This window comes from Zalophus californianus, chromosome 9, assembly GCF_009762305.2.
Source record: "Zalophus californianus isolate mZalCal1 chromosome 9, mZalCal1.pri.v2, whole genome shotgun sequence".
Taxonomy (NCBI): Eukaryota; Metazoa; Chordata; class Mammalia; order Carnivora; family Otariidae; genus Zalophus; species Zalophus californianus.
This window is the reverse complement of record NC_045603.1, coordinates 30,060,146-30,132,234: the sequence shown is the minus strand read 5'-3', so window position 1 is coordinate 30,132,234 and position 72,089 is coordinate 30,060,146. Positions and strand designations below refer to the sequence as shown.

At 37.8% G+C, this 72,089-nt stretch overlaps 1 long non-coding RNA gene across 2 annotated transcripts; it reads right to left on the bottom strand.

The window, feature by feature from the left end:
- Window positions 1-21,040: 21,040 nt before the first annotated feature.
- LOC113921339 lies at window positions 21,041-54,065 on the bottom strand. Of its 2 annotated transcripts, none has more exons than XR_003519646.1 (3): window positions 54,000-54,065; window positions 36,365-36,463; window positions 21,041-21,724 (listed from the first exon to the last, which is right to left on the bottom strand). It is a non-coding gene; the product is annotated as an uncharacterized LOC113921339 (long non-coding RNA). The 2 variants fall into 2 exon arrangements; XR_003519647.1 differs by lacking the exon at window positions 21,041-21,724 and adding an exon at window positions 23,613-23,623.
- Between the last annotated feature and the right edge of the window lie 18,024 nt (window positions 54,066-72,089).

Below are 72,089 nucleotides of genomic sequence, written 5' to 3'. Positions count from 1 at the left end.
AGCTAAAGAACAATACAAATGAGTGATGATTTTAGAAATCATCTTTAGATTTAACACTTTGACAGACCAATCAGTGTAGTTCTCTCCTGCCTATCAATTATACCTGAGTATCCCACTACACTTTCATCTGGCAGAACGTTGGAAAGTTATTTGGATTGTTTTTCGATTTATATAGTTCAAGGTAAATCCCAACAGGGTTATAAACCATAGGAATTTTCAGGCCTACATAGCCCCTGATCTTTTCAATAGCCCCAAGGGGCCCCCTTGAAGTCAGACTCCAAGTAATGTGCGAAATTCTCACTCTGTTCTGAAGCAGATCCAAAAGTAGTAAATCAGTTTCTCTGGACCCTGTTGGGATTGAGTCTACCAAGGGAAGTTTCCTTATAAACAACAATGGGATTGATTAGTGGACAATAATAAAACTTTTTTATTTTTTTTCCCATAGGTATGATGGATTTGGAGTGTGGTGGATGAGTCTTTTCCCTTTCCCCTTGAACTGAGCTGATTCTGATGTGTTTTGGCAATTAAAATGTGGTATAGGTAATGCTGTGTATTGACACCTTTTGGGACCCTGTGAGAAGCCCAAGCAGCATGGAAAGGCTGTGGAGGAGAATCCAGGGGCTCCAGTCAACAGCCTTGGCTGAGTTTCCAGCAACATGTGAGTGAGCCATCTTGGATTCTAGGCCAATCTGGCCTCTGGAGGAACACAGCCCCAGAGGACGGTATACAGAATAGAAGAACTGCCTAGCTGAGCCCTGTTAACTCACAGTATCTTTAGGGATAAAATAATGACTGTGGTCATTCTAAACCACAGTCATTTTAGGGTGGTTTGTTATATACCAAAACCCATACAGACATTAATACTTTCTCCAAGCTTGCTTTTGACCCAATGACACTTATTTGGAGTAACATGTCTAACTGGGGCTAGCATAATGGATAGAGAAATTGAATCCTTATGTTGCATACCTGAAACCTAAGGCAACACTGAGTCAACTATACTCAAGTTAAAAAAAAAATTTTTTTTTAAGCTAGCTGGGGGAATATCTCGTTTTGAAATTTTTTTTCTTAAATGTAATTGTTTTGAGTGGATAAAAATCAAAGTTGGGGCTATGGTGGCAAAACCACTAAATCACTGGGAAAGGGGGTGAAGCCAAATGTTGTGAAGACAATGGCTGGTGTTGGGGAGGAGGTATCTGTGTTGGGGGAAGGCTGCATCAGTATCATCTGGTCACAGTCACATGCCAGTACCCCCAAGGGGAAGCTCCTGGACTTCAACATTCTGCTTAGATTTTTCTGAACTGCACAAGTAAACCTTTATTCTTTTATTATTTTCATATTGAATTAGAAGCTCTTTTACATAAATATAATTTTCTTCAGCATCTGTTGATTTTTTTGGACCATGAAATTTAGCAGGAAATTAAAAGCATGAAGGCTTGCATAGCATAATGCTGAGCTCTGCAAGTTTGAAATAAAACTTTATCTAATTCTGTCCCCAAAATCTGCTTTTTAGAAGCATAAGGCCTGACAAGCTCACATTACTCACATTCACATTTGTGACTGCCACTTCACTCTCCTCCTAAGATGATTCTATTGCTCACCAGTTTGATGGGCCAGTAGAAAATGCATTTGCCAATAGCCTGGGTCAGGCACCAGCTGCTTTGGGGCTCCTTTGGTTGCCATGTCCCTTCTGGAGAGGACAAGTTGCCAAGGAAGTAGCAGGAGTCAGAAATGAGTCAAGGTCAGGAGACAATAGCCATGGCATCAACCCCTGTGGAAATTAGCAGAGTTAACTGGAGGATGCGGGCATTAGGTACAATGCCAAGCATCTGACCAGAACCATTCGAGCTAGTGTTGAATTTGAGGGCAGTCGGTTCTCTATTTATCCTATGGCAAAGCAGTTCGATTCTGAGAGAAGGAACTGGCCCTCTTCTAGAAAGTGGGTGGGATTATTTTTGTGCCCACTTAGAAGTAAGAGTGAAAGGCCAGATGGCAATTAAGGGGGCTGATCTTTGGTGTAGGGCCCTGAGCCAAATGTACTGGTGCTAAAGTACTAGGTGACTGAAGGATGGATAATAAAGGGAAGTATGATGGTCAAGCCCACGGAAGCAGGCAGAGAGCAAGAATGCAACCAATCATGAAGGGATGGCAACAGAGAGTTCAGGTTTGGGAAGCAGAGCTTAGAAAGACTCCTGGATGCAAACTGGTACAAATGGTGGGAGGTTTTAAAATGCTACCTGCAGTCAAACGTGTGGGAAAGGAGGGACCAATAATAAGAGTCAGAAAGATCCTGCATTAAAAATTAAGAGGGCTGCAATGTAGACCTACTTTAGAAGCGAACTAGCTGAGTGACCTTTAGTAAGTCATTTCATACCAAGAAATAAATGGCAGGACTGGTACAATCAAGTGGCTCTATTGTGCCCACAATTGACTTTGAGTGTCCATTGCTACTAGAGTATGTGCCATGTTCCACAAGGATGAGCTTCTGAGATGACTAGACTATAGATTGGGCATTCAAAGTTTAAACTGAGTCCTACCTTTGTTGTCACTGGAATTTTCCTATATCTAAGGTCACATTTAGCTGTGAGTCTGTATGCTTCTTTTATTTCAGTCTTGAACTTCTATGAGTCAGAATTCATTTTCACGGTTGGGCTGCCTGTCAACCTTCAGTCTATACGAAACTACTGGAAAGCAGCTATCTGTAGTGATTGATATTACACATGGGGGAGCAATTCTTGTTTTCACTCTGGACCTGGATTAATAGGTGTGGGGGACCAAAATGAGGGAGGGCTGCTGTGAGTGTGAGTCTCTACCAAGACTGGAGAATCAGAGTGAGTGCACCTCAACGCTGTCTCTTGACAACTCAGAGTAAAGGGACTTGCTTGAGGGTGAAAAACTGTTTACCCTTTGCTACAAAGCACACATGTCTGCAGAACAGAGACCCTGATATGTCAGAGTTATTTACTAGTTCTTCCCGACAGGGAACATGAGGGCAACTGTTTAACACAGACTAGGAAATATATTGTCCTACATAAGTCATCGCATAAGTCTTGACAATTACTTGTCCTCTGAGAGGCCATAATTATTTTGCTTTACCCTCTCAAATACTGCACAGATTGTTCTGGGATGCATATCATCCTGAAATAGTAGAGTCCCACTTTCCTCTTCTCATCCATGAAGAGGAAAGAAAAACAGGCCCCAGACACAGATTAAACTTGCTTTTATAGTTAACTTGCTTTTATAGTTAACACCATCAGTCTTATCAATATTACTTCTGACAGAATTACTAAGAATCATCCTAATCATCACCACCTGATTGCAACTCCAATTAAAGGTGCCTGCTTCACACCAGGCACTGTGCCAAGTACCAACATTACTGTAACTCACTGAATGCTCCCAAGAATGCTGTGAGGTTGTTATTATAGCCCTTGTCTCATATATGAGGATTCTTTAGGCCAGTAGGTCATTGCAAAAATATTTAACAACCAGTCCCATAAGGTGATGGATCCGAAGCTATGCACAGACACCCCAGCATTAACAGGCTGGAAATGAGCTCTCATCTTCCCCCCTATTCTTTTCCTGGGTGGGTTCAATTCTTTCTTCAAGTCTCAGTTTAAATATCACTTTTTCCAAGAGGGGTCTAACCCCTAAGGACCTTGGCTAGCATTCTCTCTGCAAAAGCCTCATAACACTGTCCCTCTGAGTAAAGCTCATCACACCTACAATAGCTCCCTTCCTGGCTCATGCTCACGAGACCAGTGTTCTGAGTTCCTCATCCCCCCTCTCCTTATAAGAGGGATGAACTAATGTATCCTTGTGTGTGTGCGTGCGTGTGTGGGGTCTATCAGTTATCATCAAGATTAAATTTTGTATTTTCAATTATAATCTAAAGACATATACATATACTTTAATGTGTATATAATGTTTACACACATACTTTAAAATATGTTAGTGCTGAGTAGTGCTTTAATTGGGTAAGTGAGAGTAGAACAGAGGTGAACCCAACATGTAAATTATTGATTTATGCCAAGTGAAGATCAAATAGTGTCACACAGTGTGCCACATAAACAAAGATTATAGGCACTCCTATAGAGAACACATGTGGGAAATCACACTCTTTGTTATGGAACTGGAACATGTGTGAGTCACTGCTGGTTTCTACAAAACATCTTCCAGGGTACTCAACTAATGATGCTAATTTGAATTGCACTGCTGTTGGAGTTCAGCTTGCATTTATTTTATAGTTTTGATATGTTTTTGTAACTACATGAGCCAGATGCATAATGTATACATATCTAGTTTATGCTTATGTGTTTTTATGAAACATTATAATGCAATTAATATAAGTCAATGCTAGGGGTCCGGGAGGATTTGGTTTTTGCCCTTTAAAAGGAGGCCGTTATGTTCCCCAAGTCTGAGAAACACTGGAGAAGACAGTCATTTCCATAAAGGCAGGGCTTGTTTTTCTTGTTCACAGCTGTGTGTCGCTACATGTAGTAGTTGGCCCACCGGCTGGCATAAAGCATGGTCTCAGTAATTATTTGGTGAATACATGGGAGGCTAAATCTTTCGTCTTATTGATGGACTCTTGCTTTTCCTAATCTCTTCTGTGTGAGTTCCATGCTCTGGGCTTCATGGTGAAAGAGCATTGACTTCTCTGACTTTTCTCTTCCTAACTTAATGCCACCCCCTGTGTTTCCTCTGCTCCTATAGCACACTTGGTAATCCCCACATTGCTGTCAGTCTTTCTGGGCCAGTCTTACAGAACCCATAACAACAAAAAAAGAGACATGTTGCTTTATAAAATGAGTTCTTGCCAGTCTCCTTTTCACACCAAACAATTTTAGAGCACTTTGTAATATGATCCAACTTTCCAAAAATTTCCAGAAATTTTTCAGGAGCACAATTTTGCCAAAAATACTTAGAATATTGTATCTGATGAAAACAGAATGCAGTAACACAGGAGATTTCTTTGATACCAAGTCATTGAAACTCCAAAGTAATAGGTAAAACAAAATAAGCTTAATGTCTTTAATTTCTTAAAGTTTATTTTTTTTTTTTAGCAATCTCTGCACCCACTGTGGGGCTCAAAATCACAACCCCAAGATCAACAGCTCCATGCATGCTCTTCCGACTGAGCCAGACAGATGCCCTCAGCTTCATGACTTTTAAATGTGTGAATACTGAGGTACATCTCAAAAATATTTTACCAGGAAGCAAAATGTTAGGAGAAACATAATAAAAAATGTTTTTACATGAAAAATGTTTTCTCATCTACTGACTTGCTAGAATAATTTGCATTAAAATAATCAGGTATCTTGTGTTTCTATAGAAAAAAAGGAATGCAGAGACAGAAATCAGTGGACTTGGATTAAATATGGGTATGCCACTTATTTCTAGGCACTTAATATCATCGAGAGTCTTATTTAGTTATCACAGACTTTTGTGAGATAATATACTTTTTATGGTTTTTGTTGGTTTTTACCAGAAAAGACTATATTTATTATACATGTTTTTGAAACAGTTGGCTGAAGTCACTTGATTAGTTAACTGGTAATCAGATCTACTACAAATTGGTTCCTTTAAAAGTAACCATTTGTGTTACTTTCTTACCACCTCCAAGTGGATTTAATAAATTATACGCAGCCTGAATAACTGTCATGGTGTTGGCCAGAAAATGAAGTATGTCATGGTACCAATTTCACTGGGCTTTATCATTTAGTTGGAGTATTGTATGTGCTATCGTGTACCTGTCTATTTGGCATCCATTAAAATCATTTAGAGATTAAAATTTATTGTATGACACCTAGAGTATGAAGATACTAAAAATATAGATTAAAGTATCAATGAGGGGCGCCTGGGTGGCTCAGTTGGTTAAGCGTCTGCCTTCGGCTCATGTCATGATCCCAGGGTCCTGGGATGGAGCCCCGCGTCAGGCTCCCTGTTCAGCAGGGAGTCTGCTTCTCCCTCTGCTCCTTCCCCCGCTCATGCTATCTCTCTATCAAATAACTAAATAGAATCTTAAAACAAAACTTGAAAGTATCAGTGAAATAATGCCATGGAACATATTTTCACATACAAAGAATTATTTTTTTTCGAAAACACCTTACTTCTCGATCTTTATGAATTAGGTTTGTGACAGATGGGAGATAATATGGGTCATCTGGTGGTAAGAGGCTGCCATTATAACAAACACCTTTTCTGGGGTGTTACCGTCCTCCCTTCTCTTCATAGTAGTAGATAAATCAGTTCAAAGGAAATATTTCAAAAGAAAAAAATAACAAAAAACAACTGCAAAAGAAATTCAGGAACAATGGAATTCATCATTGTATTTTTATGTGGTTCTTCTTATACATCCTAAATCACAGCTATGGGGTGGTTAGACCAAGTGGGTCTTCTAGACAAGGGAGAGTCCAAAGAATTGGGTTCCAGATCATTCTGCCCTTTACTACCAGAGATCTTAGGCAATCACCTAATATTTCTTAACTGTGCTTTGAGGGTTCACTGAGCAGTGCATATGAACTTTACAGAGCAATGTACAAATCCATCAAAATTAAGGAATTTTACTGAAGCAGGATTCCCTAGAATGTGTCCCATGCTGGTAATGTGTATCATGATTATCAAAGAGAAAATAGGATTGAGCATTTCTCAAACTTACTTGCCCCAAGAACTTTTTCATCTATTAAAGGTCAGTATAATTATGTTCAACTGAGACTACATTATCAAAATCACTTGAGAAAGCGCGGTCAGGCTTGTCGGGACCCTTTCCATATCTCCTAAGGCAAAATGGCTAGTGCAGAGGTTAGGGCAGGCAATTCTCATTTCTTCATTTCTCATATGTGTCCCAATTATGAACATCTGCTCCAAGCAGAGGACTTTTTCAGAACTTCGTGTAAGGAAGAATTATCTATAGGGCTTGTCATATACTCAGATGTGTAGGTTCTGTTCTCAAAAACTCTGATTAGGTTGCTCTAACATGGGGGCCCAGGAATCTGCATTTTTATAGAGCACTTCAGGTGATTCTGATGTGTGCATCAGTGGACCAGATATTGAGAAACATAGGTCTGTAGTTCTCATCTCTGGCTGCACAGTAGATTCATCCAGGGAGCTCGTACAATCTACTGAGACTCAGGCATCAACCACAGAGATTCTGATGTGTCCAGCGGAAGGCCTGAGTATCACTAGGTGAAAGCACTGCTTAGTCAGGGATGAGAACTACTGATCCAAGGGTCCCAAATCTGCAGGGTTTTATGGATGATGGGCATGCTTTTTTAAACTACAGATTGGTAGGTCAGGCTCTTAGAAGGTATAGGTTGAAGTCCAGGAACTCATGTTTCTAATAAGCCAGTGAGCTGATTCTCATCATTAGGTAACTTCTGGATAAAATGTATTAGATATCACAGATGAATTTATCAGATGGTTCACTATCATAGCACAACGCGGAACAGACATCCCTCAGGTGGGGAAAGCTGGGTTAAGGAAGATTTGATAAGAAAAGGAAGCAAAACCAGAACACTGACAGGGAAGGCAAGCTTGTGAGCATCGGGGATGGGAGAGTATTTCAGTGGATTGGAGGGTATTAAGAGCCTTAAAAGGAAGACGAAACAAGAATCAAGAGAAAGTCTTTCTATTTGGACTTTTTTGCACAGCCCTGGGGCCCCAATAATCCTAATGGGAAGAGTTTTGAATTCTGCTAATCTTGAATTTATGATATAATCAGGTTAGAAAAGTATATGATTATACTTTTAGAATTTTGAAAAAAAATTTACAATGAAAACATTTAAAAATATTGAAGTGCTGTGTGTAGGTTTGTTTTTTTCTTTCCTGAGAATTCATAGTTTTCTTCAGGTTTTAAATAGTTAACATTTATGGATGTGGTTTTACTGTGGAACTCTGTGTCTCTCTTTACTACTTTTCAAGGTAGTGAGAATTAAGACGTATTTATGTGTTGTGCACATTTCATCGATTCTTTATCCATTTGCCACGTCTTACCAGGGTTTTAGAATTTTTAGATTTTTTAAATGCATGTTACCATAAATTAGGTCCAGTAATCAGAGGGCAATGGGCTTCTGTGTGTGTAGTTTCAAAACCCTATGAAAATGTCCATAGACATTCTCCATCTTAGTACATTTAAAGTCAAGTATATAATTTTCGGAAACATTTAACAAGATTGATGTTAAACACATTTGTTTAAGGATACTTTAGGTGCTAAGCACTCTCAGGGGAATTAATACAGTTACACTTAATCTAATATGGGATTGTTCACGATGAATTCTCAGAATTTGCTAAGTAACAAAATGGGTGAAAAAGTGTAAAATAGTTAAATCAGTGATCCAGTTGTAAAGATGTTTCAAGTGTTCCTTTTTAGCTTTGAATGACTCCATTGATTTGGCCATTTCAATCTACTCTAAGAGAGCACCTCCAATTTTGCCTGGCTTCTCCTCCACCCTAACCACCCCCAAGGCTGGCAACCTTCCACCCTTCCCTTTTCCCTCACCTTCCTGTGGCTCCTAGATTTATTCTCTGATCAGCTAGTGGCTGGAAATGATAAACAGTGGTGGCAAGCAAAATGCCATGCAAATTCTGTCAGGAATGCGCCTAATAAACAGAGCTGATGGTTAAGTAAATACGGGACGTTTTAATAAATGCTACTTGTTTAACGTCAAATATTTACTGAGAATCCAGGGAGAAGGGGCCACTGAATTGAATGTTTTCAGCAGTAGAGGGATTCAACCACAAATTTGTCCTTGTTGCTGACCATGCTTTAGTCTTTGGAACTTAGACATATGCTTTCTCTTGGCCATGGCCACTCTCTAGTCTTCATCCCTTCCCCCCGTTCCTAATTCTGTCATCTCCTCTCCCCCAGAAAAAGAGTATTATTCAATTCCTCCAAAGAGTTTGGATCAAAATAGGTAAATCTGGGACTCCCTGAAGTCACAGGCTCATTAGGAAGGGACCATCTCCCAGATGGCCTCTGCAGGAGCCCAGAGTGCTATTTTCATAAGTTATTTAGACCTAGTTCTATTTATATCAGGTATGCGGTCTGTGCAGTGTTTGGAAAACATTAGCGGAACCTGCCAGGTCCACCATTATTGGAAATGTAAAGGATTGGAAACATTAGGCTTTTTTTTTTTTTTAACTGTTTTTTGGTTTCTAAGGATTCCCCATGTGAATATTTTCCAACTTTGGGGTGGAGGAAAAGGAAAAAATGCAGAAAAAAATTTTCCTGCCATATTTTTACCTACTCTTTGGGGCACTAATCACAAGGTGCATTGTGTAGCCGTAACACGGCTAAAATTTCCAGGGTAAACGCCCTCAGTGTGGGTGTATTTTATGTTTAAGGACAGCAATGTTAGCTTAGGTCTGTGGTCTCAAGGCAAAAAGCTGTTTTTAGAAAATACCAGATTCAGCTTTTATTGGTTGATGGGAAATATGCTTAGAGATTCTGTTATTTCTGACAAAACAGCTGGCTACAGCTGTAGACTAATTTATTTGGGTATGACAAGTCCATTTGAGAGATTGCCAAGTGTAATAGGTGGAAATTTGTTGAAAAATAAGGCCGCAAGGCACCGTAGGAAACGCGCTCTGTTCCTCTGTTCACTGGTGACCTTATTCAAGTCACTTTTTAGAGGACACACTAGTTTTCTCTCATGTTACTGATCTTCCATTGCTATTGGTGAATATTAAATATGGCCCACAAATTCCTTCCTGGCCTTTTATTCTAGTTTCTAATTTCTCTGTCTTATTCTTGTGCTACCTAAATTATGTAAAGGCATAACACCTTAAGACCAGAGGAGTCTTAGAGATTCTTTACTCCAATATCTGCACTTTACGGAAGAGAAAAGCAGCCCAAGTCCAGGGATGTTTAGTGACTTGCCCCGTGTCACGCAGTTCGTTTGTGGAAGGATCAGAACCTGACTCCCTGGAATGGATCTTTGTCTCACATATAAAAGCCCTCCCACCCTGAGACATTGCCACAGTCCAATCCTGCCTCTTCTAGTACTGTGTTCACCCGTTACCCCCTGTCAAAGAGACGACACCAGAGAGGAGGGAGAAAGATAAGGAACAAGGTGGATTGCTGTATACCCAGCTATAACAAGGGCTACCTTTTCTTATCAGCCATAAAAAAGAACAAGGGCTTCTTTCAGTAGGAGTTATTTATGGAACATTGAAGGCTTTGCCAGTTTGAAGGGGATTCCAGAATTGTGTCTCCCTCAACTCCTTCCCCCTCTTCCCCATATTCTAAAAATGGATTCTCTGTGCATAATATGTTAATTCATATGGCTCCAATGTGGGTATGGAGCTGACAGGAAGGTGGGAAATGCAGGCCACTGGAGCAATGACATAAGAGAAATTTAGGGCACACACATGGGGTACATAGCTGTCTCCAGGGGATTTCCACAAGAATGTAAGGTCCTTGGGAGTAGAGGCTTTGTTTTCTGCTGTATTCCCTGGACTTAGAACACTGCCCTGGCACATAATGGTTGTTAATAAATATTTGTTGAGTGAATGAATGAGATAAATGGTCCAGGTACAATGATACTCATACATATATACCTAAACCAACCAAAACACACGCAGAACATACACCCTCTCCCACCATGCTACTTCTCTCTCTCTCAATTACTCAGTTAATGATACAATAAGATGACAGTGATGATTACCAGCATGCCTTCTTTGGTCATCGAGATGCCCTCAGTGCCTCTGCAGTCAACCTTCTCTGCTTACATTTTAATTAAAACATTATAATTCCTCTCTAGTGGAGTTCCATTGACAGCTGATGAGCCCTACCTTTCATCAGTATGTTCTTACATTTTACCCTCTACTGCTCAAACCCACCGAAGTACTGATTTTCTCCCTTTTGGGTCATTGTTCCATTGCTTTGATAGGAAGCTTATTTTCACTTCTGTGTCCAACAGAAAAATGGAGAAGTGGCTTGATTTCCATTTCAGTTTTAACAAAGAAACTAGTTAATTCTTTGGAAGGTATGCTATGAGTATGAAGGGCAGATAGCTCATGGAGCAATGTCAAAAGTAGCCACCAGAAAACACGTCTGTGTCAGCTGACATTTAACAAAGTACTGGTAAAATAAGAAAGAATTTTTTCTTTACTTTTGTTACTATCATATCAGCATTTGGGATAGTAATTATGCATATTTAGAGCAACACAAAAATACTTTTCTACTGTGAATTAGAAACAATTTTAAACCTACAAGGACATAGACATTATAGAAATTGTCAGAAGCCAGGAAAGGAAATAACGACATTTGATTAATAAGCAAATGAACCCAATGACATGGTATAGTTCTGGGGTGAGCTGACTAGCTTAGTTGACTTTCACAGTATCACCTCCACCTGTATTTTTCACCAGCCTTCTTGAAAATGTAATGTTGGCACCCACAAGTATGTAATAGTACAAATCCTCTAACCCCTTTAGTAGAAGAGTTGGAAAAGCCATCTGAAGTACCCTTTTGCAAGCTACTTTCGGCACCAAGGCCTATGGCAACATGTTTTTAGATGCATAAGAAGTTAGGAGGCCTTTTCTAGTTCAGTAGAAATACAAATATATGAGCCAAATATGTAATTTAAAATTTTCTAATAGCCACATTAAAATAGTAAAAAGAAATAGGTGAAATGATTTTAACAATATATTTCGTTTAATCCATGATATCCAAAATATTATCACTTCAATATATTCTCAACATAAAAATTATTAATGAGATATTTTGCATTCTCTTTTCATACGAAGTCTTTGAAATCTGGTGTGAATTTTACACATACAGCACATCTCATTTGGGACTAGCCACATTTTAAGTGCTCAACAACACCGTGTTGAGTGGCTACCATATTGGACAGTACAGTACTAGATAGTCAAGTTTCAGTCAGCTGATGTAAAATATATATCCTTTGACATTTATATGCAGTCATCTCTGTTATTCCACTTGAACCGCACATCAACTCTGAGAATGACTTTATAAGTGAAGAAACCAAGTTTAGAGAGAGTAAATGAATTACCCAAATCTTGGTGGAAACATTTTCCTTCTGTCATACTGCCTTCTAGTTATCAAATTCCAAGAGAATTGCCACATCATATTAAGGTCTCTTTGGCACAAGAGGGGCTCTAGAGAATAAGTGACATTGGTATTGCTGACAAGTAAAGATCACCTTTAGATCTGGTTAGTTGCTGGAAACTATAAAAAAGGGTAGATATACTGTCAGTAATCCATTATAACAAACAGTCTCAGGAAAGATGGAAAGTGTGCTGTGTAAGAGGAGTAAATAATCTGCTAGTGTTTGGGATTATAAACTGTGGACAAAGAAATAGCAAAGAACATAATTTCACTTGTTCATAAGACATGTTGGCCACACAATGACAGACACTGTGCTGCATAAACAAGTTATCCAGAGTTTACTGATGGTGCTCAGTAAATAAATAATTGTACACAAAATTCAGTAATTTTATCACAAAGGTATGAACTAGATTGTGTGGGGACACAGAGGAGAAAGTCTTTCTCTTCGCTTAGAAAACGGGAGGAGATATTTCAATTGACTCTTAAGGCAGATAACATCTTACTAAGCAGACATGGTAGGAGAGGGTTGTTTCAGGCAGAGAAAACAGCATGTGGCTAACAATTACTCAGTGCTCACATGTCCCAGGCACTGTTCTAAGCTCTTTACAAATCTAATCTAATTTTATTCTTAAAGCAACCCTATTAAACATTTAATTCTAGTATAGTGGGAAGCAAGTGGATGATTCTGAGTATGATCTCCTTTACATTTTGAAGAAAGATCATTCTGGTTGCTGTGTAGAAACTAGATGGAAAGTGGGAAAGGATGAAAACAAAGAGGCATGTCAGTGTACACTTTCAATGGTGTAGGCAACAGGTGATGAGGTTTGGGTAGGGAGCTTCCAGAAGAATGTCTAAGTTTGCTTTTTTGAGGAGCAACAGAGTTACACTGCATTAGCTTAATGTAAAGGGGAAGGAAAAGTGGTGGATAAAATTAAATGTTAGCTGACCAAGGCATGTTAATATATTAGGGGAAGAATCACTTAAACCTTCTTCCAAGATTTGTAGCTATCATCTATGTCCTAGAAAAGGAGCCAAAAGAGAATACACTGTTCTTTGATGTTTCCTAAAGCCCATACAAGGAAAAGAATTTAAAAGAAAACAAAACCCAAAACACTTATATTGTATTTTAAATGGCCATAATAAATCTGCTACAGAACTAAAGCAAGTAGTTCAGGTTGCTGAAGCATTATATCTCCTCCCAGTCACTTATTAGCCTATAGCAATTTTATTTCTGTCACCATCATTACACTGAGACAGCTTCTGCAAAGAGCTGTATCAGTTTGGATGCTTCATATTCAAAGTATCAGCAGATCTGCTTTAAATAGGCTCATGAAATTAAAACATTCAGAGCTAGACTAGTTTTAGGAAAGGCTTGATCCAGTGCCCTATAAATGTGACCAATGACCTGGCTTCTTTTTGGCTGTTTTCAGATGGCTACCAGCAGCTCCTGAGGTCATTTGTTTTCTTTTTCCTTTCCCAAGTCTCCATGTCCCAGAATTGTCAATAAAATCCTAAAGTTTGCCTAGACCATCTTTAGGTGCCCATCCCTGTGGCAGGAAGATGCTGTCCTTGGGAACCAAGGGCCGGGGTCAATTCCACATAATTCATATGGCTAAGAATGGGTAAAGCAGCAGACTTATTTCTCAGAGGAAATTAGGAATTCTCATCCCAGAAGGCAGAAGAATAAACACTGGACAACAAACAGCAAGTGTCCACTTAATCCAAATGATGTCTTCCAATCATCATCTAACCTTGTCTCTCTACATTATGACCTTAGCTCATAATTTGAAAGACTCTCCTTGATTTAATTATACTGCTTGTGCCCATTCCTTTCTACTTCTATGACTATTCTATTTATTCTTCTTTCGAAGACTATCTCCTTCCCTCTACCTCTTAAATGTTAGTATTCCCCCAGGCTCTGTTCTTAGCCTTGTTCTCTTCTTACCCTGTCCTTGAGTCAGTAGACCCAAGCCCAGACTCAACTATCACTGGTATAGAGAGTCTTGATCTGGGCTCTGCGAACTCTTCAACAATTCAAGTAAGACTTTAGGAAGTTAATGAGCCTCCCCAAAACTGTATGCACATATAATCCTTCATGACCAAAAGTTTGAAAACCACTTCTACTTTTGCCATTGTCACCCCAAAGTAGTATCTCCCTTCAGATCTCTTTCCACAGCCTTAACACCCAAACTCCGCGTCTCCTACTCTGTCTCCTTCCTGATGTCCCACAGGCATTTTCGTTTAGATCAGATCAACACACATTCTAAATTTTGGGCTACATTACTCAGAGCTAAGAAATGGTCCCTGATCTCCAGTGGTCTCAGTTTAGTGAATCTTATTGATTCACTTTAAATTCAATATTTACTTTCCTAAACTTCTTTTCTTGTATTCACTATTTTATTTAAGGACCGTAACTGACCTTTCTGCCCAAGGTGGAAAGCCAGGAGCCATCCTAGCACCTGACTCTAGCGGGGGCAGTGGGAGATCAGTCTCTCTAAACTATTCTGTAGATTGAATATTTCTATTTTATGATAAAATATAATTTTATATTTGGAAAAACCCTTATTTTTTTAAAGATTTTTTTTTTTAATTCATTTGACAGAGAGAGAGAGAGCACAAGCAGGGGGAGAGAGGCAGAGGAAGTGGGAGAATCAGGCTCCCTGCTCAGCAGGGAGCCTGATGTGGGACTCCATCCCAGGACCCTGGGATCATGACCCAAGTAGAAGGCAGAGTGTCAACCGACTGAGCCACTGAGGTGCCCCATAAAAAAAACCTTATTTTTTTATAATACAAACTATATAAGTAAAGTTTGACAAAATATTTCCTTGTCAGTAGGGATAAACTGAAGAGAAGTGAATTTTAAGTGTGCTGTGGTAAGCCATGTTCCACTTAGAGGGGTACATATTAATTTTGTTGGAGGGGCAATGTGAGGTTTTCACATTTATTAAAAAGAGACCATGGATTTAAAAATGGAGAAACACTCTTCTACTCCTTAAAGACCAAATATAATCTGCCACTGAAACTCAACCTTCCCACCTTCCAGATCTTTCTCACATTCATCGCTCTCCCTTCCATTTCCACTGCTACTGGTTGAGTCCTGGGTTCCTTTGTAGCATCACCTCCCTGGTCTATTGTACTATTTGCAAATATCCCCTTACGCTCTTTTGGCATCCAATCTCACTCTTTCCCTTCTTCTTCATCCTACACAAAAAACCAGAAAGATCATTTTTAACCAGAAATGTATTTTTTTAAATGCTCGTCACTCCAGCATAAAATCATTTAGTGATTTCCCATCTTCTACAGAAAAATATTCACATTGTCTAGCACATTGGATTGCTTTCCAAACCTTTGATAATCTGGCCTCTTCTTACTCTTCCAGCTTCATCCTCTCTCCTCTTTCCTTCCCCTTTTAACATATATTCCTGAACTTCTGAGATGCTCTCTTCAGAGGTAGCCATGACCTTCAAAACTTATCTCGAACATCTTGTTCTCTACCCAGGATAGCATTTCCTATATTTTCACATTATCACAATGAGAAGTTAAACAATTCACAACATAGCCCTTGCCAGTGGTGATCTAGCAGCAATACACTCATATCTATAGGGAATATTACTATCAATTCTTTTATTCAAAGAGCTCTTTCCTGGGCACTCATCTTCTAACTATATGGATGCATCATTACTGTTTCTGATCTACATAATGAGCGCAGAACAAGGTTTTTTTTTTTTTTCTTTATTTAGAAAGAAATTTCTGCATCCTGAAATGTAAAACAGAACTACAGAACATTATCATTCAACGGACATCCGACTTTTTTTCTTCTCATTAATCTCAACTCTGAAGGATTTACTGAAGTCTCATATTCCTTGATCTGACACTGAAGTGTTAGGAATGGTCACAAAGACTACAGCTGGGGGATAAGACATAGATTAAAAGAACCACTGACTCACAATGGCAACAGAAAATCATAAGGGTTGAATTCAATCTGGATTCAGGTTCAAAGCACTAAGTAAAATGGGAGGTAGAGGCTGTAAATAGTTTTTAGTGCCCTGGAACTCAACTTTTCCCCTTGGAGCAGCAACAAAGGAATCACATTGCCAAAGATTAGGTAATTTGTTAGCCACTCTCTCCTCCTTCATGAACCACTAAATTTCTGCTGCTTTATTCAGAGAGGTCATATATCTAGTGGCTAACAGTACATCCTTGGAGCCACATTTCTAGGTCTGAAACCCTGTATCTGGACCTCGCTATGAGATCTCAGGCAGATGCTTAATATTCTCTGGACCTCACTGTACTCGTCTTTAAGTGGGGGTCATGGCACTTGTCTCAGGTAGTGTTGAGAAGTGTTAATAAACAATGCGTGTAGAGTCTTTAGGGTAATGCATCTCACACAAGTGCTCTACATGTTTTGCTATTATTATTTTCTGAGGGAATTCATGCCTTTTTAGGGGGCCTTGTTGATTATATTAATTTCCCCAGTGTTGTGAGGAGACTATAAGAGAGTAAGTCCTTATGAAGACTTCCTATGTGCCAGGCACTGTTCTAAGCACTTACACATATACCCCTATCTTAGGGATGACAAAAAAGTACACAGAGGCTCAGCAAACTTGCCCAAGGGGACATAACCTCAAACCTGAGTGCTCTTAATCACTGCAGTGAGGGAAATGCAGGAGGGGCAGTTTTAAAGAAGAAGTACCGTTGACCCTTGAACAACATGGGTTTAAACGGCTCAGGTCCATTTATATATGGATTTTTTTCAATAAATGAAGTGCAGTCCTATAAATGTATTTTCTCTTTCTGATTTTCTTTTCTTTTTTTTTAAGATTTTATTTATTTGAGACAGAGACAGAGAGAGAGAGAGAGAGAGAGACAGAGAGAGCACAGGAAGGGCAGAGGGAGAAGCAGATACCCTGCTGAGCAGGGAGCCCGATGTGGGGCTCGATCCCAGGACCCTGAGATCATGACCTGAGCTAAAGGCATACACTGAACCAACTGAGCCACCCAGGCAGCACCTTTATTCCTGATTTTCTTAACATTTTTTTTCTATCTTACTTTACTATAAGAATAGAGTATATAATACCTATAACATATGGAATATGTGTTAATCAACTATAATTATTGGTCAGGTTTCTGGTCGACAGTAGGCTATTAGTTAATTTTGGGGGAGTCAAAAGTTATATGTGGACTTTTAACTGCATGAGGGGTCAGTCCCCCTCAGCCCTGTGTTGCTCAAGGGTCAACTGTACTAAAATTCTGAACTGGTCTTACTCTACTCATTATGTCTGCTTCCTCCTTTTAAACATAGTTCCAGGTAGCTAGATTTGAGCTGGGTAGGATATCCTGGCCATGGACATACATTAGGATTGCTGACAAGCTGCATGCAACTGAGAGTAGAGGTAATCAGTAGACCAGCATGCACCCCTACCCCCAATGGTAAACACCAGAACCAAAGCCAGGCAGTCAGTTCAGCTGTGTCACTGGTTTGAAGGGCTAAGGGGTCTAAGGAAGATGCAGGTCTAACCAGGACATAGTAGCAGAGATGGGCAGAGGGGCCTGGAGTAAGGGCGTGGGCCAGGAGAAGGCAGTGCCATCATTTATTATGTGGTGGCACTGGCAATGAGCAGAGAAAAACTCAGGAGGAACATAGATTTGGCATGAAAAATTGTTCCAAAGTCTGTGCAAAACAAAATGCAGCCATACAACTTTCTTATATTTTTGAGTGGTAGTACTACATCAGAGCTAACAAAAAAAATCATCGTTTCCTAATATCCACAGAGACAAATGGCAGGGGTAAAAAAGACATATGCACAAAGATTCTCATTGTAGCATTATTCAGCAAGATAGTGAAAGAATTGGAAATTGCTTCAATGTTCAACAATAGTGGAAATGAAAAGTAAAATAAGAAAGTACTACCCGATTTAATATTATGCAGCCATAAAAGTAATAATTATAAAGATTACAGAATAACAGAGAAGCACACTTAAAAATATTTTAAGTGGAAGCAGCAGAGTATAAAATCGTATCTCTATTATGGCTATAACTATGTAAAATTATGTAGGTAGACAGGAATTGGAAGGGAACACAAAAATATGTAAAGTGTGAACTTGGCTGAGGTTGTAAGGTTTCTTTTTATTAGTATAATTTCGTCAGGGGTTAGGTGGAATTCCAAGTAGAATATAGAACAAGTGTAGAAGCAAAAGGGTGAAAGAGAAAGTGGCATATAGGATAATAGAAACTTAGTATGTCTCAAAGTAAACTCTTCTTTTCTCCAGATCCTTCCCTTTTGCCAGGGAAAGACACTATCAGTCATCTAGTCACCTAAGGTACAAACCTGGGAATCATTCTAGACATGTTCATGGAACATCCACATTTAATGACACCTAATGGTGATTTTAACTCCATAAATGCCTGGAAGCCTTCCTCACTGCTATTGTCTTCCGTTAGGTCCATACCAACTCTTGTTTAGATACACTTTTTCTCTGGGCGCCTGGGTGGCTCAGTTGGTTGGGCGACTGCCTTCAGCTCAGGTCATGATCCTGGAGTCCCGGGATCGAGTCCCACATTGGGCTCCCTGCTCAGCGGGGAGTCTGCTTCTTCCTCTGACCCTCTTCCCTCTTGTGCTCTCTATCTCTCATTCTCTCTCTCTCAAATAAATAAATAAAGTCTTAAAAAAAAAAAAGATACACTTTTTCCCTGCCATCAACACTTCCCAAATCTTACCCAGGCTCCCCAGTGGTACCAAGACCAGGCTTTCTAAATAGAAATCAGATTATGTCACTTCTCAAAGTCCTCAGCGCCTGCCCTGAGCTGGGCAGGAAAATGAACAATTCTTTGGCATGGCTACAAGCCTCATCTGATAGGACTCTGCCTTCCCTCTGCAGGTATTAAATCTATTAACAAGCCACGATGATGAGTCACGCTGCAGGGTTTGCTCTTACTTCTTCTGCCTGGAATGTAGTCCCCGTGTTCTTATATATCTTTATCCTCATACTTGATGAATAGTCTGCCTAGCTATAGGATTCCAAGTTGGACATCTTTTCCCCTCACAACTTTGACGGCATTGTTCCGAAGTATTCTCCCTTTTAGAGAGACGGTTGAGAAGCTTGATGCCATTTTGATTTCTGATTCTTTGTATATAACTGGATTTCTCCTCAACCCCCTTTCTCTCTCTCCCTCTCTTTTTCTCTCTCTCTCTCTCAGCTGTTAAGGTCGTTATCCCTGGTGATCCAAAATATCACAGTGACATATCCTGGTGTGGGCCTTCTTTCATTTATTTTGTTGGAGATATGGTGGGTTTTTTTCAGTTAAGAAACTCATTTCCTTTAGATGTAAGGAATTTTCTTCTATGATTTCTTTCATAATTCCTTCCCTTCCATTTTCCCTAGTCATGCTTTCTTAAACTCCTACTGTTTGGATGCCAGACTTCCTGAATTGCTACCCTAATCTTTGTTAGCATTTTCCCATTTCCCTGTTCTTTAATATTTATTTTCTCGATTGTCCCATTTCCTTGTTCTTTGGTATTTATTTTCTCGATTTCTTCAATGTTCCTTCTAAACATCTATTAACTTTAAAATATTTAAAATATATGTATTTTTAATTTCGGAGAGCTATTTATAATTCTTTTAATGCTTCATTAAAAAATCCATTTGTTCTTAATTTATGCATGGAATATCTCTGGAAACATTAAGGACAGTTTTGTTTCTGTTTATTTTAGTTTTACCTCATGTTCCCTAAATTATCTATGTTTCCTTCAAATACATTTTTTTTTTCCCTGTCTGCTTGGTTTCTCTGTTCCATGTTGGAGGTTTTCCATGAATATCTGTTGTGCCTTGAATGTAAATTCCTATCTTAGAATGAGATACTATAAAAAGTTGATTCAAGATTCTGTGATTGTGTGTTTGTGGATATGTGTTTGGGGGGTTGTGTTTGTTGAATGAAGAGCTTCTCTGTAGGGGATTGGATCTGCCTGATATCAGTGTCCTTAAGTTTTTTCCCTTGAGCTAGTTATTTTTCCTAGAAAAGAATACTCCATTTTTATATTCTGAAGACAAAAGAAGATACTCTGGTGGCGTAATCCTGGCTGCCAGCAAAGTGGGAGGCGATCAAGGGAAGGGGGTTAGGGAATATCATCATTCCCAATGTGGAATTCCCCCAAATTCTCCTGTTTTCAGTACAATGCCTCATCTTCACCTCAGCTCAGTGATTCCTGTGTGGTAACTGACACTTCTTTTCCTGTGCTTTTCTGGGGCGTGGACTCTTCATAGCTGTTATCTCCCATCTGCATTTCTATTTCCACTTTTCTTTGATCTGCAGTGTCAGCTAACTCCTATCTATTCTCTCTTCGTTTTCTAAAATTTGCTGAGAAGCCTTATCAAATATTGTCTCCATTCCCTTTTTCCTTATCTGTGTGGTTTTTTGTTTTTGTTTTTTACTTAAAAAATTTCTTTACTGTCATTCTAGATGGGTTTGGGTGGGGATGGCAATAAATATGTATACTCAATTTATGATGTTCCACCAGCCCTTTTTTGACCTCTATTGTAGGCCATGGTCAAGTCTGATGTAGGTGTGATGATACAGTTAGGAGGTATGTGATTGTGGTCCAGATAGAATTTCTTGTATGGTAAATGGATGAACTCATGGGTGACAACACAGTCCCTTCTGCAGCTTAAAACTCTGAACATCTGAGAACCTAGGGTCTGGATCCTCTGACCCTGCAGTTTCTTCTCACCAAGCACAGTGAATTTTAGGGGAAATTTTTAAGGAACAAGCAATGCACTGGAAGCAGCCTCTACTCATTTGTACCCTTGATTTTGTGCACTGCTCTGCTAATTTGAAGTTTTGGTAGCCAACCAAAGCGAAAGCAGCCTTAAACTGAGTCTCCAATATCCTTCAGCTCTTTGGCTCCAACCTAATTTAACCACCCATCCCTAGGAAAGAGTACTGCTGTGATATTCTTTTGTTCCCTTTCTGCTTTGGCTTGTCCTATTCCAAAATTTCTAATATTTATCGGATTTATTTTCATGTCCTTTCTAAGTGACATCTTTGGCACATAGTAGATGCTCAAAATTTATTTGTTAAATGAATGAATACAGAGATCAGTGAAATGTCAGATGAAATACATAAAATCTCAGTTGTTCTGGTCATCTTCAGTGACTTACAGAAAAATCAATATTCTTATTGATTCTTACTAGGAAAGCAAGTAATCCTCAAAGATTAAACAGCCTCCTTTGATTCCTTCTCTCATTAAGAATTAAAATATCCATTTTTCTTTCTCTTTTTTTGGCAGCATATTGTTTCTATATCTGTGTTAAAATTTATTTTATTCTGCTTGTTTTTACAATTGACTATCCATCTGCTTTTATAAGATTAGAAGCTACTTAGGGGCAGAGGTTATACCAATTGTCTCTGCCTTTCCATAGTGCAAAGCACAATGAATAGACACAAAAAGCTCCATCCATGTTTGCAGAATTAGGTTGAATTATCCTGAATTTGTCACATATACAAGAGTAGAATATGGGGCGCCTGGGTGGCTCAGTCGTTGAGCATCTGCCTTCGGCTCAGGTCATGATCCCAGGGTCCTGGGATCGAGTCCCACGTTGGGCTCCCTGCTTGGCGGGAAGCCTGCTTCTCGCACTCCCCCTGCTTGCGTTCTCTCTCTCTCTGTCGAAAAATAAAAAGAAAAAAATCTAAAAAAAAAAAGATTAAAAAAAAGTAGAATATGTATTGATGAGGGTGTAAGGCTATCAGTGAGCAAGGGAAGAGAATTAGCAAAGATTTGTTGTTTGCTCTGAATCACTTTACTACTACAAATTGATCAACTGAAGTTTTAACTTATTGAGTAGACCCTGATACTATACTCCACTCTATTCCTTACCTTATTTCCCACAAAGCATCTTTTCAATGGCCTCAAATTACAAAAGTTCGGCACATGAGTCAGTAATATATCAATGTGCTCAGTAAAACAATTAATAAATGGTCTTCACCAAAGGAGACAATAATTTGAATAATATTATGATTATTATTATTCTGATACATTATTCTGATACATAATCTCATATCTACACAGAATTAATTTTCTATTCATTTTAGAATAATACCAGGGAAAATCTAATTTCTCCTCCCTGTCCTCCTTAAAAGGAGGGAACGAATTGTGTAAAGCTATTGGTGCTGATTCCTTGAAGATACTAAGTGGCCAGGAGAATGTAGCGACCTTAGAGTGAAGTGACTAGAATGAAGTGACTGATCATCTGCAATGATCAATCCATGAGTACAAAAACTCAGCTAAATGGGTGGCGTGATTCAACTCTCAAGTATAGTGGAGCCACCTCGTGTGGCATAAACCCACAGTCTAGTGGCTTGGACAGTTGTTTCTGAAACAATGTTATTAAGTTCCTTCAAACATTTAGAAAGTGTATTTATTTTAATCACTGTAATCCTAACAGGGATGTGTGTAGGTGCTTAAAATAATATAAATGTCACCTATATGATACAAGTCATTGAGCAGTGAAAATGGTTTCCCAAACTGCAAATAGCCAGGATAACAAATATATTTCATGATGAAAATCTGGGTCACTTTAATACCAAGGACCAATTTAATGGTGAGAGTAAGAAAAAAAAATTAAACTTTGAATATGGGGTTTAAGGTTTAATTGGATTTCTGAAAATAGTTAATAGCAGTCTTTAAAGTGCCAAAAGAAAAAAATATATACATAACATGAATTTTGGATGAAGGTATGAGATGCTCTGAAAAGCATGAAATGGGAACAAATATTAGTAATTTGAAGATGATTTATAAATTGAGTACTTAAATTTAAAGGCTCCTGGAAGTTGTAGTGGCTAGAGATTTAGGATAATTCGGGTCAAGACTCTGCAGGGAAGTAAGTAAGCCTTTGGGCTAGAAGTAGATCAAGTGAGAGGACCAGGTTGCCATAGTCTCAAGGCCATGAATGTCATTCAGGTGCTAGACTTAGCATGTATGCTCCCATCTGTGAAACTTCCTTCTTTCTCAAGGTGGTTGCCTTCTGTACCTAACCGTGGCTTGTTAATTGGTGCACAACTCCTGAATCCTCACCTATCTTCTTATATTGCTCACCTGAGTTGTGTATTCAACTCCAGCTCGGTCACGTGACCCAAATCATGATTGCTCATTTTATATGTTGGGTTTATCCTGTATTATATTTTAAGGCCATGAAATCTTTAGTGACTCAAGAGAACAGGTCTAATTCCTTTCCTGGGTGGTTTAAAGATTGAAGAATTTTTTATTTTGTCTTTAAGGATAAGGGGGTTATTTAAATAACTATGGAATAAGAACAGAATTATATTCTCTAGGGGAAATTAAGCCAGATAAAATACAACACGTTTTTGAGTTATTTTAGTTCCCGATTATATAGAATGAAAAATACTTTTGGGGGCGCTTGGGTGGCTCAGTCACTTAAGCATCTGCCTTCGGCTCAGGTCATGGTATCAAGGTCCTGGGATCGAGTCCTGCATTGGGCTCCCTGCTCAGCAAGGAGCTTGCTTCTCCCTCTTCTGCTCCCCTTGCTTGTTCTCTCTCTCTCTCTGTATGTGTATCAAATAAATAAATAAAATCTTAAAAAAATACTTTTGATTTCTTCTAGGACTCTGACTCCTAAACTGTGAAAACTGATGGAAAACAAGGTTGTTTGATAACTCTGTTTCCTAACAGTGAAAATCAACAAAGTATTTTGTCTTCATCTTCCCTGACATTTCCCAGGATTGACCTTCTATCTTGCTGTAGGTGGTACTTTTCTTCCTTAAACCCCCCACCTCTCCTCTATCTCTCTCAGGATCCTACTGCTCGCCAGATGTGGTCATTACCTTTCATCCCACTCTGTTCTTTCTCTCTCTACTCCTTTAGCTTCTACCATCACCGACTGGTGACGGCTCAAGTTTATATTTCTAACCCTCTTAAAAGTCCCAGGCATGTATTTCCACTGCCTGCTAAAATATCCTTATGTTTATATCCACCTGTATTTAAAATTCAGTATTTCCTTACAAATTCAATGTTGCCTCGCTAAAACAGTCCCTATCTTTCCCAGTGATCTTTGACCATGTTCTTTCCTTCAGCCCTTTGATCTAAGTGGTTGCTGCTTAGCACTACCACTTAGCTTAGCACAACCACTAAAAACTAATGCTAATTTTAATCTCCACAGTCATTCCTGTACATCTTCTAATTTTTAAAATCACCATTGTCCTCCCTTACTATTTGGTTATCAGTAGTACAGTTCATATAGAAAAGACAGGATAAATGCTTTTTTTCTTTACCATTATTTATCACCTTCATTGCTTTTATCTGGATTATTCTAGCAGAATTCTAATTTTAATGTGGGGCTCTTCATCTCAGGGTTTTGAGTTTGAGTTCCACATTGGGTATAGAGAGTACTTAAAAAGTAAATCTTTAAAAAAAAGTAATTTGGTAGCTACATATAGTGTAAGTTAAATGGGCAAAAGAATGATAGCAGGAAGGTCAGCTAGAATTCTGAATACCTTGACTGTTTTGGATATCACTGGATGACAGAATTGGTCAGACCTATCTGTTAAGAGTAATCTGGTAGCAGGGCACCTGGCTGGCTCAGTTGGTGGAGTATGAGGCTCTTCATCTCAAGGCATTCCTTATAACCAAATGTGATCCGACTTTTCATTTGAATTTCTAAAGTACTTTTAAGTTACATTTCTTTTTTTTTTAAAGATTTTATTTATTTTTTTGAGAGAGAGAATGAGAGAGAGAGAGCACATGAGAGGGAGAACGGTCAGAGGGAGAAGCAGACTCCCTGTGGAGCAGGGAGCCTGATGAGGGACTCGGTCCTGGGACTCCAGGATCATGACCTGAGCCGAAGGCAGTAGTAGCTTAACCAGCTGAGCCACCCAGGCGCCCTTAAGTTATATTTCTAAGGGCAATTAAAATTTTTTGTTGCAATGTTTTTTGATATAGAGGATGATAAATGGGATGGGTGGACCATATCTTATGATTAGAGCCATACTTCTAGTTATACCCTTTAACATTTTTTTCTATGCACACACAATATTTGAAACAAATGAGCACATATATTATTTCCTTTAGAGAAGTAGGAACATCCTGCCAAAGATGCTGTCTGCTCCACCCAGATCCACTGGAGCTTGCTTACCAGTTCTGGGCCCATGGTAGTCTCTGTACTTGCTGGAGGCTGCCCTTGGGCAACCAGGCAGCTTTGCTGTACACAGAGGGCTGGAAGGACTTGGGAGCTGATGATGCACGAGAGCAAGCTATAGTCAATGACTGAGTGATAAATGAGTAAATCACCTACAGAACTCCTACCAGGATCAGGCTGAGTCTGAGACTTTGCCTAAAATCATACCCTATTTGACTGTGCCTTCTGGGTCTGCTTGTCCTACTTCCTATCAGTTTCTGTTAGACTCCTTCCTTAATATGTCACATGCATGTAAATCCATGTCTCAGGGACTACTGCTGGGAACCCAGCCTAGGACAATCAGATACGTCAAGCCAACCTTTCTCTTGGGTCAGTCGTGAGTATTAAGCACTTATCCTTGCAGTACTCTTCTCTGAGCACTCTCTTAAATATCTTCATGTACTTTATATACTCACTTTCAAATGTGAGAAAAATGCTAGTTACTTATCACCACTTTCTCTGGCTTTTAGAAAGGCGGTGATAAAATTGCAATGTCCATTAGCATTCTCTCTCTCAAACATGAACTAAACATCTAGCCAGGAACAGAGGAAAAGGAAACAAAGAGCTGAACAAGACTGACATATTGGGGGGAGAATTTGTGACTGTCTCAATGTGATTCTCTAATCAAATAACCTCAAGCTTTATGTAGAGTCAATGAAATTTCATGATAAGGAATAAAGTTAAAGAATCCTCAAGACCCTTAGCATTTAAAAGAGATTTTAAATCATTATAATTAAGACAATGTCAAACATAATATATAGGCCTGCAACTGTTTTGTGCCCTGACTTTTACCAAAGAAATAAGTAAACAAACAAAAGCACTTCTTGTTATTAAGGTTCTTCAACTGCTTGTAATCCATGGGGAGGTAAGCTTATAAAATAAGCCAAAAAATAACACAGGATATTCTATAATCAGACTCACATGGTCCATGTTGTAGACATTTAAAGAAGCATGTAACTATTCTGTATAGAAGTTATCAGGAAAAGTTTCACTGAATATTGACATTGGAATTGAGTCTAGAAAGTTGTAGTACCTAGGGGCACATGGGTGGCTTGGTCAGTTAAGCGTCCAATTCTTGATTTCAGCTCAGGTATTGATCTCAGGGTCATGAGTTTAAGGCCCGTGTTGGAAAGTTGTAGCACCTAGATAACGGAAGGTCAAGCATTCCAAGTAGAGGTTTTATAAAGACTAACTTAGCTTTGTTGTATCAGAGAGATTATTGTAGTGTTTAGTGAAATCGAGTTTATTGCTGAAAATTTGATGGAAATTGCAAATCTATATGAAGATAAAGACCTAGATTTGAAGGAATGACAAGGTAGAGATAAATACTAAAGACCATAAAAAGAAAAAAAATGCCAGAACTTGATAACTGATTATTAGGGCTGGGGTGGAGAAAAGACTAGAAGATGAGTCAAAGGTTGAAACTATTGAATCATTTGGAAAATATGGTGGGAGAGAATGAAGCTGCACATAAAGAAAGCTTATTCAGGTAGGGATTGTGCCTTCATTTGATTTTGTAACACTTGGAATTAAAGCAAAATGTTCTGGTGGAAATTGCCTGTTGGCATCCTATTTCCCAAAAATAAATATGGAACTAAAGCTTGACTAAAAAATTAGTGCTGGAGATACAATATTTGTGCTGATTAAGGTAGATATGCGAATTTAAGCATTGGATACAAGTGGATACATTCCTAAGAATGGAAATACAGAGAGAAAACAGCTAAAGATGGGAAATTGAGTCCTATTAGCAGCTCACTTGAGTTAGGCTTAGAAATGTCATTACATCTGAATGGTAATTGAAGGTTATATGCTCATTTACCAAAAGACAGAGCCTGTTTTGTTAGCTTAACATGACCAGAAGCCAGGAAATGTAACCTTCTCCAGGGGGGAGAAGGTTCTCATTCTGCTTTGGTTCTTTAGAATTCCCTCATTCTTCCTTCGGGGAATGTGGAATAGGAAAGGCAGCGAGAAGGGTAAGGGGTATCTGCATTTATTCCTATTCCCCCACCTCATTCCCATACTCTTGTTTTCTACACATTGAGATCTAGAATGAATTCTCATCGTATTCATATGTCAAGACCTCAGTTCCTCTGTACTGGGGTAGTATATGACTTCAGTTGGACAAACTCACTATCTTTTGTTCTTTGCTTTTTATTTTTTTCATGTGATGACGGAAGATAGCACCTCTGCTTCTGCTTCACAGGGACCTACTGAGGACTAATGAGAAAAACTTGGGAGGGCCCAGGGGATAAATATCTATGGATATTTCACAGTATACCCAGGCAGCTTATTATCTTTAGTTCCAGTAAAAATAGTCTACTGGGGATAAGTTCAAAGTCTATGGAATCTGGTGTTAATACAAAATGACCCTGGATTTTGCAAAGGAATATGTTTTTGAAAGCTCTAGAACTCAGATGTTTTATGAATATAGTGATGATGATAATAAAGCTAATAATTATAAATCATAACTCTATGTGTTAGAAATTTGTCTCCTTGATGATACAATTGTTCCCATGCTATTCGCCTAAATTTTAATTAGAACATGATGTTTTAAATTGCATTGAGGTGATAGTCTGATAAGACAATACAGATATGAACTATCTCCATTTCATACTTTCTTAGTTACAATCACTGTGTCATTGGCTTTCTTCTCCTTCCAAACCAGATTGATTTTCAAGAGGAAAATTTCCCAGGTAGCTCTTTCTCAAAGAGAAACTGGCAAGTGATATAAGACTCCTGTTGTAACTTCTGTTGTGATTTCAGCACAACCCTCTGAAAAAGGTTTTACCATATGTGAGAATACAGTGACCCACAGGGAAATTTCAAAAAAATTAGACTACTCTGATATAACAAAGCCTTTTCAATCCTGTAATCAGTGGCCATTTAAAAAGAACAAGTGCACAATTTGGATTGTCACTCAAGGACTAAAATACCAACAAGGTGATTTTAGATTTGTAATGTCTCCCCATAAATTATATAATAATAACTTAAAAATCTGCAGAATATATATATGTTTTTTTACTTCTCTGGGACAAGAACATAGTGAATCAAGAATTATGGTTGTTGATAAGGTACAGAATAAGCTTAGCATTTAGAGTAACATCTACGTTTTTGCCCTTTCATTCAAATATCCTCTACTGACAAAGACATTTTTAGTAATGAAGGAGGCTCTAGGGGAAGTGGAAAGAACCTGAACTTACAGGTTAGTCCTGGATTCAAATTCTCACTTGGCCACTTTCTGGTTTCTTGGCCTTGAATAAAATATTTAATATGATTTTCATTCTTTTTTATTTCTTGATCTATAAAATGAGGAATAATAATGACTACTTAACAGGGTTTGTGCAGACTAACTAAATGTGCTTGGCACATAGTATGTGCCTAGTAAAAAGGGAGAATCCTTTGCTTAGAGATATAAAAGTTCATATAACATTACTCTATGATTTCTTCTCTTGATGATTCCCCATTCTAGAATGTTAGCTAATGAAATGATCTAAGGATAAGAGTTAAAATGTCAGTGTTTGTTTTGTATGAATAGCTGTAACATCACACAGAAAATATACTTTTTGGAGATTTTTGGTGAGTTGATCTTTAAAAAAGAAAATGGAAAAATATGAACTGATAAAAAGTCTCACCATATTTAGTTTTCAAGCTGGGTTCAGAGTTATCTGAGTTAGAGGAAACACTGTGACATTCAGGATTTTTCTAAGAGCCACACAAACCCCTAGCCAATTTATAGGTAGATACCTACCTACCTAAAGCACTTAGCAGAGTATTACTCAACAAAATCGTCCTCCCATTGCCCTTCCCTGTCATCCTAGCAAACTGATTGTTTATGTTCAGTAAAGACCATTTCTCTTTGTAACTCTTCTTTTCTGTTATTATTTAGGTCATATATAGCCAGGTGCCCAGTTGCTTTGTTAATAAGTAATTGATCTTTCCCTCTTTGGGCTAAACTGCCTTGTTAGTATGAGATCAGTGGCTCTCAAATTATGTGTCCTGTATTTGGACTTCATTAGAATCAAGCGCGATACATGTTTAAAATACATATTCCTGAAGTTTACCTCAGTCTTCTGAATCTCTGGGGATAGGATCAGGAATCTTAATTAACAAGCTCCACAGGCGATTCTGATGTGGAGCTGGGTTTAGAAACCGGTGACATCTTGACCTGTCTTTCCTGGATTCTAGATTCTAAATCTCCATCAAATTCTTGATTTTCTAGTGAGGCTTTTAAGAATTATGGGCATATATATTCTCCCAGCCTCTGAGGGAGGATGAGAGTTCTGGTAGACCTCTTTTAGCGGTTGTTCAGGACAATCTGGGCCACAGAAGACAATTTTGTGAATCAAGCTAGAATTGAATTCTCTTTGGGTGGCCTCCAAATTTTTCATATACCAATTTTTCTACAGTTCTTAAGAGAGACAAATTAGTCTTAAAGAATTATGACTTGAAAAAAAAAGAATTATGACTTAAGGTTTCCCTGAACATGTAAATATTGACAGTGCATAGAAGTCTTCACCCTGATTGCTTCACTTCTATTAATGACATAGGGACTTTACTTGATTTAGTCCTTTTCTCAATTATATATACATGTGAACAATTGCTTTTCAACTGCCTGTGGTTGGAAATAAAAGTGGCTAATTTATTTGAGGAACAGATTTCCATCCTATTAACCTTTGATATGCTATGGCATTCATTTTTTAAGTTCTCAGTATGAAAGGAATACATACACATTGTAGAATATCTAGAAAGTATAGAAAATTATAATGAGACAAACTGAAATTACCCATAATTCCACTACTCAGAAACAACACTCAAGACTTTGCTGCAATTTTTTCTAGTTATATGCGTACACAAACATATGCAGAAACAATTGGGGTATTTGCCAAATATGTAATTTTAACATTTCTTTCCCTGCTTAATATTTTACATTGACATTTTCTCATATTATTTAATGTTCTTTAAAAACAATTTTAATGGCTATATGTCCACAATGTGAATAGACCATAATTTATGCAATTGCCTTATTTTTTTTAAAGGATTTTATTTATTTGAGAGACTGAGAGCACAAGCAGGGAAGAGGGGCAGAGGGGGAGGGAGAAGCATATGGACTCCCTGCTGAGAAGGGAGCCTGACAATGGATGACATGGATGATGTGGGGCTCAATCCCAGGACCCTGTGATCATAACCCAAGCTGAAGACAGGTGTTTAACCAAGTGAGCCACCCAGGTGCCCCTGCCTTCCTATTTTTTTATATGTAGATTTTTTTAACTTATTGCTCTTATAATCATCCTATAATAAATATTTTTAGAAATAAATTATTTGAATATCTTAGCATTTCTCTATAGCATTTTTTCCTAGGTAGAACTACTAAAATGGTCTGAATTTTTAAAAGTTTTTGATACGTATTACAAACTGTTTCTCAGAAAAATTAAAAAAATCAACACCAGAACTGTATGAGTGTCCATTTTTCATATATTACACTTTAATAGAGTTCTTATCATTAAAAAACTCTTCACTAATTGAAATCCTTGTTGTTTTAAATTGTTCTTTAAATATTTGTGAAGTTGAATGCTTTACATAGGTTTTTTGGGCCAAGGATATTTCTTGGACTGTAATCTGTCTTATATTCTTTTCGCAACTTTTTTCCTGAGAGTATTACTACTTTTCCTTATTGATTTATAAGTGCTTTCTCTGTGTTAATTACATTGGCTTTTAATGTCATATTGTTTGTAAATATTTTCTGGTTGGGTAGATTTTTTAAATCTATTTGTGATAATGACACAGTTATCAATGATGTTAGTAATCCTATGTTTCCATAGTATAAATAAAGGCTTATCCATGATAAAAAGAGGTAGAAAATCCATACAGTACAGATATTTGATACATTTTAAGTATGTTTGTGTGATGCACAAGGTCTGGCTTTTTACGAATATATGCCTCATAGAGCTAGGAGAGTCTTCATGGATTGTTTTACCTTCTCCATTTGTCTGGTGAGGAGATTCAGGTGAAATAAGGGCATTATCTTTTTGCATGTGAAGCATTATTTTGTGTTTCACTTTCCAGGGAAAGAAAAAGAGACATTACATCCTTCCTCTGACTATGAGTCTTAAAAAATCCTGATTCTTGGGTCCCATCATAGGCCTATTGAATCAGAATCTCTGGAGCTACACCTGAAATTTGCATTTTATCAAGTTCCACTGCTGATTTTTAAGTATTCTAAAGTTTTAAAACTACTAGTGCTGGGGAGTTCAGATGACCAATAGTGAATTTTCTCTCTCACTAATAGCTTCTTCAATTTTCTTCCCCTCAGTGCTCAGGTACTCAATTTGCATTATATTAGATTGCACTCTTTATATGTTGGTTTATAAAAGTTTTTAAGGGTGTGCCAGGAATCTGAAGCTAGAGTTAAACTCATTCAAAGCAGGAGATGTAACACTTTTTAAAAAAATCTCCTTAGACCACTTTACATAATGCTGCAAAAATTACTGACTCATAGGGATTTCAAAGTGCCAAGGAAATTGAAACATCCTAATATTTTAAAAATAAAAGCCTAGTCTTTATATGAGGAAATGGAGGCAGAGAATTTTAAATGTCTTTCAAAGTTCGTCAGGTGTCATGCTTTTTGATTTACTATTTTTTGAGCTTCTGAACGATTAATCTTTCTGATATTAGTCCAATGATATTTTAAAAAGTATTTTTACAAGACCTTTTACAAGTGCCCCTTTTGTAACAAAGGTATGAGGTAATAAATTAAAATTTTTATTCTATTTAATTAAGAATTTATTGAGAACAGTACCAATCACAGAAAATTAAATTTTTTTTTTGCTTTTGTCTACAGTGCGACCAGCTCTGTTCTTGAAATCATAGATCTATTGCTGTGGAAAGGAGCGCAGCCCTTGTCCTTGAAGGACTTGCACTTAATTTTTGGCATTGCTCTTATATTATTTCATGTAATTTTATTTTCTTCAATCATATGTACCATAATTATATCTCTGAAGCATTTGCATTTCCCTTGTCTGCTTTAATAATACTATAACTCATTTATCTTTGTATAATTGTATGTACTTTTCAAAGCATATTAATATCCATGGTCTTTGGGGCACTTTAAGAACTTAGTATAAGATCAGTAGGTAATTGTTATTGACTGTATGCTACATGCCTGACTCCAAACTTCCCATGGATTCCATCATTGGATTGTCCCAATAACGCTGTGAGGTACACTGCACTATGTCCCACTTATCAGGCATAAAAACAGATCTGAACAAACTTAAGTAATTTATGTGACAGAACCAGATTTTAGAAGCCAGTCAGTCTGACTCATGAGCCCATAGTCTTAAGCATTAAACTCACTGCTTCCCCAGTGCATAGGTAATCGTAAAATAATTGGGCAGATAAGGAGATTCTTGTCAAACAATTTACATTGTTCAGATATTTATATTACAGGGCATGTTGTGGAACTCACTTATAGTGCTCAGTAGAATATTTTCTGTGAGTGAACAGAAGCCCTGGATGGTGGTCAAACAGTGACCAGGACCTCCTTTGAAATCGCCAAAACCAGGAAATATTATTTCATTTGGTTATCTTTCTTTTTTACATGTAGGCACCAAATAGCATAGCTACTAAGTATATAAAGCAAAAGCTATAAAGCTAAAAAGTGGGAGATTTCAATATGCATATTCAAAATTAGATTAAGTAGGGAAAACAAAAGTAATGACATAGAAGAAATGAATAATATAATCAATAAAATCTATTCGTAGCCCAATATGGAATTTTATATCCTTCAAATAGATCATGTAATTTTTAAAAATGTCCCTGGAATATTTACAAAAATTGATCATGTGTCTAGTCAAAAAGAAACTTTAAAAACAAAAGTGGAGATTTTACAATCCATATTCTCTGATAACTATACAATGAATTTGGACATTAAAAAACATTCCTCTTTAACTCTTAGATCAAAGAAAAAAATAAAAACAGAAATCACAAACTATCTCCAAGGCAGCAAAAATGAGAACACATTGACTACAAATTTATGGAACATAGCAGAAGTTATATTCATAGATGAAATTCATAGCTGTAAGTGGTATCTTTATTAAAGGATGGCTAAAAATGAAGATACCTTGTACTCATCTTAAGAAATTAAAATATCCACAAAATCAACCAGAATATATTAATAAATATAACACCTAAAATTTAAGAAATAGAAAATAAACCAAAAAAGCTAGAAAGGTTAAATAAACCTGGAACCTGGTTATTTGAAAAGATTAATAAAACAGATAAATTTCTCATAAACCCATTAAAGAAAAAAAAGAAGAAAAATATAAAGGATTAGAAAGAGAAATGAGTCATAATACAGATGTGGAAAAGATAAAAAAATCTAAGAAAAAGCTTCATGAAACTTTATGGTAACACATTTGATAACTCAGGGGAAATTGATGTTAAAACAAATGTAAATCACTGCAATTGATCAAAAAGGAGGACTACTCTAGCATACTAAATGCTATAGAAAATACTGGAAAGGTGAATAAAAATAATCCACTGAAGAAGTTAACAGGACCAGATGGCTTTGTGGCTGAGTTTCATCAAATCCTTAGAAATCATCCATTCAAGTATTTAACTATTCCAGATCACAGGAAAACGTGTAGATTTTCTCCACATTTCATAAAACCAGCATAATCTTAACACTTACTAAACACAGTGCAGATAAAACACAAGAGTCCCACCTCTTATGAATATAGCAGCAAAAATTTTCAAATTAAAATATAATCAAACGGAGCCCAGCATTATATCAAAACATACACACCATAATGCACTAAGTAGGATTAATTCCAGGAATGCAGGAATGATTCAAAATCAGGAAAACTATTAGTCCGATTTTATATGTTGAAGGAGAAAAGTCACGTGATTTTACTACAGAAAGCAAGACGGAGTCACTCACGTCAAGAAGTGCCATAATCAGGAAAGCAGTCAAGGTCATTGCAGCTAAGACTAGATATCACCAAAACCAGCAGAGTGACAGTGCTAAGGACTGATAATCAGTAAGGCCATGTGAAGAGGCCTGCAAAGGCCCAAGACTGGTTAAATTCCTTTAGAAAGCGGGGACCTCTGCAGCAAATTGTCAGATCCTCCAGATGCTGACTCTTCCACGTCTGTCCACATGAGAAAGGCAACATCCACTGAAGGTTCTGCCTAATTGATCTCTGAACATTATAGAGACCCCTTCACTGCTTGAACCTAATAAGCGGCAAGTGTCAGAAGCTGACCCGGACCAGATGGAGTCCTCATCTCAACCACCCGCCCATGGACTAATGTTGCCTTTGGTTTGTTAACTTCTTACCTCTTCTGTATCTTGTTTGCTGGGTGACTTTGTATTGTACTTTGTTTCGTGGGCCAGGTATGAAACCAAGTTAAAGGCGTACTGCAATGTCCCTGAGTTTGGAATTCTGAATCTGCTTTGTAATTATGTTAACCTTGCTTTATGCCTGAATAAAGCTGACATTGTGGAAAGATACAACTTGTGTATGTGCCTTTATCCTGTGTTTGCAACGTTTACCAATAAAGATAAAATGCTTATCTGACAGTCCCAATAAAAAGTCTACATAAAATTGGAAAAGAAATTACTTATGATGAAGACCTATAAAAAACCAATAGCAAGAAATTAAAATTCTTTATGCTAACCATTCCATAACATAAAAACACAATATATAAAAACGCAATACCCCCAAATAAGAAAATGAAATAACTGGTATACATTTAGAAACGAAGAGATACAATTATGTTTTCTTGGAGATATGATTATGTAATTAGAAAATTTTAAAAAATCCACTAATATGAAACAGAAGAAAAAAATTGGAAAGTTAATTGGTATATCTTATCTATTTATTTATGGTATATCACATTTAAAAGGACCTAAGATGCCATAGATTTCAAGATATGCCATTAAAAATGTAATTATAATTAAGATGTCATTATTATAGGATATATTCCACTTTCAAAGATGTTAAAATATGTATTTCAGAATTGATGAAATAAGATAGGTATGAAAAAAACAATAGTTTTTCTGTGTATCAACAATAATCACCTAGAAATGAAAATTAGAAAACCTTCACTATAGTGACAAAAACTACGTAATGCTTAAGAAAAAAATTCATCAAGAAAGATAAGGACTTTACATGGTAAAAAATAAAACAAAACTCATAAATTCTTATGTAAAGACATAAAACTCTCTGAACAAATGGATCAATATGCCATATTTTTAGATGAGAAGAGTTAAAAATCCATGCTCTCAGAATTAATATAAAAGGATCCATGCTCTCAGAATTAACATAAAATTCAGTACAATGCCAATTAAAAACCAGACAGTACTTTAAGGGGAGGATTTGACAAGATGATTCAAAATTCATATTGAAGACTATTTAGAATAGTCAAAAATATAAAGAAAACCAGAATAGTGATGGAGGATTAAGCATAACAGACAATAAAAATTTCTATAAATCTACCCCAATCCTAAATGGAGGGATACTAGTATGGGAACTGACAAACCGATCAGGGGTAGGAAAAAAGAACACTGTATTTTAATTCAATGGGAAAAGGATAGTTTAGTTCATAAATGGTGCTGGTAAAACTGGCTCTCCCCCCAGAAGAAAATAAAATTAAGCCCTCATCTTTCACTATATAAATTCCAGATAGACTGAATCACAACATGTAAATCACACAACAGGAAAATGTAGGAGGTAATATGTAAAGATCAATAGTGGAAAAAATACAAACACAAATGACAGTTAAAGTGCCATTATCTCTGACACAAAAGGAGGGTCTGCACATTGATCACCATAAGACAAACACATCAATGGAAAATGGACAAAGGATTCACAATTCATAGAGGAACAAGTCCGGATGGACAAGAAACAAAACAATATTCAACTTTTGTGCGAATCAGAGAAATACAAGTTAAAATAAAAATAACTCATTTTACATGTCAGTGCCAAAAATTTAAAGGGAGATTATACCTATTGTAGGTTGGAATTTGGGGAAAAGGACATTCTCATGCACGGTTGGTGGGACACTTTTTGGGGAGGTAATCTGGCAATATTTTTAAAAATAAAAATGTACATACTGTTTGATTCAGCAGCTCCATCCCGGTGAGTCTGTGGCATAGAAATAGAAGTGTTAGTCCACAGGAGTGTCTTGCAGCTCTGTGTGTAGAGGCACAAGTCTGAAAAACAAAGTGAGTAACCATTAGTAGAAGAATGAGTGAATAAATTGTGGTATATTAAAAACATGGAGGGGCTCCTGGGTGGCTCAGTCAGTTGAGCATCTGATTCTTGATTACAGCTCAGGTCATGATCTCTGTGCATAGTACGGAGTCTGCTGGAGATTCTCTCTCTTCTCCTTCTGCCCCTGGCCCCACTCACACTTTCTCTCTCTCTCAAATAAATAAATAAAATCTTAAAAAAATAAAAGCATGGCAAATCTGCTAAAAGAGTGAGTTCGACCTGTAATAACCTAATTCGAAAGGATATTTGGCACTGTTATGTGAGGAAAATCAAGATGTAATTCTTGCATATAGTATGATAACATTTTGGTAAAACAAACAATGATTCCCCTCATATGTGTGTGTATGAGGTCTGAGCATGGAGAAATACGAAACTAGATGCTTGACATTTGTTTTCCAGGTGGGAGGTGAAGAGAGGGAGAAGGTAAGGGTGACTAGAAAGAAGAAGAAAAGAAAAAGATACAGAGAATGAACTTTGAGCAAGAACATGAGAAACAAACAAACTCAAACAACAAATAACTCTAAGAGTTCAGAATTAAATGTCTTCATGGAAGAAGGCATCACTATCTTCACACAAATAGGGTTGGAATAACCTAGAATAGAGGGCACACAGAATTAGACAACTACCAAACCTTCATTTAGTGATGCTAGTTAAGAGTTAAATCTAATCTGCTTGGCAGATGGAATTAGGGACTGATTTCAGAACCCACAATTCTGATCTTCACTTAGAGTGATATATCTGTGAATAAGTGTTTTGGAGGTTTCAGAGATTTAATTTTAAAATGCGATGGTTCTGTTGTTTACCTATAAACCCAATGCTTGCCTTCCTCTGGTAAAAGTAAATAAATGACAGAACGTTTTTCTCTCGCCATTTTAATATTTAGATTATGGGCATATCATATTTTATTTTGTAAAATTCATGGTGCTCTCCAGGCATGAGGGTGAATATAATTTGCTACTGTTTTTCACTAGGTGACTTGCACATAGTAGGAACTCAATAAATTGCTGAACAGGATTGAATTCCACTTTGAGTGCTTTCCAGCTGAGATAAACCGGTGAGTGCTAAACAAGGATTCCTAATTTCAGTGTACCTAACATCCCCTCCTTCTTCTTCCTGAGAGATTTTATTTAAGTGCCAAAAGATCTGCAAAATTCAGAACGTCAGTCACAATGAATAATAACAATTTCACCTTCACTCAAGTGTATGGCTAGGAACAGGTGATTAAACCTATCATGGTATTACCTTGCTGCCTGGAGGTGCTCACCACATTCTCTCGGTTTCTAAGGCAACTGATTAAGGAATTTAAGAACTGAGGCCTCATTTAGGCTGATGCCCTTAGAAAGGTAGAATTTCTTTTCCAGGAGCCTGTACTGGGAGACAAGGCTTATTTGTTTTAATGTTTTTCATTTCTCTAAATTTCACAACACAAGGTGCTCAGATACCTTTTGGTAGAACCTACTGGAAAATGTTACCAGTATAAACATGTAGAGCTCAGTTTTGCCAATCCAAAAAAACACTTGGTGGGATTACTGGTAAATAGGAGGCAACTCAAAGAAGACTCTGTTTTCCTCCCAGCCTTGCTTTTTATTTACTTCTTTGCAGCACAAGCCATAGACAGTGATATTGATGATGTCGGGCTAACAACTCAGTGAACGACTCTCCCTTACAAGACCATGGCATTGGATGGGTCCAACACAGACAGGCTTTTCATGCAGTTAAGCTGTTCAGTCTTGACACTCACTGTGATAAACTGCCACTGAGATAAATTCAGTGGTTCTCCGGAATGAGCTCTTTTGGGTTACAAAATGGCCTCTAGGGAGAGTCAGGGCTTGCTTCCAATGCGAGGTTAGGAGGATTTTTTTTTTTTTTTTTTTTCTTTTCAATCAGGAGGCAGCAGCTGGTCTAAGATCCAACCAGCAGATTGTTTACATACTTCTCTAGTACTCCCCGCCTTGGCCACAGCCTGCTTTCTCTTGGTGGATTAATCACTCATATCTCTGAAATAATGTGATTCTTTTCATTAAGTCGCTGAAGTAGAACATGAACATTTCATTACCACATAAGAGTTACTACCTTTTCTCTTGCAAAAGAAATATTAAGTCTTAGCTGTCAAATGTGAGAGACAATGCCTGTTGTTCTCTGACACAAAAATAATGCTGGTCACATTTCATACCTTTTTTTTTTTTTTGTAATGTTATCATGCCTCTTGGTCTTTAGATAACTTCAAAATTACAATAAATTTATGCATCTTATGGAATGATTCTAACATGAAAGGATCACACTAGAATGTAAACTCTGAAAGCTTATCTCTTTGGATTAACATTATATCCCTGTGCCTTTTACAGTGCCTGAGGTATGGAAGCCTCCTGATGAATGAATGAATGAACAAATGAACAGAAGTGTATTGCATTGGGCAATGGGCTATGGTGAGGTTAACTTGGTATGGCAATTGGGAGTGGTGGGGAATTGGAAATAGCCTCACCCACCAAAGCAGAAAATTGGAGGGACAAATCCAGCTGAATGCTCTGGGAGGAATTCCATTTCAGCAGAATGAATGAACTATTTAGTTGTGTGGATTGATAAAAGAAGTAGTAATGATTAGCTACCATATACTTTACATACATTAAGATTAATCCTTAAAAATCTTACAAAGTGAATGGTATTATCTCTATTTTACAACATGAAAAATGAAGCCCTAGAGGTTTAATGACTTTTCCAATATCCTATAATTAGTAAGTGGCAGAACTGAGATGCAAAATCCTGGCTGCTTTCAAAGTCCACACTCTTTCCCTAAGTTTATGTGAATAACAGGCACTGGATGTGGGCAGGTATTTAATATGAAGAGGCAGGAGAACCCAATGATCAGGCATCTCCCAGAATATGTACGTCAGAGGACAGGGATTCGGGCAGGCTCATAATCCCATAAGACCAGGGGAATCTTTTAAGCAGGTAGCCGGGACCCTGGTAGCTGGGAATTTTGGTCAGAAGGCTGGAGGATCTGGTAAGAGGAAGGTAGGGCCCTAGTCTCAGAGGAATTGGGTTACTCCACAGGCCACAAAGATAGTGACTCAAGCACAGGGTATACTGGTATATGGTGTAATCTGCGGTAACAAATTACCACAAATTTAGCAGCTTGCAACAACACTCACTTATTAGCTCCCAGTTCTGTTGGTCAGAAGTTCAGGTGGGCCCCACTGAGATCTCTGCTGAGGATCCCACAAGACCTAAATGAAGGGATTGATGAGGCTGGGCTCTTATTTGGAGGCTCTGGGCAAGAATATGCTTCCAGGTTCATTCAGGTTGTTGGCAGGCTTCGGTTCTTTGTGGTTGGAGGGCTGAGGTCTGGTTTCCTTGCTGGCTGTTGTCTGGGCACCACTTTTAGCTCTTCTGGGCTGCTCTCAGGTCCTGGTCTGTGGCCCTTCAGCTTAGGAACGGAGAGCTTCCCTTGCATCAAGTCCCTCTCACCCCTTGAATCTCTCTGTCTCCTTCTTCTGGTACCAGCTGGATAAAACTCTCTGCTTTGAAAGGGCTCGTGTGATCAGAATAGGACCATTCGAACATCTCCCTCTCTCAAGACAGCTGATTAGTAAACTTAATTGCATGAAAGTCCCCTTTTCCATGTAAAGTAATATAATAAGGGGTGTGACATCTCATCATATCCTGGTGGGACAGAGAGGGAAATGGCAGAATTCAGTCTAGCATGCAAAGGAACCATGGGATTAGAACGAAGGCCCTTTTCCATGTAAAGTAATATAATAAGGGGTGTGACATCTCATCATATCCTGGTGGGACAGAGAGGGAAATGGCAGAATTCAGTCTAGCATGCAAAGGAACCATGGGATTAGAACGAAGGCAACAGTGGGGATGCAGAGATCCAGTGTATTGACCTCTTTAAATTTCTCCTGCTTCAGGTCAATCAGATCAAACTGTGCAGGTAGGATGACTGTGGCCAAATTACCAGACCTGACCTATTAGAAAGCCTCTTTCAGCAGGCTCACTGTCAAGTTGGCTCAGGCGAGTGAGGAGAAAGGCCCCAGCGCCTACACATGTGGAGCTCATTCGATTCTGACATCTTTTAGGAATGGTACAAGAGGCGTGTGACTACTTTTTGACATTGAGAATTTTGCTGGTGGAAGGGATGTGTATGATAGTGATGAGGAAGTCTATGTCATCTCTGGTTTTCTCTGAAACCTGTGCCTGTTTATGGGAAAAAAAAAAATACGTTTTTGCCCAAAGGCCTGTTCATCTGTTCCCAGTTGTCATTTTGGTGTTAGGAAATAGGCAGAGGACTCTTGCCTGCAGAGTGACTTTGTAACAGCCCTCAACTAACAATCAGCTCCACAGCGAGACATTCTGACACTGAGGAATGATAATTTATGAGGCCTTTGCTATTTTTATTTCTTTATGCAGCAGAAGAGAAAACTCCGTTGTTTTTTTTTTTTTAAAGAGTAAATTCTCTCCATTTAGGCAGAGAACTTTGCCAAAGGCAACAACTAAAAATAAAATCTTTTCATGACTGTATTCCTGGGCTTCCTCACTTAATCAGAAGATTCTACAGGGACAGTGAAATAGACCACAAGCTTAGAATATTTTAGAATCATTGAATTCCCCAGCTACTACAGAAATTGCATTGTATTGAGTGCCTAGCTCACCTATTTGTAATATATGACTTAAAAGGCAGCTTGGATGAGATAATTTAGTATTTCTTGATAGTATTACATGTCAGCAGCAACCACTAGGTATAATTCAGATTTCTTTTTTCCCACCTTCAAATTGTGCCTTTTTGTTGTCTTTAGAGAAGAGTTAAGCTCTACATTTTCACTCATCATCAGATGGAATAGATTTGGCTAGTCGGTTCCTCAGAATAATTGCTAGACTCTTTAAACAAGCAGCCGTCCTCAATTAACCTGTAGGGGATGTCAGACGAAAGGCCTGGTTCTCTGGGCAGACAGCAAGCTAATGGGGATATTTCTTCATATACTCCATTTGCGTATCTCACAGTGAGAACATGCATTCCCTTTTTTCTTGGCCCTATTATTTAATTTCCACCAGTGAACTAATGGGAATAATAAACCTTTTTTATTTTGCAAAACTATGTTGATAAAGAACCAGCAGCCATACCTATGTTGGGGGTAAGGCTTTTGGCTTACAAACACACTATTTTAGTATTTTCATCTTCATAACACCTCTGCAAGTGGTGTTAGGAAACAGTATCTTAGAAAGGTGTCCTGTCATCAGTTCCTCTGTGAGGCCCTGGTTTCCCAAGGAAATGCCACTTTGTAATGAACTTTTAGTCACCAAACTGTCCCACACAGTATGAGGGTTCTAGGCCTTACATACAAGCTAAGTGAGGAGGCTTGGGTGGGATTTCAGCCCTTGGGTTTTAGAAGCTAACACCAAATTTGAAACGAATGGGTGTCACAGCTCGTAAATCTGTGTTTGGTTTGGTTTTGCTTTCAGTAGGTTGGAGAGTTGCTCTATCCCTGCCAGCCTGTCTTTGGAATGCCTGGCCCCCCTCATCGTGATGCCACTCCAGGTGTCAGGACTACTCTCAGGGAAGGGTCAGTGGATGTTTCTCTGGGCATCAGAAGGACATGCCCTGAACCGTACCACCGCTCTCTGCCTGCCAAGACTCGTGGATGAAGGTCCTCATCCTCTGATAGGACAGGAACAGACTTGGTTTTGTTGAGGAACTAGAGGTCTCTTCACTCACTGTATTCGTTTTCTAGGGTGGCTATCACCAAGTGCCACAGGCGGGGAGCCTCAAAACAACAGAGATGTATTGTCTCCCAGTTCTGGAGGCCAGAAGTCTGAAACGGATGTGTCAGCCGGGCTGTGCTGTCTTGCAAGAGAGTCTGGGTAGAGTCTGGTCCTTGTGGTGCAGCTACGGCACCTAGCCCAGGTGGTAGCCATCAAGCCTTGGTCGTCCCAAGTTTGCAGCTGCAGCATGCCACTCTGCTTCTGTCAGCCCGTGGTGGTCTGTCTGTACGTGATAGTCTCCTCTCTGTGCCAGTCTGTGTCCAAATTTCTCTCTTCTTATAATGGCTCCCAGAATATAGGACTTTGGCTCATTTTACTGACCTCAACTTGATTAAATCAGGGACCCTATTTCCAAATGAGGTCACATTCCCAGGTACCGGGAGTTAGGACTTCAACATATCTTTATGGGGGACACAATCCAGTCATAATACTCACTCTTCTCCCATTTTGACGTACAATGAATTGAATCAGGAATGGCAAGAAAATGTACCGCAAACCCTCTCTTTGAATAGATATCTTCCACTTTCTTTCCCACAGGGTCTCTGAAAGGCAGGAGCGGGACGAACTTGCTTGTTTTTATTATATTTTCGATGAACCAGTGTTTCTATGGTAAAGGCTCATTAAGAGGAGAAATAACTTTTAATTCAACTTTTGGAATGAGAAAATTACTCTTAGGGGATCCATGTGAGTGTTCCCGTTTTATAGATGAGAAAATTGAGGTGTAGATGACTTTAACACCTATGTTTCAGGCATGGTGTTTCCATGTTTATGTGAGGAGTTAGCTGGTAGTCATGTGACTTCTCCTAGCACATATACCCAGGAAAGAGAGGAATGCTGGTCTTTGGTCTTCTAATCTGATGGTTTCAGCCTGTATGTTGTTACTTTTGACTATGTAATAGGAATATATTTCTGAGGCTATAAATTCTGTTATACCCTTCTCCTCTGAGTTTACTTCTCCAATTTGTACTGGAGATTTTTCTTTCTGAAAAGCCCTATTTTATGGGAAAATACATACTCATTATTTGACATTTGTCATCATTTGTCATATTTTATCTTTAGAGTCACTAGGGGCTTGATAGAGCAGATTTCCAGTTCTTACCCACTGGGAAATCAAATCTAGGTATATGATGTGGGGCTTAGGTTTCCAATTTTTAGAAAGCTTCTCAGGTGTTCTTGGTGGCAACAGGATTTAGGAACTACTGGATCAGTTACCTGTAAAGTATCTTTCAGCTCTAAGCATTTATGATATCTTCTTTTAGGATCCTGCCTCTGTCCCCTGGTTAAGGTATAAGGTATTCTGATTTCCACTGACAACTGGGAATATGGGGAGTTCCTTCTGATTCCACAGCTGTGTGAATATTCTGGTTTAAGCACTTCGTAGGCACCAGCTTAACACAGAGCTTTGACCAACTTCTCCAAGTTTCACAACTTTCTTCCTTTTTTTCATATGACTTCTTAGTTTTGAGTTTTCCTGGGACTCATGTTGTTCTACATCCTCTAAATATCAATATACATAAATGCACATATATCCACTCAGGACACAGGTCTCCTGCCCTCACTGAGATTTTCTGAAGGAGCAAGAGGCTTTCCCTCCCAGATGGACCATAATAACTTTCTAAGAACCAGAATTCAGACACACTATCATCAGTGCAGGGAAGGGAGTATTTTACAAAGCTCTTTTGAAGTGTTTAACCAAGATGGCCTTTTTCCTCTTCATAGAAGCTCTCTGTTTGGACATTTCAGATAAACAAAATGACATTTTAAGACATATTTATTCCAGTCAGAGACATCTGGATATTTGGATGTTTCCATGCATAGTACCTACCCATTGCCTTGCTTATAGAAAGTACTTAATAAATATTTACGAATATAAGAATGAGTACCTGTTCATTGATAGAAATCCAACTTGTAAAAAAAAAAAAGAAATCCAACTTGTTTCTCATCAGCTCAATTCCTTGAAAGTCAAACACAGGACTTTGGTTTATTGGCAATCAGCACTTGTTCAAATATTATCTTAGGTCCGAGAGTTTAATGAGGAGATTATAGGTATTTAAAATGCCCTCTATTGATAAGCCTCCCTGAACCTACCACACCTTGCCCTGACATCTGCTATACTCTATCTTAAGGGTGGGGAAGAATAGGCAGTGATTAATGGTGATACTTAATCAACAACTTATTAATAAAGGGTCAGTTCATAAGTCCTCATTAAGTATCCATTCTTTCCCAGCCCTGGTCCTAAGCAGGGTGAGAGATAAAGAAATAAAAGAATTAGACCCTTCCTTGATAGAATTTATAATCTAGCAGATATCTTTATAACTAAGGGGTTTATAAGTTCTATGCTTTTTCTTCCTTCCTTCTTGTTTACTTTGTTACTCCCATGTTCCTCTCACTAGTTTCCCTTCTCTGTCACTCATGATTCATCACTTTAGCCTTGCCTAACAGTATGACTGTTTTTTACTGAGCTAAAAGACAGTGTGCAGGAGTAGAGAGGCTTTGCAGATGAAGAGGACTGAATGCAAATCCCATTTCTGGCACTTCTTGAATCTGTGACCTTGGGGAAAATAGCTCAAACTCTATGAGCCTGTTTCCTCATCCTTACGACTGAGATAATAATTCCCACTTTACATGTTTAATACCAGGATTAGAACCAATTTATATAATGTTTATAAAGTGTCCTGTGCATGGTGGATGTTTAATAATAAACGCTGACTAGAGGTACAACTACTATGAATGTTAAATGTTAAGTAGAGAAGCAACTAGTAGAAAATGGCTCAAATGGCAGGAAATACTTTCGAAATGTCATTAGGGCAATAGAATATTTGGGTTTGGACATACATTTAGGTTGCTCCTGTCCATAGCATTATTTTTTTATTAACTAATACTATTATGTATAATTGTTGCTGCCTCTACCTCCCATTCCTCATACCAAAAGGAAAGATTTAAGAAATACCAGGAATCTACTCAGAGAAAATACCTTGAGAAGCATTTATAGTAAGTTCTCCTAGGATCTTGCCTCTGTCCCCTGGCTAAGGTATAAAGTATACCTTAGTCTCAGGTGGATTCAAAGGTTGGCATATTTAATAAATTCCAAGGAGATTCTGATAAGAGATGAATCAGATCTAGGAACATACATTTAGGAAACAGCCATAAGGAGGTGAAAATTTAAATTATGAGAGAGAGTGGAAAACATGCAAAAGAGACCAAGGAAAGCTGAGGTTCTGCTGAACCTGTATTTGGGAAAGTGGGAGGGGGGATATGAAATAAAAAGCCTAAAGGCACTGGGGAATTACCAGGTGCCATGAAAATAAGATGTGGCATTATTAAGACAAGAGAAGGACTTTGAAAATATTGCACTACAGAAGGATTATTTAAAAAAATATCTTTTGCTGTTTTTGTTTCTGATGACAAAAATTTTACAGAAAAGTACAACAAAGAAAACAAAAATCCCTTGCAGTCCCACATCCAGTGATAACCACTGTTCTTTAGTCAGTATCATTCCTGTCTTTTGGCAAAGGCTTAAAACCTCTGATGGAAAGAGTAGCCATTTATTGAGGTTGACGTTAGTTTCAGACTAAAAAGATACTTTACAAATAAAAGTTCAGAATGGATTGATTGTTTTTGAATATTACATGCAGTGAGAGGACTTTGGAACCTTTCTGGATGGAGCTATAGCTCTTTTGAAAAGTTTTAGTGGAAAATATAGACCATGAGTTGGCAAACGAGGGCCATTGGGCTAAATCCAGCCCATTGCTTATTTTGTAAGTAAAGCTGTATTGGAATACATAGCCACACCCATTTGTTTGTGTAATATCTATGGATGCCTTCCTGCTACAACTGCAGAACTGAGTATTTGTGACAGAGGCTATCTGGACCATAAAGCCTAAAATATTCATGATATGGCCTTTTACATAAAAGGTTTGCCAATGCCTGGTATAGAACTGTACTTCTCAAATTATGCTCCAAGGTACATTAGTTTCCCATGAAATGTTAATAATCATTATTGAAAAAGGGCTCTGTATTCAAATGTTTGGAAAGTGCTGGATTCAACAAAGTTAACCAAATTTCTTTATTGTTGGACATCTGATAACATTTAATATGAACAGTGATAATCAACAAGAGCAGAATGTCTTATATATAGCACTCCCCAAAATTATTTAGTCATAGAATCTTTTTTTTTTCCTAGTAACATCTATCAACCTCATAATTTGGAAAATCTTAAATTTGCCTAGGAGACTTTGCCAAGATCATAAAACAGCATAAATCTGAGGTCATTGGGTTTAATTCTAAAATGTCTGTATAGACATAGAACCAAGCCTACTTGGTTCCAGAGGTAAGAAAACCACCCTCTACTGGTCAATCACCTGAGCTATCTTTGAGGATAAAGCAAAATTTTAGCCGAAGCAAAATGCCCAAGAGTGCTCTATAGAGGTGGAAGTAAGAGGTAGATAAAGCCTCTGAGGTTGTAATGGGGCAAATGAAGCTCTGAGAATTGCAAAGGCAGAATACCTTCCCTGTCAGACCATAACTTTCTTTAGGGTGAGACCGTATCTTTTGTACTTTGTATCTCTCTCTGCCTTAGCCACATAGAATCTCTTATGTATAGCATTGGTTCAATAATATCTGTGGAATGGATGAATGGTGATTAATTTCAGGGGTGTCAAATACCTCTTTAAGGGATTAAAGGAATAGCTTCACTAAAAGACATTTAGGATTCTTCCAAAGATTTAGCCAAATTAATACAAATTACTAAGCCAATATCACCATGTGATGAAAGGAACTCTTGAAGTTAAAATCGCTTGCCACTAAATAGCAGTGTAGTTAGTCATTTCATAACTTGGACCCTGAATTTCTGAATTAGTGAGAAAAAGTATTTATTAAATGAGGGGGTTCTATCCATAGTTCTAACCAGAAGCCAGAGCAAATAGCTAAAATTTTCATAATGGTGAGGTTATGAAATACCTAACAGGCTTTAGAAACAGTCCCAGTGGTAAGCTCCCCAGTCCATTTAAAAATTAAACTCTTTCAAAAATGTTAATCATGGAGGATACAGTTGCAGACTACATAATATGCTTTCAAAGGACAGTGGATGCACCCTTTCTAAGGGCAAAACAAATCAGCAAGTTCTTAAAATTCAATAAAAATCCTAATAAGTCACCTAACTCAATTACCTTCCAACATAGGCCTCTCCTTGGAGAATATTCTTACCTGTTTTTTGTCATATCCTACTTGAAAACCATAATACCCTGACCACAAGGTTTTGCTTTCACCAGAAATTCTGTCTAATCCAATGCTCAATTAGTAGAAAAGGGGTGGTGCAGCTAATATATCACATAGTCAGCCAGGCCTACACGGACTGGAGGAGTAGAAAGATTTAAGAAATAACTTACCGGATATGCAGACGGCTCTCTCTTTCCCATTAAACCAGGGATGAGAGGTACTATTTTATCTGTACTCGCTACCAATTGAAAAACACAAAACCAGAAACAACCCATCCCTAGGAAGAAGGGAAGTTGGACCAGTCACCTCTAAATTACAGAAATTTCTTAGCAGTGCCAGAAGGCTGCTGATGAGAGGCACCTGGAGACCCGACCCCCACTGAGGCCCTGTGTATCTTCCCAGCACAGGGCCATAAGGAATCTGGCTCAAACAACCCTCCCCACCCTGCATCAGAAGTGCAGCAGGGGAATCTCTGGCCCCAGGAACATGGCCTGCTGCGCTGGGCCGCGGGCCCCTGTTCACATTGGCCCAGCATTCCTGAAAACCTGAGTGCGCTCGCAGGAGCGAGGAGTGTGAACTGCGCATGCGTATGGTTCTGGTTTGGCTTCCTGGCTCCCTGGAATGGGTCCACAGGTCTGGGCCACGTAGGAATATATTGGGCCGCGGGCGGGAACTTTTAGGGGCCATCCCGGGCTGCCAGCATTCATCCTGCTCCGGAACGGAGTTGCTAATTCCCTTGAAGCCAAATGTCATGCCATCTTAGACTCCATTCTGCACCTGACCAGGGCTAGAAGGATGGGAAACATCTGGGAATCATGTTTGCCAGACAGACCCAAGTCCAGTAAGGTCAGCAGGACCATATGGGGTAAGATGGTAAAAGAAAACACCCCCCCAAAAAAAAAGTAAGAAGAAGGAGGAGGAGGAGGAGGAGGAAGAAGAAGAAGAACAAAGAACAAGAAGAACAAGAAGAAACATCTATCATTTTCTCCTATAGACTAATACAGAACTCAGGAAAAGGCCAGGCAGCACACTTCTGAAATATAGAAATGGATATATGTGCTATGACTTTCATCTCAAGAGTAGGCAGAAGAAATACAAATAACAGAAATTTGTTTAGTTTCTTTCTTTTTTTTAAAGATTTTATTTATTTGTTTGACAGAGAGAGACACAGCAAGAGAGGGAACACAAGCAGGGGGAGTGGGAGAGGGAGAAGCAGGCTTCTCGCGGAGCAGGGAGCCCGATGCGGGGCTCGATCTCGGGATCCTGGGATCATGACCTGAGCCGAAGGCAGACACTTAACGACTGAGCCACCCAGGCACCCCTAGTTTCTTTTACAAATGCAGTGAATACTCTTCTTAGAGGAAGAGAAGAGCTGTGTGGGCTGGCAAAGGCATTTCCCAATATCCTCACCCCCCTCTGCCATTTGCTATTCATCCTGGATAAAGAAAGAAGACAGATTTATCAGTAGGAATTGAATATGGCTATCACCCAAAGTCATTTCATAGAGGGATCCTCTCTTTAGGATGGAGATCGTGTGTTTCAGGTATTCCAGGAAAATATGGAGTTTATCTATATTGTACCACTGTCTGGCATGTGTTCTAGTTCTGGTTTAGGGGAAAAGGATCCATTTACCTTGGAAGGTTTCTAAGCACTAAGGCATCTTTGGGTGCTAACAAGCCTTGGGCAGGGAATAACTGGAAAGGGGGAAGCATTTTCCAGAGGTCAAAGACATTTTAAGAGGAAATTTTTCATATGTATGATTCTAAACTGCATATTCTTGAATAGGTTTACTGTGTCAATTATCATTGGGTCGATTGACAGTCCATTTCATGAAGGTTCAAGGTGATTTTGTTTGGAAACCTTCAAGGAGAGCTTTAGCGAAATGCATTCTTGCTGTCCAGGACAACGCTGAATGGGAGCTACTGTCCTAAATGGATCCTAGACCCTGTAATCAGGATTATCTGCAATTTTTTTTTTCCTCTTCAGGCAACAGCTTGTATTTTGTTATGGAAAAAATGAGAACAATTAGAATGTTTTCTAGATTAGATATCAGGTGTCAGAATACAGAGGATGTCTGTTCTGGCAGACTATTTTTCCAATACTAAGTGCAGTACAAAGTTTCTGCCTTCCCAGGTATCAGGTTGCTATCCTTGAAAACTCCCATCCTTGGAACCTGAGCACTATTTCAATACAGCCATGGCATGTGAACAAAGCTCCATTTCAAAGGTCAGCCTATAATGCGGCAGGAAGAACCAACTTCTAGGAAGGTATGAAATCCTCTTAGGGCCATATTGGAATGGTTCTCAAACTGATATTCTGAAGGGAAACTTTCATTTACTTCTGTTTCTTCTCCTGATTTGGTTAACCAGGAGATTAGGGGTCCTGACCTCAACTACAAACCCAGCCTGAATTGGCTCTGGAGACTCCAAGTACGGTCTGGGTTCAGGGGATGTAGCTGGCCAGTGGGCTATCTGGAAGAGGCATCACACATTGTATCTTTACTCTGTGACCCAATTCTGATGATCTGGTGCATTTTCAGAAGAATTTTGAACATGGGGCTAATCATGGAGATTTTAATTCTTTGGGCACCAGAGGCAATAAAACATTTTAGAAGCCAGTGAAAATATCTAAGATCTGAAAAAAAATTATAGACTACAAAATAAGAGAGAAACCTCAAAATGAAAGAATTTCAAAGAATGGTATTTTTTTTGCTGTTTAAAAATATTATATTTAGGATAAGATGTGGACTCACATTAATGTTTGATAGAATGTGGAACATGATGTCCAGAATAAGAGGGTCTGTGGCCTATGAAGCTCTTCCCATGGTCCTGAGCCCAGGGAATATCAAGGGCAAGCATTGGAATCTTCTTGGATTTCAATAAACACCTTTTTTTTTTTCCTGGTTAAAAGTCAATCATTTCTGGTTTTGCCCCCTAGTAGGCGATGCTTGTAATATTGGATAAGATGTGAAAGTGCAATTTCACATGACAGCAGCTTCATAATGTCTTGAAATTCCCACCATTGTTAGGCTGGGTGTGATGACTCCAGCTAAACCTGCCTCTTTTATTAAGTGGATTGGCCTGTGTGACTTCAGAGAGGAATTTTGGTAAGACAAAAGTGCTGATTCTAATCCTGGTAGCAACTTCTGGGTTTTCAACAACTCTTTTGTGGGTTCTCCCCTTCCCCTTTTAAAACTTGCAATTAACCCTGGGTAAGGAGCCCTTTTATTGAAATTTACTTGAGGGACCCATAATTTAAATGTACATGGGAAACAACAGAGACAGAAACTAGGAGTTTTGCCAGGCACCTGGGAACAGCTCTGTATTATCACAGAATCTTCAAGCTGGAAGGGACTTTAGAAATCTTCCAGCTCAGCCCCCGTACTCTACAGATGAAGGAAGGAAGGCCCAGATGAGAAATGACTTACTCAAGGTCTTCGGGGTGATTTGTGGTAGAGAAGGGGTTAATAAGCAGGCTCCTGACCTCTTCTCATGTCAGCTTTATTCAATCATACAGCAAGATTAACGTAATTATGAAGCAGGTTCAGGATTCCAAACTCAACGACCTTTTGCTACATGTTTAACTTGGCTTCTTACGCATCACACAAGGCAAAGTATAATAAAAAGTCATACAAGAAATAAGATACAACAAAGGGTAGGAAGTTCAGGAACCGAACTTAAAGTCAGTCTATGAGTGCACGGTTGAGCTGAGCTCCCAGTCTAGTCCAGGGCATCTCGTGGCACGTGCCGCTTATTATGTTCAAGCCATGGAGAATCTCTGTTCTGCTCAGAGATCAATGGGCAGAGCCTTCAGGGGCAATGGTAGTTGCCTTTTTGATGTGGTCAGACATGAAATGATCAGTGTCTAGACACTGACAGTTTGCTGCAGAAATCCTTCCTTTTTAAAGGGATTTAATTAGTCTTGAGCCTGTGCAGACCTTCTCTGCTTCTGCTAGTTATCAGTTCTGGGTGTTGTCAACCTGTGCTGGTTTTGGCAATATCTGGTCTTAGCTGTGATGCCCTTGGCTGCTTATGTCACTGCTTGACATGAGTGACTCCATCTTGCTCTCTACACATTTATAGGTGGTATATGTTGAAAAAAATTTTTGAACTTACAGTGACAGCAAAGAAAATGGTGGTTACCAAGGGGTGGGGCATGAGGAAAAAAGAGAAGAAAAAAAATGATAAAAAGTAGAATGGTGGTTTCCAGAGGCTGGGGAGAGGTGGGTCATGGTGAGTTATTATTTAGTGGATACTGAGTTTCAGTTTTTTAAGATGAAAAGAGTTCTGGAGACAGAAGGTGGAGATGGTTGCACAACAATGTGAATATACACAATGCCAATGAGCTGCACACTTAAAATTATAGTAAGTTTTGTGTTATGTGTATTTTAACACAATTAAGAAATATAATCATACAGTTTTCCTATATGTAATGTTAATTTTTTGTTTCAACTTTCCGGTAGCAAAGCCCAAGAGTGGGTAAACCCTTAAAATTCTTCTCTTGAGGAAGAAATAGTTAGGAATGGAGTAAACTTGAATTTTAGGAACCTTGGAGAAGGGTTTCAATATGTGTTTTTCAGCTCACCTGTCTTGAGGCCTCTTCACCATGTGGCAAATCTGTAATCTAGGGCTTTATCAGATGTTTTGTTCCAATGGTTCTGTACTTTTCCCATTAAGTGTTAAATTGATTTGGGTGCTGAACTTCTACCGTTTCCTAAAGCATATCTTAGATTTCAGGGATGAAAAGCCCAGAAATTCTCTGCAGGGACATCCTCTTGCTTTCGAGCCCCACCTGCTATTTAGGCAAGGAAAATATAATTCAACAGAGGGAGATGTTACTCAGGGTTATCACTGGGCTTCGCAGAGATGTTATTTCCAAGATATTCACAGAATGCCTTCAAACTCTTGGGCAAAGCTTGGGGAGATGGATTTCATGAGAGGCAGAGCGTTTTCTTTAAAAAGCTCTGCAACAAACCCAAATTATCTTTTACAGACTGGAAGATAACAGTTTAACCAAGATAAAAAGCTATAAATGGTTATTTATCTACAACGGCTATTACTTTTGCACCAGGACATGATTTTCCACTAAGCCCAAACTTGTTCCAGAGGACTTTCTGATTTCTTTCCATTGAATGAAAGTGCAGGGCTGTTTTTGCCAATGCTATAGTGCTTCCTTTTCAACAAACAACAGAACAAAAGCTCCTGTTTTTTGTGCTCTTGTCCCCGTGTAACTCTGCTTTTATGGCACAATGGATGTCACCATTGTCTTCTTTGTGCTTTTATTTTTTAAATTTTTATTATATTTTTAAGAGGAGGGAGGGGCAGAGGGAGAGAGGAGAGGCAATTTCAAGCAGGCTTCATGCCCAGTGTGGAGCCCAACGAGGGGCTTGATCTCATGACCCTGAGATCATGACCTGAGCCGAAATCGAAATCAAGTCGGGCGCTTAACTGACTGAGGCACCTGGGTGCCCCTTCTTTGTGTTTTTAAAAGTTATACTTTTTCATGAAGGGGGGTAAATTGGAGGGAGAGATGAACCATGGGAGACTATGGACTCTGAGAAACAACTGAGGGTTTTAGAGGGGAGGGGGGTGGGGGGATGGTTTAGCCCAGTGATGGGTATTAAGGAGGGCACATACTGCCTGGAGCACTGGGTGTTATACAAAAACAATGAATCCTGGATCACTACATCAAAAACTAATGATGTATTGTATGGTGACTAACATAACATAATAAAATAAAATTTAAAAAAAAGTTATACTTTTTCTAAGATGCTAGGAACTATCTAAATCTTAATTTGCTTCATATACTCAACTGAAATAATAAAATTACTGTGTTTTTGTTCTTAAAGGATGTAGGGTCCTTGTATAAAAGCACCTCTGTCTTTCTCTTTGAACTTTAATTTCCTCTTTTAAAAAATGGGAATAACAAAAATATTACTTCAAAGGTCATTGGGAAAGAATATATGCTTGACAAAGTATATGTTAGTTTCCCATCTCTACAAATGAATGAAACAATTTGCTCAACTGAAATCCATGTTGGCTTAAGCTCAGCCCTCAATTGTGTATTTCTGAATAACTTTTTTTTCTTTCCATAGACTTAACTTGAAAGTCTCATGAATGCAGATGTTCAATATCTTTCTCCCTTTCTATGCCCATTATCGAGCAAGTCTATGTTTTTAGTCTTTTTCTAAATGTCATTTACAATTATCACCATCAAACACACTTTTATAATTCCCCTTCACTCCCCATGCAATAGGAACTAAAGCTAAAAATTCTGTGAAGTTTATTTATGAAGCAATAAAAGAAAGTTACTCATCAAATAAAATAGAGTGGTAAAATCAAGAGACTTGCTTATTTAATCTGTTATAACCATGCAAATAGAGATAAAAATGGTTTGATAGAACACCTATATTGAAGCAATAAAACCTTTAAGCTGCCATTTGTACCCCAGATTAGACCCCACCTAGAAGTACTGTGGAATAAAGTGAATCAAATTTACCTGTTGACTCACAATCTGGGCAAGAGTTTTTCAGTCTTTCCTTTCCTGTAGTTTGCTGATTTCCCTAGAACACTTACTACCCTTCAGAGCAAGCAGGCTTCTATGGTAACTAGTCAACTAAATGGACCCCGTTGCCAGGAAAGGTACATGAAACAAAACCAAAACAAGGCAGACAGGAAGACAGGGGCTTCCCCAGTGGTTGAACTGAGAGATGTCAGAGGAAACATAAAAACACAATTATGAAATGGCTCAGTGCAATGTTTTAATATTGATAGTGACAATGATAGTAGTAAAGTATATATTAATATGTGGTTAAAAGCTGCATCCTTGATTCTCCTTTAGTATTTTGCTTTTGATCATGTATGCACAGGTTTTTAAGACACTGTTCTATGACTAACATCTATTAAGAACCAACTATTTCCAGGAATTTTACATTTAATTTTTTTAAATCCTTACAGCCAGTCTTAACTTCTCAATGCTTCTCTATTGCTCATCCACATCACTTGTTAGTAAAGTTGATTGTTCTTATACCATTGTGAATCATGTTTCCTTGAGAAAGATAATCACTAAGAGTTCCTGAATCATCTTTCATGCACAAGGTATAGAAGAATAAAGATTCCTGCCTACAACTTGAGGTAGGTATGACAAATAGAAAAAAAGGAACTGAGGTGTCTCTGACACTGCGATACATTATTACTCTTTTCCTCATTTTTCTGTGTCACTACTTAAAGTCTCTTACTATTTCCTTCCTTGCTAAGGTGAACACCACAAAGGAAAGAATTATGGGCATCTTATTTATGGTTATATCCCAGAGTCTATAAACACAAGGCACATAGTTGGTGTTAAATAAATACTTGTTTATTGATGGCTTGAAAGGACAACTTTGTGGGATGAGCTTCAACATTTGCAACTAAATGTTCATATCCTAAGGTGGGCCTTTTGGAGAAATACAGAAATACTGAAGTTGCCATTCATTTGATTAGCTATGTTGTAGGCAATAGAGAATTTTTATTAAATCTTTGGGTTCATCCCTGGCAAGATCTGCTCAGTCATTTTCTTTCCAGTTGGTGGTTTAGTATCCCAGCAGTATAGCTTATGGCTGGTAGTCAATTAGTTGTGAATTTATTTTTAATCTTTAGCAAATGTCCCTTGTGAACAAGCACAGGATGCATCATAATTACCATCAACTACTATCTCTTCAACTCCCCTGTGTGCCTGGCAAAGTACTTGCAAAACAGAGACAAAATATAGTTCTAGTACAAAGAAGCTGACAGACAAATAAAGATCATTAAGTTTTTGCTGTATTAAAAAATAATTATGCTGTGCAGTTGAGTGATTTTCTTATGTTCTGATAAAATGCTTCATGGAGGGCTAGAGCTTTAAAGAAAGTTATGAAAGAAAGAGAAACAATGATAGAGCACATAGACAGCAAAAGGGTTCTTTGATAGCTGTACAAGTTTAATAATTGATAAATAATTATCAGGTGGTGCTGATAATTTGTTAAAGAGAAGAGGGACATTTTTTTGGTAACATATTATTAGTACTCCTGTCATTAACTGTGCAATTGCTTTAAAAGAGACCTCAAAAGGTATTTAATAGCTTATGTAAAATTATGAGACTCTCTGACTCATTAAGATATGAAGAAAAGGAACAGTTCATTTGTTGGTATTCACGGAAACCATTTCCTCATTCCTCAATCAGGAACAAACATCCACCTGATTCTAAAAAAACCTTTTGAAAATATACCTCACCGTGACTGAAAATAGCATTTTGTGGCATTGACTTTATCTGTGAATAGACATTTTCCAATTTGAACTTTTAATGAAATTCATGTACTTAGAACAAATGGGTATTTGGTTTTTAAATTTAATTTTTGAATAGAGGATTATTTTTAATCCTTCAGGGCACCTGTTTGGTTATTTTGCCTGCAGATACCAACTAATTTACTTGTTGATGAGTATGATCAACTCAGTATTATTATGACATCATATTTGCCTTCACAGTCCAAAGAATATTCCATAGGCAAAAACATCTGGAAAGCATTAATAATTAGTAAAAAAATAAAAGCAAGTAGCTTAACAAAAGCAGCACCTCACTAATAAAGGGCTAGACCATCATATCCCTTTCCTTTTCTGTACTCCCATAAAGGTGCTAAATGCATGGGAAATACCTATTCTTTCTTTTTCTGTCCCAGAAAAAGAACAGAACTGAACCTAACTGTATGTGTCATATGAAGGAAGGCAATCCTGAGGTTGGCTCCACATGGAAATTTGAAACTCCAAAAAAGCTACGAAGGTAAGAAGGGACAGAGTTACCGTGTTTAACAGCCCTAGGAAAAAAAAACGATGAACAAACTGTTTCTTTCAACCTGAAAACATAATAAAGAAATATTTGGACTCACTAGAATCTTGCATTTCCATATCTTTTTAAATAGGATACTCTGAGATGCACTCTTTTATGTGCAGCTGTGAGATTTGATACAGAACACAACGTTCTGTTATTTCAGAAATATGACTAAAAAGAGAGAGAAAAAGATATGTTTAAAACAAAACAAAAAACGCAGCCCAAAGCCATACAAAGGCAAATGTGTGTGAATGTGAGCATATTTTAACTTTTTCCTTATATTAGACTAGAGATGGCTGAGAGTCAGCTGCTCTGCTTGAGTGGGGCAGTGCCCTTACTCTTGTATGTGATCCTGAGGTCACCTTTCCCTATAGGTAAAGGCAGGATCTTTCCACCAGGTTCTTTTTTCCTGCCTGTTAGGAGATTGTATAACACTCAGAAGCAGGAGGCTGGGGAATCAGAAAGATTAACAGTTCTGGAATCCATCAGGCCTAGATTGCACTCCTAACTCTACCTCCATTTCCTCACCATGTGACCTTGAGTCAGTCCCAACTGAGCCCCAATTTCCTTATATATCAAATGGGAATAATATCTTTCTTGCAGGAATTTTGTGAGAATTAAATGAGACAATGTATGAACTATTTCTGGTGGAATGATTTGATATCATATCTTGGCACCATGTCATCAGTGTGAGTTATATTTGCTCATTGACTCATTCATTTTTTACTCATTCATTTGACAAATATGAATTGAGCCCCTGCTATGTGCTGGGTGCTGAATCTACAAAGGTAGGTTATATAGACCTTGTCCCTGCCCTTACTGAGTTATAGAATTATGGAAATAAGTGACAAACAGGGGAACAGTAATCACAAGATAGTGAGATGTACTAGGTTCCAAGTAATTTGTAAGCAGTAGGGTACTGGAGCTTGAGAAAAATTTACTTTGGGAAGATTGAAGGTATACTTATAATTTTATTCTCATTTATTTATAGTCCATTGTGCTTTTTTTTCTCCTCAAAGGAAGTGGACATGGAAATAATATGCAAGAATATATTTCCCCAGGAACATCATATGCTGACCTAACATAGTTAGTGCTATGTGAACAGTAATTATGATGATGAAGAAGAGGAAGAAAGAAAGAAAGGAAGGAAGAAAGGAAGGAAGGAAGAAAGAAAAAGGAAAGGAAGGAAGGAAGGAAGAAAAAGAAAAGAAAGAAAGAAAGAAAGAAAGAAAGAAAGAAAGAAAGAAAGAAAGAAAGAAAGAAAGAAAAAGAAAAAGAAGGAAAGGAAGGAAGGAAGGAAGAAAAAAAGAAAGAAAGCAAGCCTTGAAATACTACTACTAACAATGAAATCCTGGCAGTGTTTTATTGAGACTGTATGTTATAAAAGTCAATTACAGGACATTCCAAATGTTCTGTGTTCTTCTGGTCTGTAAACCCTACACAAAACAGGGTTTTATGCTTCCTCAAAAGTATTATTGTTGGCATTTAAATGAAACTTTGGAAATAGAACTAATATTAAGAAAATGTATTGTTCTCATATAAATACTTTATAAGGATGAACACATGCATTTTGGGACCTTAGGAAAGGACTTCTAGGCTCTCAGCATACTTGTCTGATAGGGGCAGGCTGGGTGACACTGCTGGACTTCCTGCTTGCGGCTCCATCTTGGGGCATTTTGTGCATCACTGTCCTCCAGTTTGTGGCAAACTGGCAGGGGAAACACTAAGGCTTCCTGAGAGTACCCATCTGGCCTGGCTTGAACACCACCCACTGCCCTTAAGTTCCCTTCATTCATATGGCATGGAAAACATGCTGATACCAGCTCCATTATTGAAGGAGCCCTCCACAGCTGTGAAAAAATAAACTGCTAGAGTTTTCTCAAGAAAATTTAAGTCATGGAAGCTCCAGGCTAAAGGAGGCAGGAGAATAATCCACACCCTCTAAGAAGATACAAGTAGGAAGGACCCACCATGTAAATTCTTGAGTTCTTTGCTAAATTGTCTTTCCACTACCATATTGTTCCCAAAAAGATGAGATGGGCTCCTTTGGCACAGATAATAGTGTACACAGTAATTTTTCTGGAATTCACAGAGACTAACTATAAAAGCATTCTTTTCTATTGCCCTTTCTTTTGTGGACTGATAATATTTCACCATTTGACAGAGATCACTGCAAATATCTATGTTTTTAGGAAGAGTGGATAATGTTCTAGATGTAATTTTATGCTAGGTCATATTTTCAGGCTTTTTCTACCATTTAGACATGAGAAGTTGAGATATGTGCCTAGGTTATATATGTGTGTGTGTGTGTGTGTGTGTGTGTGTGTGTGTGTGTGTACTGCTATTTAAAATAACTTTTTATTGTGGAAAATTTCAAACTTCTATAAAAGTTGGGAGAATTGTATAATAAACTCCCATGTACCAATCATCTAGAGTCAATAATTAACTACTCATGAACAGTAAATTTTTATCTATACTCCTATTTCCCCATTCCATTTATTTTGAAGCAAGTCCTGAAGATCATGTGATTTCATTAATAAATATTAAGTATGTATTTCTAAAAGATAAGGAATCTTTTTGTTTTTATTATAACTACAATACCATTGTTAAAGAATTAGCAGTAATTCTTTAATGTCATAAAATACCCATATCCAAAAAGTATTTAAATTTCCATTGTCTTATCTGTCATAATTTTTGACTGTTCATTTTTTTTTTTTTTTAATCAGGATCCAAGTCAGGTCTTCACAACGTAATTGGTTGACATGTCTTTCCATTTCTTTTCCCCTTCTGGTTTATTTGTAGAAGAAACTGGGCTTTTTGTCCTGTAAGGTTTCTCACACTATGGGTTGTGCTGATTGCATCCTGACAGTGTCAACTAATGGATTTCTCCATCTTTCGTAGTTTTGCAAGTTGATAGTTGCACACACAGGCTTGATCCAATTCAGGTTAGATCTTACTTTTTTGACACGACTACTTCATAAGCAATGTTGTGCTTTTTCATCAGGAGGCACAAAATATTGAGTTAACTCTCTTTTTGTGATGTCAGGAGCCACTGATGCTCAATTAATGAACTGTTAATTCATTACAACTTGCAAAATTGTGGTATTCTAATTTTATGATTTCTTCTTTACATATTTGCTGAAGTATTTTCATAAAGCAAAACTTCTTTTTATTTACCACACTGATAGTTCAGTTCACATAGGAAAAGCTTGAATTTTTGCCTTAATTTACCAATGGTGACCAAGTTAAAATTTTTTATTAGAATTATTAAATCTTCATGGATTTAAAATATTTGTTATTAAAGTTCTTGCAGTTTGTATAATTATTAATGCTCAAATTATCCCCCCTTTTTTTGTGAAGAGAAGCAGAAGCCTCTTCATGTTGGCTCTCGAGGCCTGCTGATATGACCCTTGTAGTCTGCGATAGTTTCCTTGTTATTTAGTATATAGCAAGGAAATTGTTTCCTGCTCCAGTCCTTTGAGTCCTTTGAGAATGGTATTTAGAGACCATAATCTGGATCTAGGAATACTAATAGGTGTGTGTGTGTGTGTGTGTGTACATGTGTATACACACATTATATATATTCTAAGAAATATATATTTTTGAAAAGGAAAAATACATTGTGGGTTCCACTGATTCTCCCAGTTCAAATTTAGGAACACTGTTTTTTTTTTTTTTAAATTGAATTCATTCTCTTATATCTGTAATTTCTTTCTTTTATGCTGAGAATCCTGGTGCTCAAGGTCATCAGGAATGATTGAATTAGAAATACTACATATTTTTTCATTTGTTTTATTCCACAATATTGATATAACTGTCTTAGATTAGTGATACCAATACTACCACCGTAATATGATCACCTGAAACTATTAAACATTTTGTTTTGCAAATTTTTTTTGTCCTAAGGTATATCTCACTAGGGATACCAGCCAAATGATTATGTTTTAAAGTCACTCAAAATAGTATTCTCTGTGTGGTTTTGCCAATAACTGGATAAAGAATTACATTTACTTTATGTTTCATTTTTGAAATGGCTTAGAAAATTGTTTTGTAATTAATAAAAACTATTCACATGGTTCCAAGTCAAATATCCTAAACAAGAAGGTTTTAAAGAAGTTTACTTTCTGTTCCTGAACCTTCCCCATTCTTCTGTTTCTTTTTTGATATTATATATATATATATATATATATACATATATTCTCATTCCTCCCTTTTGTATTTTCCTTCTTTTAAAACAAATAGTTATATGCACTATACAATTTTTCCCACCTTACCTTTTTCATATAAGAATATGTCTTTCCCTATGTGAGCTACTTTATTTGCTTCTTCTATTTTTAAGTGTATTTTTTGGCATTTAGGAAGATTTATCTTTTTATTCTAATATTTGCCTTTATATGAACAGTTAGAAAAATGCCAATAGTCAACCAAGATGGCAATATATGAAGCTCTTATCCTCCATCAACACACCAAAGGTACAGCTATAGATGAAACAATTACCTCTAAAAGAAATCCAAAAACTAGCTGAATGTCTACTACACATTAGGTAAATGAGAACACACCCACATTGAAATGGGTAGGAAAGGCTGAGACAACACTCTCACCACAATAAAAAACACTGAGCTTAAACTATATGTTAGACCAGATGAACCTAACTAACAGACATATACAGAACATTCTATCCAATAGCATTTGAATAAACATTCTTCCCAAGTGCTCATGAAACATTTTGCAATGTAGATCATATGTCAGACCACAAAACAAGTCTTCATAAATTTAAGAAAACTGAAATCATATCAAGCATCTTTTCTGACGACAGTGGCATGAACCTAGAAATCAATTACAAAAACAAAACTGGAAAATTCACAAATATGTGGAAATTAAACAACATGTTCCTGAACAACCAATGGGCCAAAGAAGAAACCAAAAGAGAAATAACAAAATCTTGACATGAATGAAAATGAAAGCACAACATACAAAATTTATGGGATACAGCAAAAGCAGTTCTTAGAGGGAAGTTTGTAGCATTAACCTCCTACATTAAGAAAGGAAAAAGATCACAAATAAATTACCCAGTTTTACACCTCATGGAACTCTCAGATTCTTCTGAGAATCTAAGAAGAATTCTGAGAATCTAAGAAGAATCTAAGATGGAGAAACTAAGTTGAAAGTTAATAGAAGAAAAGAAATAACAAAGATCAGAGTGGAAAGAAATGAAATAGAAACTCAAAAGACAATGGAAGAACCAATGAATCTAAGAGCTGTTTTTTTTAAAGATAAACAAAATCAACAAACCTTTAGCTAGATTTACCAAGAAAAAAAAAAGAGAACACTCAAATAAATGAAATTATAAATGAAAGAGGAGACACTAAGAGGAGACTGATAACACACAAAGGATCATATGATACTACTATGAGTATATGCCAACAAATTGGACAACCTAGAAGAAATGGGTAAATTCCTGGAAACATACAACCTACCAAGACTGAATCTTGAATAAACAGAAAAATCTGAACAGCAATCACTAGTAAGGGGATCAAATATGTGAGGTGATCGATGTGTTAATCAACTCAATGGGGGGAGTCCTTTCACAATGTATATATATCAAATCATTTTAAAAACCTTACGGTTATATGTATCAATTATACCTCAATAAAGCTGAAAAAAAAAACCCATTCATTCTTCGGGTATGTAAACATTAAATATGTAATTAGATAAAAGAAGAAAGAGGAAGAAGAGGAAGAGAAAAGGTGGTATTATACCAATAACCTGTGCTTTACTGATGACTTTAAACTTTGTTCAGATAAATTTATCAGTTCTTAGAAGAGTAATAAAGCAGTGGCTTTAGGATCGTTAGTACTTATAATGAGATTTCTTCCTTTAAGCAAATCCCTTATTTTAGAAGAAAAGTAAAACGTTAAATCTTAGGAATCATTATGCAATAACTCAGAGAGCAGTAAAATTTTACAGGAGTTGGTCCAAGTCCAGTGACTTTCTGGTTTGTGAAAAGTTCAGCGAAAATTGAGTAAATGGCTCACGTAATGGGAAGTTTAAGTAATAAAAAGGGAGAGATGGAGAGATGAAGATATTCTCCCACCATGGACGTAGTACAGTTTTTGGTGATTGTTGCTGTAGATTATAGTCTTATGTTCATTATAGGCACCAGCAGAATATCGTAATTATAAGGATGCACTTTTGGTATAAAAAAATTAAAAAATCCATGATGGGAAGGCTTTGGGGTTTAAAAAGAGCTAAGGAGTTATTATGATACATACGGTTTTCTAATTATTCTCATCTTTGCTCTCTTGGTGCTTAGGAAGAAAATCCCAAGTAGAGTAGTGTGAACTACCATGTGTTAGGTTCTTACCAGGCAGCTAAGAGCTAGGCCTGCCACATACATGTGTCTTATTTAGTCTTCCCACTTATGAGAGATATAGGTGAGGAAAGTGATGCATAAAGAAGTTAGGTGACTTGTTTATGGCTCCAGAGCTAGTAAATTGTGGAGTCTGGGCTTGAATCAGAGCAGTCTGATTCTTGACCTGTGCCTTTAACCACTGTGAATACGTTCAGAAAACCACACAGTTTACAGTGGGAGGTAAAGCTTTTAAAGGGCTTCTATTCCTGTTCAAGGTAAGTTCCACTTAGGTAGCCGGGTGGGGCATACACAATGTAGAAAATACAGTTCTTCCCTGAAGATAGAACAGTCCCTATGGGGTTGATATTCAGCAGAGAAATCAACTATTGCTCAGATGGCTCAGTTCAGCAAGCTCCTCTAAGGGCCATACAATGTAGCAGGCTTCAGGGACTTAAAAAAATGAATGAGACACAGTTTCAGCTCATGGACTCAGTGGAGGGGCAGGTTACAGAAACAGATGTATATAAAACAAAGTAGAAGCTCAATTCTAGAGAACTGCCAAGGAAATCTTCAAGCTGAGTCTGAGGAAGGCGAGTAGGGGGATGATGAGTGGTGGGAGGTCTTTAAGAGTAACCCACTCCTCTTGGTTTGCCTAAGACTTTCCCTCTTTTAGTTCTGAAGGTCCCAATTTCAGGAAATGTCTCAGTCCTGGGCAAACTGAAGTCGCTGGTCACATAGGTTTCTGCTGGTTTGGAGCATTCATGATTTCCCATTAGGGAACTAGTGAGTATCTAGTCAATCCTACTAGGAAAATCAACGTTTATGATCATCACCCTAAAAATGATGGTTTAATTTCCTGTGGGCAAGATTTTACTTAAGTGAGCTTGATTTGTTGCCTTATTCAAACTGTAAGTTCAGTGAGTCCATTTTGCTTTCTTATCTGGTAGGAACCTATGCAGGCATCCAAGACTTTTACAAAGCCCAAGAGGCAGAGGCAATGTCCTGGTACCAGGTACACACAGACTACTTGCAAGAGGGCATATTATTTAATGAATAAGGAACTGGGTTAAAGAGGTTCTGAGTTCAAAAGTCACCTGGCAGGGTTTCAACAAAACATCACTGCTAGAACAGTCTTGGGTGTGCAATAACATACTACATCATTAGGGTCGCCAAGTTTAATGTACCCATTTACAGCTCATAGTGCTTGGGGCTTGTCATGTGCTTCACCAAGGGCACTCTTTTATTATTTTGACCTTCCGGTGTTATTTTACTGTTTTATGACAAGGCTTGTCTATCATATCACCACTGTAAAGCTGTCTGGAAACTTGAAGCATTGCCTTTTAAGGTATTCTATCCCATATGATTAAAATTTTATTTTTCTTACTTCCTTTCTCCTTCTTCTTCCCTTGAGACTCCTTCTCATTCCAAATTTCCCCCTTTCCCTTCTCTTTTCTTTTCCTCGCATCTTATTTTCTACCCCTCTCTTCTCTCTTTTGCTTCCCTTTTCCTCCTTACTCCATTCTTCCTCTTTCTTTTTTAATTTTTTCCTGCCCATCCTCTTTGACAGAACAGGGGATTTTGATTCTCTTCAGATGCAGGACTCATTCACTCTCATGTGCTTCTTATCAAAGACTTAACTTGAAATGAACTGCTGAGAACATAACTAGTTTTGTTTTTATTGATGTAGCAAGAAGTCTTCCTAAATATCTGGCAGCATAGGAGGTAGATGAAAAGGGAGTTATTGGCCAGGAAGGAATGACAGATATGCCTCTTTGCTTTTCTAAGGAATGTATGGTTCTGATTTTCTAGTCCCTGGGTGCATCCTGTAGGACCTTTAAGTTCTAATATTGGGGAAAATAAATAACATGAGCTCTTTTGTATTAGAGTAAAAAGAAATAAGAAAGAAAGAAAGAAAGAAAGAAAGAAAGAAAGAAAGAAAGAAAGAAAGAAAGAGAAAGAAAGAAAGAAAGAGCCAGATGCTGAGGGGAAATGAAAGTGGGTTTTTGTTTGTTTGTTTGTTTTGAGGGTGGGAGAGTTGGGGAGAGAAAGGAATACAAATGAGCAAAGCTGAGGAACTGGGACAATTCTTATACTTGAGACCCATCCCTAATTTAATTCTGAAATTGCCGTGGTTCCAGAAGTGTTAGGGCCACTGACCCAGGAATAGGGCTGCATTGAGGATCCTCTCATGAATGCCCTAGAGCAATCAGATTTAAAAAAACCATCCCAGTGCCCTATCTTGGAGACCTACTAGAGGGTCCAGTTGCCCCAACATAACACGAGACACCTTGGTTGACCTGTTTCTAGAAGGTTCCTATGAATCATTTTGCTACTTCATGAAGACAAACTCTAGCAACACCCCAGAGAGAGTACTTCATAACAATTAGACACCCAAAGGGCTATAGAAGGTGCTTGTTTACCTGTAAACTGGGGACACAAAAGGAGCACTATCATGTATCTTGAGAGAGTCATGGAACAGGGAGCATGGCTTCCTCTGTTATAGATGTAAAACTCACAAGAATGAGACAAATGAGCCTTTACACAGATTGTCTATGTTAGTAGTATATGGGAGACTGGAACCTAGTCATGAAGAGCTGAAATTTCAGCTCTCTTCTCTTCCAGAAGCCACTTACTTTGTCTGTAAAGTTGGTAATTAACTGAAACTCTCTAGTCTTCAATTGATTTTCATGTGTGGCATGATCTTTGTGAGTCTCTTACAGTAATCCTTTCACTATATTATTTAGGGGGTTGATATATTTCTAGGAAGGAGAAAGAGTCTTTAAAACAAAAACTATGTTGAATTTTAATCTATTTGACTTTTTAGACAAATCTCACTTAAACCTCTCACCTCATATATGGCTCTGACCAACCCTTAGGCTCTGAACTGGTTGAGCTGAGATGATTTGTCCTGCAGATAATGCCTAAAACTTGGGGGAGGAAGTCTGAGCAAGAAGAGCTTTCCTCTATTCACCATGTCATGTGAGCCATGATACTTCGTTACCTTCACACTCTGGTTAACCTTGCAAAAAATATACTGTTTAACCTGTTTAACCAGGCAGGCCTCCAGGAAGTGACTTTCTTCCTTTTCTTCTCCGTCTTCTTCTTCTCCTTCTTCTTCTTCCGCTTTAAACCATAGATTCTTGACTAAATTTTAAAAGAAGAAAATCAGTTCCTTGCCAAGGGATTTTATGACTGTGTTACTAGCCAATAAACCAAGTAACTATGAAAAAGAGTTACTCCACAACCTTACTGAGAGAGCAATGGAATGTCCAGTCAGCATACAGTCATTATTTTATACTCACAGTTTTAACTCTAGCAAAAATGAAGAGTTTTCTCTTCTGCCATAGGAACACTGTTACATTTTATTTTATTTCTCTGTAGGATACCTGAGAAAAAGGCCACCTCAACCTAGAGGACATTTAAAATAAGCACTTTGAATAAGTAGAACATCTCTTTATAAGATTATATATCTCACCTTTTAGAAAATAGCTACACACAAAATGTTGGGAGGCTCTAATATTGAAATGTTCGTTTAGGAATGAAGAAAATCATAGACAATAGAGAAAAAGAAAAGCTTTTTTTTTTCTTTAATAAATTCTACTAGAGACATAAATCTCATGTTTGTGATGTGGTAGTTAGACCTCAGTTCTGTGTTTTGGTTTATTAGAGATATGAAAAGTAGCGATGATAAAATAAGATATATTAGAATTAAGAATAATGGAAGCATATTGACTATAATGTAAGCCTTAAATATAAATCGGCAAAGAATGCTTACTTTTCTGAGTGACAGTAAAAGGCATACTGGGCAAAGAAGATATTTAAAAAAAAAACATGATACTGATTTCTTTCAACTAATTTCTGTGATGTCCTTTTGAGTATTGTGTACAAATTCCTTTAATTTGTATCTGTTTCAGGTATGAAACTAGAAACAAATGTCATCTCACTTACAGGAGAAGAAATGAATAAAACATTGGAATGCCTCCCTTTATTTCACCCATTGAGACATTTTCTTCCCGAGAACATGTAATATCCGACTTAAAAAGAGACACACACCAAATCAGGGCTTGGGTCTGAGATCCTATGGAAATAGTATGGTAACACAAGTTTTCATTGAAATACCTAATACAAATATTTAAAAATTCAAATAGTTATTAAAATTTTTCTTTTAGGTAGTTTATTCAGAAACAACACAAATTAAAAATATAAACATGCTGTTAAAAGAACTTCAAAAATATTGAAGATTCACTCATTTTAAAAGATCTAATAGAATTTTTTGCTTATAAGTTATTGACATTCTATGTATCAAATGTTATATAAAGAGCAAAGGTTATACTAAGGAAGGCTAAATAATGATTAAAAATTTAGAAATGTTTTCTTAAAGGATCTAATTAAAATTAGTTTTTCAAGAGATACAAATTCTAAAAACATAGGAAAGAGTAGGTAAATTACAGTGTTTGAGATTTTTTATCCTTTCTTCCTTGTTTTTCAGCACTGGACAGCATAAGGACCCTAACCTCATGCAGGGAAACAGGAATACCATTCTTTTCAAGGCTTGGAGACTTCTGAAAATGCTTTGAGTGATACCAATTCTGTTTATGCATATATACGAAAAATGGAAATTAAGCTCATTCAGTGGCATCTCAACCATGCTGCAGTATGTATCAAAATATCTTGTAAAATACCCAAAGGGGGTTTATGATGGGGTAAAAAGTCTTTATAGTGACAATATAGAGATAAACAGAAGTAATTTGGAAAAGGCACACCAAACCAGGTACAAAAAAAAAAAAAAAAAGGTGTGGTTTTATGACTCTACAAAAGTTCATTATACTTTATACTCCTTGAGGAAAATGAAAATTCAGTAATGGCTTTGATGAAGGGGGTGAGGCATTTAAATGGAGAAAGATGGAATGGCTTAAGTCTTCTTTCTCCCTCCCTCCCCACCCTTTCCTACTTCCCACCCTTCCTCCTTTCTTTCCTTTCTCCCTTCCTGCCAGCCTCCCTTTTTTCCTTTATTTATTTTTCAACAGGTATTTATCAAGCATCTACAACACGTTATGCATCATGTTAGGTCGGCTCTGGATGACGGTGGCTGCTGGGTAGGATGTGTGCAAAGGCAAAGAGGGCGGCGTTCTGGAAAAGTAGACTGGGTTTATGCTGCCCAGGACGCTGTCAAATTAAATTATGATAATAGCTAATATTCATTTAGAAAATCATAGCTCTTCTAAATATTTTGCATATTTTCACTTAATTAATCTTATTAACCAACTTTTATTCCATCCATTTTATAGATTAGGAAACTGAGCCGCCAGAGAGTTGAAATAAGTTGCCTATGGTCACACAGAGGTGCGTGGCAGAGCTAGAATTTGAATTTAGGCAGTCTGGTTTTACAGTGTGTGCTTTTAAGCATGATGCTATCCTGTGAATTGATTTCTGCTTTTTTTTCTTTTTCAGGTAAATAGGACCCATTTTGCTCTTAGTTTTATTACATCAGTTCCTCACCTCTAAAGTAAGGGTAATAATAAAAATACCTACTTCACAGAGTTGTAGTGAGGATTAAGTAAGATAATATATGGGATGTTGTTCTGAAAAGTTATACTGTGTCACTGTGGCATTACTGATATAACATTCTAGTAGTAAATATAAAACAAGTATTCAAGTAAATAAAAGCATGAGTAGTTATTATATACCAATGAGCATAACCCTTACTGACATTATCAGCCAAGTACCAGCCTTGATTAAATGAATGAAAACAAAATTAGAGAAGGAAGAGCGAATTTCAGGGAGAGGGGATAATGGTGGCCATGACGGTGATGCCGCTAAAGAAACTACGACCCATGTAGCAGATATTGTGAAGTTGCCTATTCTGACAAAGGGCACTTAAGTGGATTCTAAACAAGGTCACTGCCCTCATGTACTTGCAGTCTACAATCATTAAGATTTATACCACACTTCATGGCTCATTAAAGTCTCCTAAAACCTCTGTTTCTTTGATCCTGTCATCCCTTGAAAAGCCTGCAGGAGAGGTTAAATTATTCCTGTTTTCTAGGTCAGGAGTTTGAGGTTCAGAGAGCTTAGTTAATTCTCCAATATTGCATGAGTAGAATGTATTCGGGTCAGGACACAAACCTAGATCTCTTGCTGTCCAGAACACACTACTACAACACCAGGCTGCCTCATGTCATAATAATTATAATTATATATAATAATAATCACTGTATGGGGCACTTTGTTCTAGGGCTTCACCTAGATTAGCTCATTCAACACATCACAAAAGACCCCTGCAGGATATATCCTATATAGCTTCTGTGAGATACCAGGCTGTGCACTAAGGTAAGGTGATGTCTTCTGACACACATTGGTAGATTTCCTTAGCCTGATATTGCCTCTGTGGGGACATTCAATTCTATGATTAAGGAGTCTGCACACTGGAGATGAGCAGCAAAGTCTCTCTGAGCTGGTCTGATAGTTACAGCGGGAGAAAATGTTGCTTCTCTCTAAGGGAGAAGAAAGCTTCTCACCGTCTCCAGGCTGGAATCCTCTTCTGAAACCCATAGCTCTGTGCTCCTTCTATAGCAGTAGCAGCCTGTCTAGATTCCTACAGGATGAATCTCATGGCTAAGTCTAGGCTGCCTCTTTCACAATCACGATGTGAGAAAGCTGAGATGACTCCTTGCCCTGCTCTACTAGCCTGGGTCACGGCTAGAACATAAATAGCAGAAAATGGAATGAGTGAGTGATAACACCCGGCTGGAAACCTGAAACCTGGCACCCTTTGATCTTGTTATTGGTAAATGTTCTTTTTTAGAAACAAAAGGATTGTTCCAGAGGAACAGTGAGAACTGATAATTGATAACAATTAAGCAGTCATAGGGAGAATGAAAGTTAAAAAATAAACTCTAGGTCATTTACACGAGGGCTTTGTGGGGGTCACAGCCTGTATTTCATAGCAATGATTTTCCAAACGCATTTAATAGAAATGAGGAACTATGGAGATATTTGATCTCTTTCTTATTCTAACTCCCCAACCCTGTAACTTAGAACTTCAGCCATGGAACGCACACCTCCAATTGGGTGGTTCAAACTGACCTTGATGATTCACACTTCTTCTTCTGCCAATGAACAATTGCATACTCATACACCCAGCAAAATGCCATGATTTGACATTGGAGAATCAATACCTTATTCTCTCCTCATTCCTAGAGGATTCATGGGTGTGAATGTGTGTGTGTGTGTGTGTGTGTGTGTGTAGGCACACATGTGTGCTTTATTGGTGGTGGTTGGGTTTGGATTTGGGTAGGGGAAAGGCTAGTTATCCACATCAGGGGTAAATTTTCATTTTCTTGATTCTTTAATTTAATTTATTTAATTTCTCCAAGGGTATAGTTTTCCTTCTCACTAGCCATGTTCTTGAAAAATAAGGCAATCAATTAATCACATTTAAAAAATTTTCAAATTTATTGATATTGGAGAAGGATGAGAAAGAAAGAGAACACTTCTCTCACTAAATAGACAAACTCTTTTTAAAGTTTTTGGAAAAGTGCTGCCAGTGAATAAGCTATCACAGCTGGGTGGGACACTGTGATATTTACTTTTAAACTTAAGATTACTAATCCAGACATTTGACATAACTAATAAAGAGATAACTCTGGAGCCAAAATGATGTTGGGCACTCAAAGTAGATTTTATTTATTTTTATCTTTTATTCTGTAAAGATTTTATTTATTTATTCATGAGAGAGAGAGAGAAAGAGGCAGAGGGAGAAACAGGCTCCCTGCAGAGCAGGGAGCCCAATGAGGGACTTGATCCCAGGACTCTGGGATCATGACGTGAGCTGAAGGCAGATGCTTAACCGACTGAGCCACCGAGGCACCCTCAAAGTAGATTTTAGTTAAAAAAAGAAAAAGGAAAAACTCCACATACTCTGAAAATGTATTTTATTGGAAGGAAGAAACACTGAGCAAATTAATCAAGTGAGGGGTGCCTGGGTGGCTCAGATGGTTAAGTGTCTGCCTTCTGCTCGGGTCATGATCCTAGGGTTCTGGGATCAAGCCTTGCATTGGGCTCTCTGCTCAGTGGGGAGCCTGCTTCTTCCTCTCCCTCTGCCGGCCTCTGTCTCTTTCTCTCTGCAAATAAATAAATAAAAATTAAAAAAAAATTAATCAAGTGAACTTATAAATATATTTCCATTTCTTCTGTAATAAATAACTAGCAATAAGCTATTAAACAGAGTAGTCTTTCCTGGACCTCTGTGTATGCTAAAGATTCACCATCACTTTCTCTTCCCTTCTCTCCTAACTTAATTATATAGTATAGTACATGGATATTGCCTTTGATTTTCCAATTTTCCACCCTCTCCCATTAAGTAGCATTAGTGCCATTAAAATTCAGCTCCAAGGTGGACTCTGATTTTCTCTCTCCATGCAAGCATGGAATCCCACTCCCTCTGCTAATGACTGCTTTAAGAACCCAGAGCTAAGCCAATCATTTCACGACTTTCCTCTGGAGCCAGTTATTGGTTCAGTGTTGAGCTTGTGAGCTCCTTTGAACAATCAGATTGAGGAAGGACTTTTGTTCCAGGACTGACGCTTTATTTTCCTCTTCATGTGAAAAAAGAGAGCATGTAGTCTTGTTTATCATTAGCAATTTTCTTGCAATCAGGAGCCTGGGGAGAAGAAAAGAATCTAGGTCCTTGATGACATGATGGCTTGTTTGATTAACCTACTGTAAAGTCTACTCTTTACTGGACATCCATTTACTCAAGCCAGTAAGTTTTCTTACTGACTTTCAAGCACTTGTTGCTAAAAATGTTCTGACATGTATGGATAGTACAAGTCTTTCTTCCTGGTGATGAACATAGTTGATCTAAAGAGAAACTTAAAATTTGTACAACATTTACACAACATTTTGCAAAAAACAAATAAAAAAGAAAAAGCCCATTTTAATTTAAAATGTAAAGCTTTGCACTATAAGATTTTACTCTCGACACACCAGAGGGTGGGCAGAAGACCTAGGCTATCTTTGTGTTCCCAGTACCTAATATGAAAACCGAATAAATGTATGGTACCATCTAAATGCTATGTCTACCAAATGTGGCTTGACTAATGCAATATTTATTTATATAGCCTGTATTATCTCTGCGGTTTACAGTTATGCAAACCACTCTTTGGAATTATGATATACAATTGCTTGATTTTGAGTACATGGAACTCTCAATGAGCTCACATCTTCGTGGGGGAGACAGATATAAATAACCATTTATGATATAAAGTAATAGACATAGAAATAAAATGCTTCCAGGGCCTGGAAGTAGAAGTACCTGGCTCTGACTATAATGTGGTCTTATCAAGGAAATATGTCCAGAAAACTACATTCTTAAGAATTGTGTAACCGTTTGC